The sequence below is a fragment of the Aotus nancymaae genome, unplaced genomic scaffold, assembly GCF_030222135.1.
Source record: "Aotus nancymaae isolate 86718 unplaced genomic scaffold, 86718_ANA_hifiasm-v0.15.2.pri h1tg000072l, whole genome shotgun sequence".
In the NCBI taxonomy this organism is placed as follows: domain Eukaryota; kingdom Metazoa; phylum Chordata; class Mammalia; order Primates; family Aotidae; genus Aotus; species Aotus nancymaae.
In genome coordinates, this window is record NW_026988487.1 from 16500449 (window position 1) to 16571310 (window position 70862).

General features: G+C 49.8%; 1 long non-coding RNA gene, 2 other non-coding genes and 1 pseudogene across 3 annotated transcripts; 2 read left to right on the plus strand and 2 right to left on the minus strand.

Annotated features, from left to right (window-relative positions):
* Positions 1-1489: 1489 nt before the first annotated feature.
* On the minus strand, positions 1490-1566 carry LOC135270997 (small nucleolar RNA U3; annotated as a pseudogene).
* A 4879-nt stretch (positions 1567-6445) lies between these two features.
* Positions 6446-6517, plus strand: TRNAT-CGU (transfer RNA threonine (anticodon CGU)). The gene has a single exon. It is a non-coding gene; the product is annotated as a tRNA-Thr (tRNA).
* Positions 6518-19968: 13451 nt separating this feature from the next.
* On the minus strand, positions 19969-20093 carry LOC135270987 (U6atac minor spliceosomal RNA). The gene has a single exon (XR_010339147.1). It is a non-coding gene; the product is annotated as a U6atac minor spliceosomal RNA (small nuclear RNA).
* A 7786-nt stretch (positions 20094-27879) lies between these two features.
* LOC135270948 (uncharacterized) lies at positions 27880-32505 on the plus strand. The gene is made up of 3 exons (XR_010339097.1): positions 27880-28095; positions 28787-28874; positions 32202-32505. It is a non-coding gene; the product is annotated as an uncharacterized LOC135270948 (long non-coding RNA).
* The last annotated feature ends 38357 nt before the right edge of the window (positions 32506-70862 follow it).

Consider the following 70862-nt stretch of genomic DNA (forward strand, 5'->3'; position numbering starts at 1 on the left):
CCCTAGCATTGAGAACAGTATTTGGCACATAGTAGGTGCTCAATGATTTGCGGAAAGAATGACTGGGTGCTCTTATGACCATGCTGTATGAAGGTGAATAAGGCTTGACTCCTGCCTACTCTGTGTTCCAGAACCAGCTCCTAGGCCTACCCAGCTGAGAAGACCTGGGTCCCACAGTGACCCCACCAAACAGCAACCACAGTGTGGCCCAGCGTTGATAATGATTCATAGCAGGGGGTCAGAGAGGAAATGATTCAAGAATTATTTTTCTCGTTTTGTCTTTTGGAAATGGAGTCTTGCTCTGTTGCCCAGGCTGGAGTGTGGTGGCACAAACTCGGCTCATTTCAACTTCCACCTCCTGGTTTAAAGTGATAATCCTGCCTCAGCTTCCCAAGTAGCTGGGACTACAGGTGCACGCCACCATGCTTGGCTAATTTTTGTATTTTTAGTAGAGACAAGCTGGTCTTGAACTCCTGACCTTATAGGTGTCAGTCACTAAGCCCAGCCCCCATTTTTGTAAAATAGACTTTTTTTTTTTTTTTTTTTTTGAGATGGAGTCTTGCTCTGTTGCCCAGGCTGGAGTACAGTGGCACGATCTCAGCTCATTGTAACTTCTGCCTCTCGGGTTCAAGCGATTCTCCTATCTCAGCCTCCCAAGTAACCGGGATTACAGGCACACACTGCCATGCCCAGCTAATTTTTTGTATTTTAGTAGAGACAGAGTTTCACCATGTTGCCCAGGCTAGTCTCAAACTCCTGAACTCATGCAATTCACCTGCCTTGGCCTTCCAAAGTGCTAGGATTACAGGCATAAGCCACTGTGCCCAGCCTTGTAAAATACATTTTTAAAGAGCAGTTTTAGGTTCACAGCATAATTGAGCAGAAAGCAGTTCCCCACGGCCCCTGGATCTCCCTAATTTCCCTTACCATCAACATCCCCCACTAGAGTGGTACATCTATTACAACTGATGACCCTGCATTGACACATCATCACTCAAAGTCCATAGTTTACACTACAGTTCACTCTTGGTGTTGTACGTTCTATGGGATTTTTTTCTTTATTTTTTCCAACCCAGAACCCCTCTATGGGTTTTGACAAGTATATAATGACATGTACCCACCATTCTATCATGCAGAATAGTTTGGCTGTCCTAAAAACCCTCTGTGCCCTATCTTTTCATCCTTCCCACCCCTCAGCCCCTGGCAACCATTGATGTTTTTGCTGTCTCCATAGTTGTGCCTTTTTTAGAATGTCACATAATAGTATGTAGCCTTTTCAGATTAGCTTGTCTCAGTCCATTTTGCGCGCTAAGACAGAATACCACAGACTAGGTAATTTATAACGCACAGAAATGTATTGGCTCATGGCACTGGAGGCTGGGAAGCCAAAGACTGAGGAGCTGGCATCTGGTGAGGACCTTCTCACTGCATCAACCCATGGAGGCAGGGCAAAGAAAGGGTGGGAAGGCAAACTTCTTTTTTTTTTTTTTTAATTTTGTGCTCTACACATTCAGAGAAACTTCTCTAGTAACAAACTATAGAAATGATCCCTGAAAGTATAGTCTTGGCAAACTTCTTTTATAAGAAAACTACTTGCTCCATAACGAACCCACTCCCTCGAGAATGGCATTAATGCATTTATCAGGGTGGTGGCCCCATGACCCAAACACTTCCCACTAGTTCCCATCTCCAAGACCACCACATTGGGGACCGAGTTTCCAACCCATGAACTTTGGGGGACACATTCAAACCAGAGCAGTGATATGCATTTTCACTTAGTAATATATGTTTAAGGTTCTTTTGTGTGTTTTCATGACTTGGTAATTCATTTCTTTCTTTTCAGACTTAATTTTTCAGAGCAGTTTTAGATTCACAGCAAGACTGAGCACAAAGTACAAGGAGTTCCCACATACTTTCTGCCCCCCCAACTGCACAGCTTCCCTGCACGAGAGTTGTGCCCCTGTTGTAACTGATGAAAAGATACACTTTATTTTTTTTTCTTGTGCTGTGTTGGCCAAACTAGGGTACAGTAGCACAATCATATAGCTCACTGCAACCTTGAACTCCTGGGCTCAAGTGTTCCTCTTGCCTCAGCCTACAAAGTAGCTAGGACTATAGGTGCTATCATGCCTGCCTTGTTTGTTTTACTTTCTTTTTTGTGGAGATGAGGTCTCACAATATTGCCCAGGCTAGTTTCAAACTACCGGCCTCAAGTGATCCTCCCATCTTGGCCTCCCAAGGGAAGCCTGGGATTACAGGCATGAGCAACCATACCCAGCCTTTTGCCCATGTTTGAGTTGTTTTTTGTTGAGTGGTAGGAGTCTAAATTTTATTTTGAATATTAATCCCTTATTAGATATCTGGTTTGCAGTATTTTTTCCCATTCCACAGGCTGCCTTTCATTCAGTTGTTTCCTTTGCTGAGCAGTTTGTAAGTCTGATGTAGTCCCATTAGTCTATTCTTGCTTTTGGTGTCATATCCAAAAAAATCATTGCCACATCTAATGTCATAGACCTTTCCCACTATGTTTTCTTTCAGGATTTTTATAGTTATAGGTCTTATGTTTACGTCCTGAATCTGTTTTTTCAATGTCTTTTTTTTTTTTTTTTTTTTGAGACCAAGTCTCATTCTGTCGCCAGGCTGGAGTGCAGTGGCACGATCTTGGCTCAATGCAACCTCCACCTCCTGGGTTCAAGCAATTCTCCTGCCTCAGCCTCCCAAGTAGCTGGGACTACAGGTGTGTGCCACCACACCCAACTAATTTTTGTATTTTTTTTTAGTAGAGACGGGGTTTCACCATGTTGGCCAGGATGGTCTCAATCTCTTGACCTCGTGATCCGCCCACCTCGGCCTCCCAAAGTGCTGAGATTACAGACATGAGCCACCGCACCCAGCCCGTCTTGAATCCATTTTGAGGTAATTTTTGTATATGGCGCTAGGTTAGGGTTCAACTTCATTCTTTTGCATGTGGATATCCAATTTTTCCAGCATCATTAGTTGAAGAGTCCAGAGAGAACAGTTTTTAAAAGCATAAAGAGGAGGCCAGACACAGTGGCTCACACCTGTAATCCCAATATTTTGGGAAGCCAAAGTGGGCAGATCACTTGAGGTCAGGAGTTTGAGACCAGCCTGGCCAACATGGTAAAATCCTGTCTCTAGTAAAATACAAAAATTAATTGGATGTGGTGGCACATGCCTGTAATACGAGCTACTTGGGAAGCTGAGGCAGGAGAATTGCTTAAACCTGGGAGGCAGAGGTTGCAGTGAGCTGAGATAGTGCCACTGCACTCCAGCCTGGGCAATAGACTAAGACTCAGTCTCGAAAAAAAAGCATAAAGAGGAAAATTCAAAGGGCTGAAGTCATACCACAAGAGAGAAGCACTTTGTGCGTGTTTATGTATGTATAAAACAATGTAATTCATTTATTCTGAGATACATGGCTTTTTCATGTTTTAATGAATTTGAAATTAAATGACAGCTGTTGAGACCGTGGAGTCTTACAATTAATTGATTTTTTTTCTTAGTGGCATATAAAACAGTTTAAAAAAATCAATTTAGTGACTTTAATGAAATACAGTATATATAATAGGAGAATCTGACTCATACTGTATTTCATAGTGTTCTGACACTATTTTATAGTGTCCTATCACTTATGACTGTAGGAAAAGGAATTCATGGGCATTTCCCATGACCTTAAAAGTGTACCTTGGCTGAGCACAGTAGCTCATGCCTGTAATCCCAACAATTTGGAAGGCTGAGGCAGGCAGATCATTTGAGCCTGAGTTCCAGTCTCTACAAAAAATAAGCCAGGCTCCCAGCTACACACACACACACACACACACACACACACACACACACACACACACACACACACACACACAGTGGGCCTGGTGGTGCATGCCTATAGTCCTAGCTGTTTGGGAGGTTCAAGTGGGAGGATCGCTTGAGCCTGGGAATTGAAAGTTATAGTGAGCTATGATGGCACCACTGCACTCCCGCCTGGGTGACAGAGTAAGACCCTGTCTCTATTTTTGGGGGCAGGGGACAAAAGACTTGAATAGATATTTTTCTGAAGAAGATATATAAATGGCCAAAAAGCATTTAAAAAGATTCAACATCACAAATCATCAGGGACATGCAAATCAAAATTACAACGAGATATCACCTCACATCTGTTAGGATGGCCACTATAAAAAACAAAACAGAAAATAACAAGTGTTGGCAAGGATGCAGAGAAATCAACCCTTATGCAACACTGGCAGGAATGTACAGCCATTATGGTAAACAGTACGGAGATTCCTCAAAAAATTAAAAATAGAATTATATGATCCAAGAGTCCCACTTCTGGGCATATATCCATAAGAATGGAAAACTATCTCAAAACTATTTGCACACATGTTCATAGACACATTATTCATAATAGCCAAGAGGTGTAGGCATCTGGCCACCAACCAATGAATGGATAAAGAAAACGTGGTACAATGGAATACCATTCAGTCTTAAAAAGGAAATCCCATCATATACTACGCCACAGCAAAAATTGAAAACATTATGCTGATTCACAAAAAGACAAATACTGTATGTTTTCACTTACATGAGGTACCTGGAGCAGTCAAACTCAGAAACAGAGAATAGAATGGTGGTTGCCAGGGGCCGGGGTGATGAAGAAAAGGGGAATTGCTGTGCATTATCTATTGGGTTTCAGTTTAGCAAGATGAAAAGAACTGTGTAGATTGGTGATACAAAAATATGAGTGTACTTACTACTGAACTTAAAAATGGTTAAAAAGGTAAATTTTATTTTTACCACACACAAAAAAAGTGTTCCTGGATTTTCTCAAATCTCCTCTCTCTCTATATATATAGCTGTTAAATAACTATATATTTAAATAACTAATATATTTAATAACTATATATATATTAAAGTTCCAGCTGGGCGTGGTGGCTCACACCTGTAATCCCAGCACTTTCGGAGACTGAGGCGGGTGATACCTGAGGTCGGGAGTTCGAGAGCAGCCTGGCCAACATGATGAAACCCCATCTCTACTAAAAATACAAAAAATTAGCCAGGCATGGGGGTGGGCACCTGTAATCCCAGTTGCTTGGGAGGCTGAAGCAGAATTGCTTGAACCCGGGAAGGGGAGGTTGCAGTGGGCCGAGATCGCCCCATTGCACTCCAGCCTGGGCGACAATAGCTCTGTCTCAAAAAAAAAAAAAAAAGACAAAGTTCCTACACACAAATACGGTTTAATTTGACAGTGGTGGTGGCAGGGTGGCTGTCCCCAGCGAGCAGGAGCCCTGCCTCAGAGAAGGGCTTCTTTTTCCCCACCCATGCACACTCACCTCTCTCTTGGAACAGACGCTGGTGGCCACAGGCCAAACAAGGGCAGGCGGACCTAATCCCCCTTTTTTTAATAAGAAAATAAAAGATTTACCAAAAAACTATACAGTATCCTAATAAGCACTCATGTTCCCAGCCCCTCACCTCTGCCTATTCCGTAGAATAGAAACTAAACACTGCCAATTAAAGTCCCCTTTGTCCCCCATCCCCAGTCCCAGGCTCCCTCTCCCCTTTGTTTTTCCGGCCAATCTTCACGTTAGTTTCTGCGCTCTGCCTATGCTGACAATCAGTCCTTGGAATCCGGATGGTTCATAGTGACCTACTGTTCCGCGGTAGGACAAACTATGATTCCGCCATTCGGGTCGCCATGATATCCCTGGGGGCCCCTCCTGGCATGCCCACCTCGGCTCCTCCGGGGCAAGGTCATCCAGGCTGCACAGATGCTCAGAGTCCTGTCTGCCAGGGGCTGCAGCAAGGGCATTGAGCTGAACCCGGGGAGGGTCGTGCTTCGTGCAGGGCCAGCGAGGGAAGTCACCTCCCGGCGCCCCGGAGTCTGACCCCAAGCTCCGACTCCCCGCGTCTTCCTCGGAGCGCCGGCCGCGCCGCCCTTCTTCTTGCGCGCTGGTACCCACCGAACCGGCCTGAGCCGCCCACGGATCCTGTCCGGCCTGACGGAAATGACCCGGCCAGGGTCACACACTGCCCGGCCCGCTCCGCGGCCGCCGTCTCCGCTTCCGCTTCCGCCTCAGCCCAGTTTTCTCTCCTACTCGGGCCGGCTCTGTGCGGTCGCTTTCGACCCCGCTGCCTAGCCGCCGCCTGCTCTGGGCGCGGGGTGGGTTCTGGGGCAGCGCTCACGGCGGACGAGGAGGGTTGGAGGAGGGCCGGGCTCCTTCAAGATGCGGGTTCGCGTCCCGCAGACGGCGGGCGCGGGACGTGGCCCTTAGCGGGCGGAAGCGGTGCTCGCTGAGCGGGGCCCGGGCTTGTGGGTGGGACCGGTGGGGGCGGGGCGGGGCCGGGGCCGGAGCCGGGGCGGGGCCGAGGCCGCCGCTCCCAGCCGGCACCACCTCCCCTCCACTGAGAGCTTCTACCTCTCCCTGGGCTGTCAGGCGCGGTGGCCAAGTGGTAAGGCGTCGGTCTCGTAAACCGAAGATCGCGGGTTCGAACCCCGTCCGTGCCTGAGGTTGGGGTGTGGCTGTGGGAAGTTGGTTTTCTCCACTTACGCCGTCCCTTCTACGTGGCATTTTTTCCATTTTCGGATTCTGTTCAGACGCCCTCCAGTTCTTCTCCTGCCCCGGCCTCCGCAGTCGGCCGGGACCAATGCCCCTGGGCTTTGAGACTCCGGGGTCCACCTTGCAGATGAGCTCGGCCCCCGCCACGCAAGCGCCTCGCCGCAGGTCTCCGCGTTTCCTTTCCTCCAGCCGCACTTCGCAGAGCTGGAGTCCTCTTCACTGAGACTCGGGTCCCGCCCGATTTGCTCGTGTTATGGCGGGGCAACTTTCTAGAGAGGGTGCTTGAGTTTCCGGAACGGTGGTTTCTGGATTGTTCCTTGGAAGTTGAGTTATGCAGGCCGTGCGAACCACCTACCTTCCTGTCTACAAAGCAAACCGTATTGTTCAACTGGTAGGCGCTTCTTTCCCAGCCCTGGTGAACGGACCCTTTGAATCTTCCCCGCAGCCAGTTATGACATGCCCCACATCATCTCGAGGATAAACAGTCCGATTTAATGTATTAATAACATGACATTGAGCGCCTCCTACCATTCCTGGACCCTGTTTTTGACACACTCTTCTGTCTGTCCTCTTCAATTTTAACACTCAGTATTGAACTTACTACTCCAGATAGAGTCTCATAAATGGAACTTCACCTCCGTCATTCTATACCCCATATTTCTGTTAATGTAGCCCTCAAAAACCACATTACTTTCCCTGAGGCCTGTTGCACAGTTGACCATGAGGAGCTTTAGGTAGATTGAATGTCAGCAGAGTCTCAGATTATCCCAGACAAGATGTAGGGCCCAGGCAGCAAAGAAATGTTGACCTTTTCTCTAAGATCCCAAGAAATGAAAGAGATGTTCTTGGCTTTTGAAGGTAATGCTGAGCTAGGGTGTCAGTGTCATCATGAAAGTGTTAAGAAATACAAATTGAGGGCTTTTCTGGCAAGTGCCTTAGCCTAGACAGAGTCCAGATATTCAGGGATAAGGGTAGGAAGGTGAAAAGTCCTGCTCTACTGGATATTGCCTTGAATCCTGTCCCTTCAAATTCCTAATGAGAAGGAGCTTCAAGACTGAACATTGGGTTTTCTGAAGGAGCTAGAGCAGAGAATTCCACGCCGGTGGAGGGAAAGGGGACGAGCCAAGCCAAAGTCAATATAGGAGAAGTGCAAGGGGCTGGGTGCGGTGGCTCACCCTTGTAATCCCAGCACTTTGGGAGGCCAAGGCAGATGGATCTCTTGAGGTCAGGTGTTTGAGACCAGCCTAGGCAACACAGCAAAACTCCATCTCTACAAAAAATTCAAAAATTGCCAGGTGCGGTGGCTCACACCTGTAATCCCTGCACTTTGGGAGGCCGAGGCAGGCGGATCATTTGAGGTCAGGAGTTCAAGATCAGCCTGCCCAACATGGTGAAACCCTGTCTCTATTTAAAATACCAAAAAAAATTAGTCATGGTGGCACATGACTGTAGTCCCAGCTACTGGGGAGGCTGAGGTGGGAGAATTGCTTGAGCCCAGAGGGTAGAGGTTATAGTAAGCTGAGATTGTACCACTACACTCCAGCCTGGGAGACAGAGTGAAAAACAGTCTCAAAAAAAAAAAAAAGTGCAACGTACAGAAGAAGTCAATGCAAAGATGTTTGGGAAAACATGGGCATTCAAAGATGAAGGACTGGAAGCAGGTCAAGGTTGGTGAGAGGAACTAGAAGTGAAGACAAGTCAGATAGAAGCACCAGGGTGAGCCTGGGGAACAGAAATCTTGTAATTACCTTGAAGGCCAGCAGGTATCTACATGCACCCCCGTGGAGCCAGAGGTAGGTCATTGGCTTAAAGAATGAGGACAGAAGTGAAGGCAGGGGCAGAACAGGACACATATGTTGAGTTTGTTGCATGACCTCCATTAAATCACTTATACTCCCTGGGCTTCAGCTTCCTTCATTGTAAAATTCTACAGTTGAAAGAGCTGTGTCCTAAATGCCTTAAGTCCTAAAATTCTAGGTTTCTACCTCAGAGCCTGGATCTTGCAGAAGCAAGGGGATCACAGGCCACCCACCATCCTTGTAACCCCTTTTGCAATGGGACCTGACCCTTGCAACCTCATGATGAGATCTGTGTGACCGGGGTTCCTCCATCCAGAGAGTTATAAGCAGTCCTCCCTAATGGGAAGGGCTGAAGCTGCAAAGGCTCTGCCCCTGCTGGTTGCCCCTGGTAGAGTCCTCCCTTTTGCTCCTCCCCAGTGTCCAGGGCAAAACACAGGGCCTCTGGTACTGCATTTTGAGAGCCATGCAGGCAGACACAGTCATTTGTGGGCAGCTAAAACCCCAGAATATTTTTTAAAACATAGACCAGAATTTGGCAGTTCTATATATTATGCCTCATGCTATGAGTTTTAGCTCAATATTCCAGCCTGGAGAAATATGTTTTTAAATCTTTTACTCTACAATAAAACACAGATTTGAAAACCACACAAATCAAGTGAATGCCTTAATGAATTATAAGGGGAACACCATCCAAGTCAGAGAATTTTGCCAGATACAGAAACCTTTTTTATGTGCCCCTCCCAATCACAACCCCCCCAGGGCTGGAAGTATCCTTACTCTCTAATCACTTCCTTGCATTTTAGTTTATCACCTAATTCATCTTTATACACTATGGTTTAACCTTGCTCATTAAAAAAAAAAAAATGGATAGAAGTTTTTTTTCTATCAGTAGGTGTCTCTTCCTTCCCTTTCATTTCCTTGCAGTGTGTCTGTTGAGGACCCTGGGCCACTGGACCTGGAAAGTTTCCCACAGTCTAGATTTTGCTTACTGCAAACTCTCGGTGCAATCCAGTAAGCTCCTCTGTCCTCAGTACTTCCTGCAAATTAGCAGCTAGATCCAGACACTGGATCAGAGTCAGATTGGATGCCTGTGACAAGACTCTGGTATTACCTCCTCTGAGAAGCCTCTGATTCCCCCAGGTAAAGAGTCACTCAGTGTCTTGTCTGGGACCCCTCTGTATGTCTCACACCATAGTGGGAAGCCCCTTAGTTGCTGGATGGTGTCTCAGTCATGTCTGTGTTTCCAGCAGCTGGAACAGAGACAGAGCCCTGGCACAAGGAAGGTCCTGACCTGAAGGGTTAGGGAAGACTTCCCTGAGGAGGTGACATTGTGGCTGGGCTCTGCAGAATGAACAGGAACTCACCAAAGCACGACTAGATCTTGGGGATCTCTGCCCTCATTCAGTCATCTTTGACACTCAGATATTATGATCTAGGTTGCATGCAAGCAGGCAGGGGTTCTTTTCTTTTCCCTGTGGCCCTTCTAACCTGCAGGTAAAATTGAGTTTTGAATTAAGAAACAAATTCTCATTCTCTGTAGATGGTTTTATTAGCAAACCCTAAGGGTCTAACCCCATCCTTGGGGACAAAAGTTACCAATTTGGAATCATAGACTGGTGGGAGTGAAACCAGCCAACCCTCTCATTTCACAGCACAGAAACAGGCAAAGAGAAGGGAAGTGATTAGCTGTAGGTCACCCAGAAAGCTCTACCTTTATGCTCATCTACAGCATGAGCTCAAATCTTCTTGGAAGAGTCATCTTCATTATTAACTTGACATGTACCCAGGAGATGGTCTCTCTCTTTGCCAGCCTGTAGGCCAAGCTGGCACCTTACTTGTCAAACATTCATGCCTGATCAATAGGAACAGCAGATAGTCACCAAAATCACTATACTTGATTACAGTATTGAGGCTTTGGGGGCAAGGGAGGGACACAGATATACGGTATCAAAGGTTGGATTTCCCAGGAGGCAGACCCCTAGATAGAGTTTAATGTGCAGAATGCTTATTCCACCTGGGGAAGTATGGGAAGCAGGTGTAAAATGAGGGAGAGCCTCCCTACCCCACCACTCACTGGATGTGGGCTGTCCAGAGACCTTAGACCAGGCGGCTCTGAAGGCAGAAGGCAGTCTGTTGACAGTACTCAAGCAGCTGGGACACGCCCTTCCTTGAAGGGGTAACATGGCACAGTGACCATCACACACAGAGAGAGGGAAGCTAAAGACAAGAATCGCCGGGCGCGGTGGCTCACGCCTGTAATCCCAGCACCTTGGGAGGCCGAGGCGGATGGATCACGAGGTCAAGAGATCGAGACCATCCTGGTCAACATGGTGAAACCCCGTCTCTACTAAAGACACAAAAAATTAGCTGGGCATGGTGGCGCATGCCTGTAATCCCAGCTACTCAGGAGGCTGAGGCAGGAGAATTGCCTGAACCCAGGAGGCGGAGGTTGTGGTGGGCCGAGATCGCGCCATTGCACTCCAGCCTGGGTAACAAGAGCGAAACTCCGTCTCAAAAAAAAAAAAAAAGACAAGAATCAATTCAGTCACAGCAGATGAGGGCAAAGATAAAGCTCAAAGGCCAAAGGCGTAACTTCTGGGCCAAGGGCTCTAACATGTTCCAGACAGGTGCCTTGGCCACTGAAAGCATTTCAGAAAACCCTGAGTAAGAAGGCTGGGACCTGGGGTCAGCAGGGATCATTGTGTGACCTCACTTCCCAGGAGCCATCCTCAGTATCACATGCAGAGGGCCAGCCCCGGTAGGGAGCCTCAGACACCTGCCTCCTCCCCATCATTCAGGAGAAGTGAATTCAGCTGAAAGCACAGCCATGGCATTGCTGAAATATGACAACACCTGGAGAGAACTGATTCCTTCCTGGGGAATTTACCCCTCTGCTGCTGCTGGAGGGCAAGTGTCCTATCCTCTCTTCCCCTGGTAGATAAAGAGGCTCTTCATTTGTTGGCTGAATGAATGAAGGTCAGCAAAAGAAAACTCAACTTCTCTTCCTCCAGTAATGGAATAGTCAAGCTGGGAGAAATCACAGAGAAAAAAATCAGGTCCCAATTTTGACGATGAGGAAACTGAACTTCAGAGGCAGGAAATAACACTGAAGGTTGCACAGGAGGTGAGGAATTGAAACAGGCCCCAAGCACTGACAGTGGTTTTTCTGCAGTAAAGATTTCACTTCCTGCTTGCCTTTCCCCTGGGTTTCGGGGCTCCCCTTCAGTCCAGACCATTTGAGCTGAGAGAAAAAAAACCCAGGTGCATTGTCATCTGAGCAGAATATGCTGAGAAAATAAGCCTCACAAATTCCATAGTCACCTACAAAGTACTTGAGTTTATCACCAGCCCTTTTCTCCCTCCGGTCTCCAGGATGCCTGTGTCTTCTGTCAGAACTCTCTGGGCCGGGTGCAGTGGCTCATACCTATAATCCTAGCATTGAGGGAGGCCGAGGCAGGCGGATCACCTGAGGTCATGAGTTCAATACCAGCCTGGCCAACATGATGAAACCCTGTCTCTATTAAAAATACAAAAATTAGCTGGGCATGGTGGCGGATGCCTGTAATCCCAGCTACTAGGGAGCCTAAGGCAGAAGAATTTCTTGAACCTGGGCGGTGGAGGTTGCAGTGAGCCGAGATCATACCACTGCACTCCAGCCTAGGCAACACAGTGAGACTCTGTCTCAAAATAAATAAATAAAAATAACTGAGAGCTGTCAATACCATCATCATCATCACAGTACGTTCTCAAAAGCAGTAGTTCTCAAACAGCAGGAGGTAACCCTGTTAAGTGAAACCAATTTAACAGCTTGTAAGCAATATTTTTTCCTGTTGTTCTAGTGACTTCTGTTCTTTGCCGTAAGCAGTATTTTAAAAATGAAACGGTAACACAGAATATATATTTGAGTGCATAAGAATTGATTCATAAAACATTTGTTTTACATATGTACATACATACACATATATGCATACATATACACACACACAGGCACACACATACACAGATATTTCCTGTCATGGGGCATGACTGAGTTTGAAAGCTATTGATCTAAGGCAACATTTCTCTCTAAAGATGACTGAAAGGAGTGTTTTTCTTTCTTTCCTTTTTTTTTTTTTTTTGAGATGGAGTTTCCCTCTTGTTACCCAGGCTGGAGTGCAATGGCCTGATCTCGGCTCACTGTGACCTCCACCTCCAGGGTTCAAGAGATTCTCCTGCTTTATCCTGCCAAGTAGCTGGGATTGCAGGCATGCAGCACCACACCCAGCTAATTTTGTATTTTTAGTAGAGATGGGGTTTCTTCGTGTTGGTCAGGCTGGTCTCAAACTCCCAACCTTGGGTGAGCCACCCACCTCAGCCTCCCAAAGTGCTGGGATTACAGGCGTGAGCCACTGTGCCTGGCCTCTTTTTTTTTTTTTTTTTTTTTTGAGACAGGGTCTACTCTGTTGCCCAAGCTAGGGTACAGTGGCATAATCACAGCTCACTACAACCTCAGTCTTCTGGGCTAATGATCCTCCCACCTCAGCCTCCCAAGTAGCTGGAACTACAGGTGGCGCCATCATGCCTGGCTAGTTTTTCTGTTTTTTAATTTTGTTTTTGTAGAGACAGGGTTTCGTCAGGTTGCCCAGGCTGGTCTTGAACTCCTGAGCTCAAGCGATCTGCCTGCCTTAGCCTCCCAAAGTGCTTGTGGCTTAAAATCCTGAGCCACCGCATCTGGTCTATTTTTCTAAATTTAGTCATTTGCATACCACTGCCACTATTGTTGCCATATCAGAATACCACCTAAACCATTATTTACTAAATTCTTGTCTTTGAGTTGGCTCACTTTAACCATTTTAGCCTCATTGTAACAGCAATATTTATAAAATTTACATTTAATACCACATATTACATTTTTTCCCATCTAAAACCATCTCTCATATGAGCACCACCTTTTGGGAAACGCTGGTGGCAGAGAGTGTCACGTGCAAAAGCCCTTTCCGGAAGTTAAGCTGGGAGCCAGAAAAGCTGTGCAATGTTGGTTAACCCCCTCCCCCACCCCACCCCCGAGGTCCCTCTCTGCCCCTGGAGGCAGGCCCAGTCCTGCTGCTGGGTGTCCCAAGTTCTTGTGGTTGACCTTCCCGCAGTGGCCACCTCAAGAAGAAAAGGGCAGGCCTGTCTGCCTGTGGACTGGATCTTTCTTGGGATGTTCCCGCCAGTGGAGAAGGCCAGGCCCTCGTATCTGCCTTTCTGTAGTGAGCTGCTTCCTGCTGCTGCCCTAAGATCGAAGAATTTCCTTTCTTGTCCAGCTTTGATTCCATTGATGGGATTAGGTGCCCCCCACGGCCGTGTCCTTTGATGTGGTCAGGGGGTAGCATGGAGATTTCAGGCCCAGGGAGCAAATCTTAATCTTCTTCGAGTTTCTCTGGGATCAGCACCAGGGTAAACCCATTACAACCCTGCCCTTTCATCCCCCCAGGACACTGGCTCCTCCTGGCTCCTGAGTCTCAGAGATCCTAAGGGTTTGTCAGATTTGGAGCGAGCAATGAAAGGGGAAGAGAAAGCAGAGCACTAACTCCAGACCCCCTCCAGCCCTGGCTGCAACTCCAGCAACGTCAGGGCATCTTCTTTCTTCCCTTCTAATCCTGGCTCCCACAAAATGGGGATTACCGAGGCCTGGGCCAGCGCTGTCCATGCCCCGGCACTGTGGGCGTCTCTACCAGTGCTCGGCCGCGATCCCTCCCCCAGCTGTGCTCTCCTGGGAGCACCAGCTCCTGGACATGTCCCATCCAGGGACCCCGATGTGGGGACAGGGGGACCAGCAATTTGAGGAGCAGATACACCACTCAACTCTTAACCACAGTGAGGATTTTTTGTTTTAGACAGGGTCTGGCTCTGTCATGCAAGCTGGAGTGCAGTGGTGCGATCATAACTCACTGTATCCGCCACCTCCTGGGTTTCAGCGATCCTCCCACCTCAGGTGTATGCTACCACACCCAGCTAATTAATTTTTTTTTTTTTTTTACTTTTTGTAGAGACAGAGTCTTGCAATCCTCCTGCCTTGGCCCCCCCAAAGTACTGGGATTACAGGTGTGCGCCACCGTGCCCAGCTTCACAGCGAGGTTTGAAGACATGACCTGGGTTTGGTAAGGCCAGGAAAGAGAAGGTAGGAACATAGCTAATGTCTATGTCGGGACACAGACAGATATGTCATGTGATTTTCTTTGAGTGGCTCCAAGTCTCCACCTGAAGAGAGGTCGGGAAACTGAAACTCAGTGGTTATTTGGGCTGGAATCCTGGTCATCTTGAGGCTGGGGATCTTGGTAGAGGCCTATGGATGATACAGGTCCCAGAGGAGACATGCAGTTACTCCCTCACATCCTGGCGTCTACGGAGAGTGGGGCAGCAGGTCTCCACCAATGAGATTCCACTGACCTCCCACCCCTCGCTAATCTTGGGACAGCTGTCCCTCAGCTTCGAAGTTTTTCCGTCCCACTCCTCTTCCATAGTCCTCCTAAACGAACTCAGCTTTTCAAACAGCACAGCCAGGAAGAGAGGTTGTCTGCAGGCCGCTGGAACTAGGAGTTGAAAGCACGAAATTAACATCTCAAGAAAGCATGCTGCCAGGTACGATGTTTGGCGCTTTAATTTATAATCTCTCCGGTGTGCCACCAAAGCCCTGCCAGAAGTGCCCGTTGGCTCCAGGTTCCAGATGGGGAGGTTGAGGCCAGCGGAGGCGCGCTCCACCGGGCGGGGGCGCAGCCCAGGAGCGGAGCGGCCGGCAGGGGGCTCTCCGCGCCAGTCTCCGCGGGAGGAAGCGCTGGTAGCTGCTCGGACCGGTCAAAGGAGGAAAAGGGAAAATTACTGGGCTCGGGGGCGGGAAGGGCTGCGTGACTGGGAGGAAGGCACTCGAGACTGTCGAGTTGGGCCGCCAGCGTTGGGACCCCATCACCCGGGCGGCACGGGCCACCCGGGACCGGGGATCTCGGACCGCCCCTCACCGCCACCTGGGTTTCTCCCGCTGGTGCCGCAGGCTGGAGCGGGCGTCGCGGCCGGGGGCGGTGCCGCCTAGGGGCGGGCGGAGGGCGGGCCGGGGCGGGGCGCCGTCCGCTTGGCTTCGGGAGGCGGTGCGGCGGGCGCTGGTCGCGTCCGCCCGCTGGGAGCCGCGGGGCGCGCAGCCTTTCTGATGTGTCACCAGCACGTGGAGCCAGGTCGGGCCGCGCGAGTGAGCGGACCCCCCAACTTTCGAGGGGTCTCGCTGCCCCGCTCCTCTCCCGGCTTCGCCGGGCTCGCTCTCCTTGGGGAGGGGGTGGCGGTGGCCCCCAGGTCCCGGGCAGGTCGAGCGAGGCCACGGCTCCCGGCCAGGAGCGCGCGGGGCTACCGGAACGTCGGGGCGTGGGCCCCGGCTCGCGGCTACACCCCCAGTGCCCTGGCGGCGGCGCGGGCTTGGCCGTGCGTGAGGGCGCGGCCTGCGGCGAGAGGTCGGCCCCGGCTCCGGCCCACGCCCCGCGCCCCGCGCCCGCCGAGCTGAGCGCAGGTAACCGAGGTGGAGCGGAGATGGGCCTCGCGGGCGCGCCGAGAGAGCCTGGCGAAGTTTCTCGGCGCGGAACTCTTGCGCCCCACTCGCGGGTGGGGCTACGGCGGGGAGGCTTTGGTCCCCTCATCTCCTCCTCCTCCAGCGCTGTCCCTCGGCCTGCGCGAGGCGGCCTGGGGGTGGCCTGGAGGCCGCCGTGCGCGCGGAGCGTCGTGTAACCCTTCGAGGGCTGGGTTCGGAACCCGCGGCCGGAGGTCGGGCGAGGGGTGGACTTCTCTGGGGTTTGCTGCCTGAGGGACACCCGGAGCTTCCGCCGAGCGGAGCGCGGTGCACGGAGCCGGCGGCCGGACCCAGCCCAGGGAAGCCCGTCGGGGACGCGCCGCAGCCCGAACTCCGAGACGGACGGGAGCTGAGGGCTGGGTCTTTGCGGGCGAGATGAGGGTGTCGGATCAACTGGCCTACAAAGTCCCAGTCCTCGGCCCCCGGGACCAGCGTCTTCTCCACGGTCCTCGCCCCAGGCCGGCTTCCTCCCAGGCCCGCGTGCGCTCCGGCCGGGCCGCCGCCTCTCAGGTCCACGCTGGAAAAGGAGTAGCGAGGTGCGCTCGCCACCGGCTGCGTGCGGGAGAATTAGCGACGCGCTCGGAAGTTTGAGGGGGTCACTGCTTGCGGTCCGTACCCTCCGGGCAGACGTGGGCCCCACCCCGGCGACCTGAGTTGAGGGGACAGACGGGACCCGGCTTACCCATGGGCCAAGCCTAGCCACTTACCGTGGCCTGCTCTGCTGCGCTTTCTAGTGCGGCAACCTTGAGCTTGGGGGTGGGGAGGACCTGGCTGACTTGTAGATTTGCCCCTGGGGAGGTGGGAAGCGGAGGTTTGGCCTGGTGGAGCAGGAAGCCCCTGTCCCTCTCCCAAACACCGTTTCTTTAAAGATGGATCTTCGTGTCTGTGTTCCCAATGGCTAGTCTTTTGTTCCCTGACAAATGCAACATACTGTGGACTCACTCCAGCCCTCTTCGAGTTTCATGCTGGAATTCTTAAAGTCTCCACTAAAGTCTCTATTCCTCTAGTATGTTTGCTTCTACTCCCCGAAAAGAAAAACCCACCAACCCCTGAAACCTCGGGTTTGCCCGCTGTTGGATCTTTGGTTGTTTGTCCTTTTGTTTGTGTTGGTTTTGGCTCTTGGCTGTGGGGGCCGTGGAAAAACATTTGGGGACATGCGGTGAGGTGACTTGAACTGTGTGAAGAGCTGATTGACAAAATAGGGAACGTCTGGTCCCTGTCTTATTTGGCTTCGGAAAACAGGAGAAGTTTTTAGGCGCTGGGAGAAGGGAGGGTGAGAGGGAGGAACCATCTCAGCCAGGTTGGCCCATCCCTTGCCAGGTCGTGCAAAAACCCATTCAAGAGGCATTTCCCACAGGCTCCCTGCCTCTGCAGGCCACGTGTAGAGTCGTCCTTGCAGGCGTCCTGCCCATGCTGCTGTCCCTATTTTGGTGGCATGTGGGGGCCAACATAGGGGAGCCAGGTGTGTGGCGGGCAGTCAGTGTGCTTTGGGGTCACTGAGGCAGGTTTGGGCCTGGGAGACTGGGCAGGGGCATAGCCAGTCCTGCAGTTGGCTTGACTTTTGTTCTGGAGACATAGTCAGTGGAATGTGCAGATGTCAGAATTATGGGAGAAAAGCGTTTCTTTGGCCACGGGGTCGATTTCTGAGCATCTTGATAAATTCTCAGTTGGAAGACAAAATTGTCTAGGAGAGGAACTGGTGGGAGCTTCCACTGGAGACCTCGCCCCTGATTAAGAAAAATGCTCTTTGGAGCGCTGAATCAGCTTGGGAAAACAAAGTTCTCCCTTTGAACGAATGCCTCTCCCTGCCCTGGGGATCAGTGTCTAAAAGTAAATGAAGTGGAAATCTCCAGAATATTGCGTGGTCATAAAACATCCCAGAAGTGGGCTGGAGCAGTGAGATGCCGAAAAGCAGGCCCGGCTGGCTGCCCTGCACCCACCCTGGAGGGGATGGGCTGGGAGTGGGGCCTGAGGAGCACGGCAGCGCCCCTGGCAGTTTCCCTCAGGCTGTGCCCCATTCTTTCTGGGTCTGGCCAGGGCTTTAGGGATTTTTAGGAAATGACTTGGTGCTTCGTTTTTTTGGGGGAAGTGAGTGATTAGGTTTTTCCTTGTTGGGTTTTTTTCCTTTGCAAAATGTGATTGAATCAGCTATGCAGTGGGCTGGGCTAAGCCTGGCCTCCCGCAACTGATGTATGCTTCAGTGTAGGCCGTCGTATTGAGGAATTGTGTTGTAGTGGAGAGCTTTCCGATTTTGCTGTCTCTCGAATTCATAGTTTGCTGGAGCAGAGGCCTTCTTCCTGTCTCCTACCCCCACCCCCAGTCCATCCTTCAAAGATGGGTACCTCAAGGTTTCAAGGGGAAGTGGCTTGAACATAGACTGACGTACCCTGGAGCCTTGTTCAGGAAGCAGCTAAATGCAAGGTACAAAGCTGGTAGGAGGGGCAGGGTTGCAGCCAGACACCCAGGGAGACACACGGAAGACTCCTAAAAATCCAGCTGGACTCCAGGTCCTGCCTGCTGGGAAGAAACTGGCATTCCTGCAACTCTTAGGTAAATTGCAGCCTGGTGAATGATTAACCTCACCTTTTTGGCTTTCTTTCTTTTTTTTTTTTTTTTTTAAGAAAAATAAAAATCCCAAGCTATGAAAGATTAAAGATCAGTTTTTGTCCAGCAGGATTGGAATGACAAAGGCAGTACTGGGAGAAGCCAGCCCTCTCATCCGCACCCCTCCCAGTCCTAGCAACCCTGGAAGTCCTGAACCTTAGAAGAAATCTCTCCAGGGTTTTGTTGGTGGCCATCCCTGCCGTGCCTCTGGCTGCTTCCCTGGGTTTCCTTCGGTCCCTCTTTGCCCAAAGCCGAGCTGTCTGAATGGCGAGGATTCTGTCCTCCACTTTGTCTAGCAACAGCTTGGCGCGTGATACTGTGCGAGGAGTTAATTCTGCTGCTGGGCCAGTCCAGAGCCCTCTGCGCAGGCTGGTAAATATTTGGCCAGTCTCAGTTCTTTTTACACAAAAGAGCAGCGCTCCTAATCTGTGATAAGTCCCTGAAAGAGAGTTGTCTCAGAAGCAAGGGATCATTTTGGTTTCCGTGAAGGGTTTTTCTCTCGAAGCAAACCAGCATGAGGGCCATGGAAGTGCACTTTGCGTCCAGATGAGCGCTTGGGTTCCAACTGCAGCTTGCCAGCTGCATGGCTTTGGTCAAGCGATTTCTCCATGCCCCAGGTTCTTCCCAGTGAGATGAGGGTTATGATATCTACCTCATAAGTGTGTGGCGAAGATTACGAAAAATGTATGTGATGGTGTCTGGCATAAACCAGTAGATCTCCAACTGGTAGTCTTCGTCCCCTGGCTCTCTTTTTAAATAAAATTTTTCATATTATTATTTTACCTATTTCTTGTTCTTTTCTTTTCTTTTTTCTTTTTCTTTTTTTTGAGATTGAGTCTCACTCTGTTGCCCAGGCTGGAGTGCAGTGGTGCTATCTCAGCTCACTCCATCTCCGCCTCCCGGGGTCAAGCGATTCTCCTGCCTCAGCCTCCTGAAAGTAGCTGGGATTACAGCCGAATGCAACTACACCCACCTAATTTTTGTATTTTTAGTAGGGGCAGGGTTTTGCCGTGTTGGTCAGGCTGGTCTCGAACTCCTGACCTCAAATGATCTGCCTGCCTCGGCCTCCCAAAGTACTGGGATTACAGGTGTCAGCCACCGTGCCCAATCTATTTATTTTTCTTTTCTTCTTTCTTTCTTTCTTTCTTTCTTTTTTTTTTTGAGAGAGAGTCTCACTTTGTCATCCAGGCTGGAGTGCAATGGTGAAACCTCCGCCTCCTGGGTTCAAGTGATTCTCTTGCCTCAGGGGTATTACCATGCCTGGCTAACTTTTTGATATTTTTAGTAGGGATGGGGTTTCCCCATGTTGCCAGGCTGGTCTTGAACTCTTGGCCTCAAGTGATCCCCCACCTTGACCTCCCAAAGGACTGAGATTACAGGCATGAGATACCATGCCCTACCTTAAATTATTACTTTAAAATTTTTTTAAGAAAAGATGTTAGATGCCACAATGTAGATGGCAGTGCCTAACTGTATGCGTGTTGTCAGGCCCAAGGGTCTCCTCCATCTGTGTCAAAGGGAGTGCTAACCTTCTCTCCTTTCATACAACCTGTCTCTCTTATTTTCAATCTGAGTGTATATACATGTTGGTTGAGACTCAGGCTTGTGGGTCTGGTAGGATGGAAGACTAACGCCATTGCTTGGGAGCATGTGGCCTTGGGCAAGTTACTTCATACACTGGGAACAAGGACTTTGTAATCATGAGATGGGGATACTGTCTGGGAGCCCCATCTTCTGTCTGAGTCTCAGTCCTCTCAGTTTCTGTTGTCTAAAAGCTACATGGCAGGGACTGGGTCAGGCAGAGGCTGGGGTGTCCATTAGTAAGATGGGCATGATCTCTCGCTGCCTGCTCTGATTTTTGCCCCAGCTCTGAGAGCAGATGAAGGGTCTAAGTCCTCATTGTATAGTTGAAGTTGAGACTCAGAGGGGAAGAGACCCTCCCAGAATCTCCCAGCTTGCCTCGGTACCACAGGAGCGGGACCCCAGCCTTCCAGGTACAGCCACTCAGGTTGGGAGCCAGCAAGCTGGGTCTGTAGAACAGGGAGTGACTGGGCCTGGGTTCGCTGGCACCGAGTCCTTAAAAGAACCCTGGGTAGCAGATGTGGCTGCCTTGCACATCTGCTCAGCAGTGCATCACTCCTAAAGACCCACAGACTCATCCGGTCTGACACCGAGCCCGTTTCAGAAAAGGTCCCAGGGAAGGCATTTGAGTTGCCACAGCTGCTTTGGGCTTGCTCCCTCACTCATGCCGTGGTCAAGCTAAACATCCTCTAGTAGAGCCAGTCAAGCAGGGGACAAAATGGAAGTTGGGGGGAGAAAATAATGAGACATTCCAGAAACAGGCTGCAGAGTAATCATTGTGGGGGGAAAATGTCAGAATTTCTTGGGACTTAGACTTTTTTTATGACTCAGTGGTGTTTTTATTTAGAATTTCGAACTGGAGGTAGGGATAGACCATAATCTTTTCAGTGCTCAAGAGACTTCAGCAGGCCTCACTGGCTCTGGGCAGAGGGCAGGGCTTACAGGACCCAGAACAGGTGACTTCTTACCCACTGTGGGTGCTTCCTCCCTCCTCCCTTTGGCACGGTCTGGGGAATTTTGTAATCGCCCTGCAGCCAGACAGACCCCTTGCTTGCATTTGTTGCCCAGGAGAACCAGGCAGGGAGGTGCCATGTGGAAAGCCTGCTGCCTGATTTTCCTCTGAGCTCCTCACTGCAGCCTGAGAGCCCCCTTCACTGTCAAGTGGGTGGCTGGACCGAATACACCAGACAGCCCTTGGCATTCTTCTGAGATCCTAAGGAGGAGGGCACGGGGTGGAGGCTGGGGCTGTGGTTTGGAGGATGGGAGCGGTGGGGGTTGGATTTGGAGATTGCAGCTGGGAAATTTGGATCGCCTACGAAGACTTTGTGGTTCATTCTCATGAATCTCGCTTCCTTTCACTGGATTTCTGCCCTGGGGGCTGTGGGGTTCAAGAGAAAACACTGACTTTACCTTCTTAGTGACTGAGGCTTAAATTCTGGTCTCCCAAGCAAACCTGTAAGAAATAAACCTCTTTTTCCCTCCAAGTCCATTGTAAAATAAACCCTCTTTTTCCCCCATGTCTCCCACCCCCCTGAAAAGAATTAGATAGCATTGCTGCTTACTAGCTAGTGGTACCTGGCTTTCTAGCAGGCTGGTTGAAAACAGAAAATTCTTCTCTGCTTAAGACAGGGAAAGGGTGTGGGCTTTGGGATCAGAAACCTGGCTCTCCTGTAGACTAGCTGGGTCGGGCCAGGAGTGCCTTCCCAAGACTCACTTTCCCTGTCTGTGATAATACGTGCCTACTTTGCAGGGCATTATAAGGACTGAACAACAATGTGTGTGTGAAACACAGGCCTGTGGTCGGGGTGGTACATGGTAGTTCTTCCTGAGTGACACCATATCCCAGGGCCCATGGGACACTGAGGTCAAGGAAGGACTGCCTGAGACTGGTGTGCCTGCTTGCTGGTTTAGTATCTGGAGCAAAAACACAAGAAGAAAACCAAATCCTTGCTGGTGGGGTGTGGGGTGAGTTGTGTGGGTTCTGCTTCTTCAGTGAAACACACCCACCACTTGGGAGGGGTGTGGGGTGGAGGTAGGGGCCAGGAGTCACAGTGTTTTCCAGGGGTTGGGTTCATTCGACCACCACTGGAGCCTGTCTGAGGGGAGAGGTTAGTGGGAGAGTCAGGGTGAGTTTCTGCTGAATTCCTTCTTGTCAAGCTTGCTGTTATCAGTTTAAGAACATGGGAAGAGGGAGGGGGCCATATCTTAAAAAAGAAAGACTGGGCGTCGTGGCTCATGCCTATAATCCCAACACATTAGGAGGCTGAGGTGGGAGGATCGGTTGAGGCCAGGAGTTCAGACCAGCCTGGCCAATATAAAAGATAAATCTTTAATTTATTTAATGTATAAAAGATAAATTAGCTGGATGTGGTGGCTTGCACTAACAGTTTTGGCTACTCAGGAGGCAGAGGCAAGACAGGATTGCTTGAGCCAGGAGTTTGAGGCTGCAGTGAGCTATGATCATACCACTGCACTCCAGCCTGGGCAACAGAGTAAGACCCTGTCTCTGAAAAAATAAAAGGAAAAATTAGCCAGGCATGATGGCATGTGCCTGTAGTCCCAGCTACTCAGGAGGCTAAGGTGGGAGGATCGCTTGAGCCCAGAAGTTCAGGGTTACAATGAGCTATGATTGATTGGACCACTGCACTCCAGCCTGGCCAATAGAGTAAGACTCTGTGTCTCTTAAAAAAAAAAAAAGTGTCTTTGCTCTTGGAATTTCAAGGGCGATTAAACAGATACTTGAGTATAAGCAAAATGTTAGTCTTCAGCTTGCCTGGCCAGACCACCGTATATCTGGGAAAAGTCAACCAGACCTCTTGTTCCAGCTGGTTGGTCTGGTTGGTGTGGAGGGCGAACCCTCCCCTGGCCCGAGGCACACACCCTCTCTCCTCCTCCTGTGTCTGGTGATGGCAAGTGTTTATCTTTACTCAGGTCTGGGTGCACGCTAAACCTTGGCCAAATCTCTGAACGTTCAAACATCTGGCAAAATATCACATTTCGACAATAGGCCTTCTCTGTAGAGATGAGGTTACAGGGGGCAGTACTGGGATGCTGGAAAACCACTTAAGCGTTGACTGTGGGAAGGGGCCGGGTCCAGGATCCTGACTCTGAATGTAAGGGGTGGGGCAGAAGCAGGGGGCAGCTGCTTACCATAGAGAGGCCTGAGGACCAGCTCCCCACTTCCAGAGCCGGAGGGGGGAGGGGGCTGCTGCCAACCTATCTTGGCATTCTCCCTTTCGTCCTTGGGGTAGATTTTGCTGTAATTAGACAAGTTGTGACAAATAGCCCATTGGTCTTTGGGCCGGAGAATTGTGCCGAGTCCTGCCTGGAAACCCAGCCTTGTTCACTTGGGAGCCATAATTAGGCAAGAGAACAGTTCATGAGCCCTTTGATTCAATAAAGACCCTTTTATGATGTTGGTTTTTCCCAGAAAAATAATACCGCTTTGCTCCATGTATTGCATTTAGATGTGTAATCATATTAGAGCTAAGCAGCCCAGGGGACTGAAGTTGCGTAGCTGGGGCTGGAGGGGCAGAAAGGTGCAATCCCTTTCCTCTCCATAAGGGCCACGACCGACACTTCTGTAACAAAGACAGGTTAACAGGAGAAAAGCATGACACATTTATTTAATCAGTGTTTTACATGACATGAGAGCCTTCAGGAATAAGCCCAGAGACCCAGGGAAAACTGTTTTTATGCTCAGATTGGAGGAAGAATGGACAGCCATCTAGGAATGTGATTGGACAAAAAGGGCGTAACCTGATGTAATAGAAGGGGCCACCCAGCAAGGCCTGTCTATCCAGGTTCTTTTTGGCCTCACTGTGTAGCAGGTCTTGGGTGTATGGGGCAGGACCCCTCTGGGATGAGGGTTGACAAGGGAGAAAGTGACCTTTCTAGGTAGTATGTGTAATAAATAATGTGTATTAGAATATTTTGCCCTATAGCCAGACAGACCCCTTGCTTGCATTTGTTGCAATAATCACTGATATCTTAAGATGACTCTCTTTGATCTTTACACTGTAGACTTTTTTAAAAAAAATATGGAGATGGGAGTCTCACTGTGTTGCCCAGACTGGTCTTGAACTCCTGGGCTCAAGCAGTCCTTCTGCTTCCTATGACCCACCTTGGAGAAGAGGAATTCTGATTTCTGTGCCTGGCTGCTGGGGAGAAAGAGAGGCGAGAGACAGGAGGGTGGGAGAAGGTCAGAGAGACTTTGCTTTCTCCTTTAGTTCAAGTACTTAGTGTGCCAAAGCTCCAGGGTTTGGGGTATCGTGTTCTCAGCCCCATGGAGTAAAGCCTGTTACACGGTCTTCAGAGAAAAATGGTGTCTTCTGAAAAAAAGAAAATGACAAGGAACACTTCTAAAGATGTTCTCTCTTGTCATTTAAAGGACATTTTCTCCTTCAGAGTGAGAAGTGACCCAGGGGAAAAGAAACCAGAAAGTGAAACTAACTTGACTGGCCAGTGGCAGCGGCAGCCCCGGTGTCCTCTGCAGTCCTGTGTCGTCCCAGGCTACATGTGCCCAGCATGTTGATAATTTGTCAGACGGGTAGCACATGTCCAGCCGAGGGCGGGAGAAAGTGCCCCCAGAGGATGCCTTCGTCCTCTCCGAAAGGAGTTGTGGTCAGCACTGGGGTCTCCACCAGGGTGGCAGGGCTGCAGGCGCTGGTGTTTGCAGGTGGCAGTTCTCAGCCTCCTCCTCATCGCCTCCCTTCAAGGGGCAGTCAGCCCTGACTACAAAGAGCCCTGGATCTCACGGGCAGCTTTCAGCTCATTGGGAAGGTGTGCCAGGCCCCAGACGTTGACTGACAGTTCTTCCAGGCATGAGGGATGACTGGCCTGGGACGCTCTCACAGGGACACCCCCTCCCACCAGCTGCCCTCTTGCCTTCTTACCCCAAGACTGTGTTGTTAGGCAGGCCAAAAGCATTTCCCAATCACGGAGTCAGATCTATCCCAGAAATCTGCCCCATGCCCAGGAGAGGTCGAAATCACCGATGGAATCAAGAACCTCTTTCCCAATTTGGGGTTTAGAAATCTCTGGCAGTAAGGAAATTTCTGGTAGTCGTTTGTAAGAGTTTCTCTATTAAGAAATAGAGGGTATGACATTTCAGAATGCTAAAACTGTGTTGCATTAAAAAAGGGGAAAATCCGTTTAATTCCCAAACATCTGGTGGGAGTTATCACCAAAATATCTTTTCAGATATCCTCTAATGCAGAAAAACTGTGTATTTTATAGGGCATGGTTTATCTGTTTATAAATAACATGTATTAAAATACTTTTGCAGTGTCACTAATATCTTAAGATGATGATGCTTTTTGACCTTTATACTGTAGATTTTTTTTAAAAAACATATAGAGATGGGAGTCTCACAATGTTGTCCAGGCTGGTCTCGCTCGAACTCCTGGGCTCAAGCAGTCCTTCCACCTCAGCCTCCCAAAGTGCTGGGATTACAGGCGTGAGCCACCATGTGCGACCTACGTTAGGCTTTTTGGAAGATACTCTACTCTTTTCGGAAGAAGTGATATTAAGTTATATATATGTATATGTTGCTTTTCCCCCCAAAGGAATATAATTAGAACATCTGAAACCAGATTATCCAATTAGTACATTTTTCTAATTAGCTGTTAGGAATTAGTGATGAGATAAATTATTTTAGATTTCCAAATGGAACTTTGGCCACAGGGAGGCTCTAAGGAAGTACACAGGGGAGAAAAATAATGGGTCTTTTAAGTTTCAGCTCCACCCACTCACCTGCTCCCCCAAAAACCTAGTGTGCCTGCCCATCAGGCAGCAACAGTGACCAGAAAGCAGTTTCTTTTCCTTGTTCTGAGCAAGTGGAGTTTGAAGAATTATTCATTTATATTGGTTTTTCTCTGTTCCTGGTAATGAAGCAGGCAGACAGGGGTTGGCATTAAATACTATTTTTTCTACATTTTCATCAGTCATATTAGTAGCTGTTCTTTGGCGGAAAAAAAATTCTGGTGATCTGACTTCATTCAGAACACACTGACAACATGCCTTGTGTGTGCTTTCTATGTGCCAGATGGCAATCAGGACTGTCTGGCAGGGGGACCGGGGTAATGTCCCACTAAGACCAAGGGGATGGCTGGGCACGGTGGCTCACGCCTGTAATCCCAGCACTCTGGGAGGCAGAGGCAGGATGATCACCTGAGGTCAGGAGTTTGAAACCAGCCTGACCAACATGGAGAAACTCTGTCTCTACTAAAAAAAAAAAAAAAGAAAATTAGCCAGGCATGGTGGCGCATGCCTGTAATCCCAGCTACTTAGGAGGCTGAGGCAGGAGAATCACTTGAACCCTGCAAGCTGAGGTTGCAGTGAGCCAGGATCTCACCATTGCACTCCAGCCAGGGCAACAAGAGCGAAACTCCATCTCAAAAAAAAAAAAAGACCAAGGGGATGATGTCAGGACCCAGCTTTTGGGTTTCGTAACTGTGGTTGATGCAGGCCCACCATCCTTTGTTCAAAATTCTGAACACAAGAAAACTCTGGATACTGAAAGTTGTTTTTGTCACTAATTGAGTGGGAAAACCTGACCCAAACTGACTTGAGACTGTTGGAGTCCGTATTTATCCTGGGGACTGTGAATATTCATGAGTTTCTCTAGATATTAATATGTTTGATTACGGGTGCTGCCCTGCTGGGGTGTTACATGATATGTGGCATAGGTACCACATTTCCTTTCTAAAACCTGAAAAGTTCTGGAACACATCTGGCCTGAAGGTTTGGAGTAAGAGACTGTAGCCCTGGAGTAGCATTTACTTAAGGCGACAGCAGCTGTGCGCTCAGAGTCCCGCCCAGCCAGGGCCCGTGTTCCCTTCAGCTACAGGAGGAGCCTGTAAGCTGAATGAGGGTCCAGCTGACCAGTGGGTACGATGCCCAAACAGCTGTACCTCAACCAGGGCAGGTGCCTTGGCTGTCCCCATGACCCTCAGAGGCTTTCCTTCACCAGGTGCCAAGCAAAGATCGTTCAGCAGCAGATTCTGTTCTGTTGTTGTTGTGAATACATCAATGAATGAGTATATCTATGTTCTAATAAAACTTTATGAGAGCCGGGTGAGGTGGCTCATACCTGTAATCCCAACAGTTTGGGAAGTCGAGACAGCCAGATCACCAAAGGTCAGGAGTTCAAGGCCAGTCTGGCCAACATGGGGAAACCCCATCTCTACTAAAAATACAAAAATTAGCTGGGTATAGTGGCTCATGCCTGTAATCTCAGCACTTTGGGAGGCAGAGGCGGTTGGATCATGAGGTCAGGAGATCGAGACCATCCTGGCTAACATGGTGAAACCCTGTCTCTACTAAAAATACAAAAATTAGCTGGGCGTGGTGGCGGGCACCTGTAATCTCAGCTACTCAGGAGGCTGAGGCAGGAGAATTGCTTAAACCTGGGAGGTGGAGGTTGCAGTGAGCAGAGATTGTGCCGCTACACTCCAGCCTGGGTGACAGAGTGAGACTCCATCTCAAAAACAAACAAACAAAAAACCTTTATGAAAACAGGTGGTAGGCTAGGATGGCCCTTTGGCTGGAGTTTGCTGATGCCTTGTCAAGATGATAAATGCACCCTTAAACATCCTGTTTTCTCCTCAGACTTTAGCCCTGCTGTCTGCCTGCCTGGTCTGCTCGTCTTGTTCCCCACCCCAGGCCAAGTGGAGTTGCCTTAGAGAGATAAAAGAGGTAGCTCTAAAGTCAGTACCCCCCGCTTGCTTGGCTCCTCCAGATGGTCTGGAAACACGATGGAAAGCAGGCACTGCTGTCACTGGACTGGCCTCGGTAGCAGGACTGTTTTTCTGTGTGGACATCTCCAGTCGGGCCCAGGTCCAGCCTTGCCGAGGGCTACTCACTCAGGCCTCCACCCACTGATGAGTTTTGGGGGCAGAGCCAAGCCCCAGGGTGTGCTGGCTGGTAGCCTTGGGCCAGGCAAGGCTGCTGCTAGGGAGCCCAGTCTCAGGTGGGTTTGTGAGGTGTAAGGGGAGTGAGGGGCTGAGAATGAGCGTTTCAGAGCTGATGTGTTCTTAGCAAAAGAATTTCTGGCAGAGAGAGGTTGGTTATCGTAAACCCAGCAGCTCTGATGGATGAATTTCAGGTCTCCTGGCTTGTTCATCCCAGCCCCGGAATGTCCAGCAAGGGCGGGGCTGGCCAGCGGGGCCAAGACAGCTTCTCACTGCATCAGAAGCTTAAATCCAGCCAGGCCCTCTGACTCCCACTTCTGTAGTGGGCTGGCCTGGGCAAGACTGGCTGGGGTGGGCGGGACCCTGCACAGCCCACTCCTCTAGTCTGCATGCTGGAACGCCCCTGTCCTTCCCCACCTCCAACCCCTCAGTCCTCATCAGGGATGTTTGGCCCCGACTCAAAGAAGGCCTGGGCTTTCTAAGCTTCAAGGCCAGACCCTCTCAGTCAGCCCCTGCCACAGGCCCCCATATCCGAGAGAGGCAGTGGGTCCCCGTACGTGCCCAGCACCTTCTCTCTGTAGGTGGTTTCTCTCCCAAGACATTTTGGGACTTATGCCCTTTGCCTTCTTTCCTAGTGCTGGTGGATGTTTTGAGTTTTTTTTTTTCTAAAGCAGATTCCAAACAACAGCTGCTATCTAGTTGGCTTTGCTTTTTTTTCTCTCATGGTTTTGTGGGTTGCTGGTACTTCAGGGACTCTGTTCAGAGTGGAGCCTCCTCACTCTGCAGCTCCCTGGTAAGGCCTGGTGGCAGCCCGCAGAAGAAGGGGGCACTCACTCGGGTGAGTATGATTGGATATCACCAGAATAAATAGACTCTAAGAGTCTCAAGTCAGTTAGGGTCAGATTTTCCCACTCAGTTAGTGACAAAAACGACTTTGGGTATCCAGAGGTTTTTTGTGAGTTGAGAATTTTGAATCAAGAATGGTGGGTCTGTATCAACCACAGTTAGAAAATGCAAAGCTGGGTGGTGACTTCATCCCTTTGGTCTTGCTGGGACATCACCCTGACCGGCCCTCATTGCCACGTGGCACATGATGCACCTCAGTCGTCAGCATGTGTCCAGCCCAGGCCCACGCAGAGTGAGCACTCAGGGAAGGCGCATGGAACCTGACTAAGTGGCTGGTGTGATTGGTGAGGGGTTAGCTATGCTGTCAAAGCCAAGCCCAGATGGGTCCCTGTCACGTACGCAGCATGTGCGAGGGGATCCGCCAGCCACTGTCAGGGCAGCTCTCCTGACCCCACCTCCTTGTTTTTGGACCAAGCTCTTTTGTTTCTGGGCCAAACACTGCCTGTACCGTCGGGTGTGGGGACTTGGGTTTTGCTTTGCTCGTGGAGAATATGGCTGTGATCTGGGTTAGGGCAGAAAGTTCCAGGTAGGTGACAGGTGCCAGAGCAGTGGTTCTTAAACTGGGGATAATTACAGGAGGAGCCTGTTAACAATGCAGATTCCAGGGCCTGTTGGTAGACCTGGGAAGTAGGGTGCGTTCATAAGTGTATGTGATTGTGATGCAGGTGGTCCCAGGGGTGTGCTCTGGTGGGCTGGACCAGTATGTAAAGCACAGTGTGATGAGCTTTGGGATGGGGAAATGGGGAGAAAGAAGGCACTGTAACCCAGGGAGAGGCTGGGGTCAAAGAAGGTCATCCAGAAGAGGTGAGCTGAGTCTTGAAGAACAAAGCAGGAATGGTAATAATAGCTAATCTTGATTGAACGCTTTGTGCCAGGCACAGTTCTAAGCCTTTTCCATGAATGAAACCATTCAGTCCTCCAGACAACCCCGTGAAATCGGTAGTAACCCTAGACTCACACAGGAGCAGACCAAAGCCCTCGAGGGTTAACTTGCTGGCCCAAGGCTAGTGAGTGGTGAGCTAGGTCTTGTCCGCTGACTGCATGGCACTGCGTGGGGTAAGGTGTGCCAGGCAGCAGGAGTAGCTCAGTGTGGCGGCGAAGGCGGTGGGCACCGGGGCTGCTTAGTGGGTGAAACGTGATGTGGGTGTGTTATTCAGTGGTTCAGATGACGCAGAGCCTGGTGTGGGGGGACTGCTTGGGTTCCGCTTTGTTGGTGGAGACTATGTCTGTGATCTTGGTTGGGGCAGAAAGCTCCGGGTGGATGACAGATTCCAGAATGGCAGTTTGAGAAGGCTAAGGCTGGAGCTGGGCAGTCGGGGTAGCAGGCACATTTTCTTGCAGTCTGAACTGGAAGGAGCATGACACGTGGGGGAGAAGGTGCAGTGTCAGTGCTCAGGGTGCAGCGAGGTGTGGGCTGGCACCCTGACCCAGCCCACTTTCCAGAGGGGAAGAATTCTGTATGGCCCAGCCCCTGCCCTTGGGATCTGAGGGGATGCGCTTTTGGTAGGAGCCTGCCACACACTTTGCTTTCTTTCCCTTCCAAGTGGGGCTTACTATTCCTATTTACAGGTAGGAGAGCTGGGCCTGAGAAGCCAAGTAATTTACACAGACTCAGGTCACACAGCAAGTTAGGAGATAGTGGTGCTAGGGCAGGCTGGCTGTCTTTCGTGGGGATGTGTTTTCACCACAGTGGGGGCCACCTGTGTTCTGAGAGGCTGAGTTTCCTGCACGGACAGTGGGACCGATGATCAGACCCCCAAAGAGCAGGTGCAGTGCTAGGCTGGACAGATTCCAGCTGTGCTGGGGCCTTGGGCAAAGTGGCCTGGCCTAGCGGGACACGCTTCCTGTTGATGGGTGACATTCCACAGGTGGGAGGCTCATGCAGGGGTTTATTCCCTAGGGGATTTCCTGGTCTGGGCCCTGGTGCTAGGGTTGACCCTCTGCTGCCCTGGAGGCTCACCTGGGCCTGGGCACAGAAGGGATTGTCCCATTAAGGAGCATCCTCTACAAGTCTCTGATTCTGGAAGCTTTTTTTAAAAAATCATCCCACAAGAAAAACAAATTGGCCACCAGCCTCTTCCCTTCTTTTTGGCTACTTTCTCACCATCCGTCTCTCCCAGCCTTGGTTTCTTCCAGCCTGTACTTCCCAGCAGAGCCTGTCAACTTGTTGATTTGAACCCGAAAACCACCAAAGGCCTTCACACTTGTCTTTGTTGCCCACTGTAGGCCGTTTTCATAGAAGGGTATTGGGAGGACCTGCCTTCCCACTCAGGCCAGTGTGAAGCTGTTGCCCTTCTGCAGAGCGGGGAGGGGTGGGATATGGCAGAGAGCTGGAGGGCTGGCCCGAGATCCATTCAGCAGCACCCCAGGGCATGCGGTTTCTCACAGGTTGCAGCCTCCTCCAGCCCCTTTGCTTTCTGTGACAGAGCTGAAAGTCTCATTTCCTCTTTGGCTTTCCCTGTGAAATGGGAGAGAGGGTGGTGGGGGCTTAGCTCCTTCCAGGCCCATTTTACAGACAGGGTAACCAAGGCTGTGACTGCTGGAGAGAAGTGGAACCCGGAGCTCCCCTGCCCGTTCCTGTCGGAATCTCTGTGTGTGCTGCTTTTTAAGTTTGGAGAGAGTCGGGGCAGCTCTTCTCCCAGGTTTTCAGTCCTGGGTTGCTCTTCCAGGCACTTCCTGTTGTTTTCTTCTCTTTGCCTGAAGAAGAGAGGGTTGGAGGCTGCTCTGTTGTGTTCATGTGTCACACCAGGCCTGAGACCATCGCTGTCGCTCTGAGATGGTCCACACCCTTCCTGTGAATACAGGGGCTATAGGCTGTAGTTCTTGCCACGTTCCCGAGTTTTAGGGGCTGCCCTCTACATTGGGATTCCACCAGGATGCTGGTCTGTGGCTCCCTGCAGGCAGAAGGCGCTGGGAGAAATTCTGAGTTGGCTTTGGGTGGAACACAGGTCATTCCTGGGCATGCCTTGGGAGGGCAGCAAGGCTGGCTGCAGCTGGGCCCAGCATTGGAGAGAATTGTGCCTCTCCGGAGACCCTGCAGCCGTCCCACCCACTGGGAAGCTTCCCATGGGCTGTGCGGAGGGGGTCGGTGTCGGGTGAGAGGACACCAGCTTCACTTCGGCTCACCTGGGTGTACCAGACGACTGTTTCCTCACCTGGAGGGTGCTCAAGGACAGCAAGAAAAATGAGGGACTTTCAGGGGCAGCTGTGTTTTCTGACTCAGTCATAATGCCCCTAAAAATCCTTATTGTTCTTGCAGTGTGCATCGGGCAGTGGCCAGCAACCCGCTTCTCACCCACCTGGCCCCTCTGGGAAGACTGGGACTTCCTGGGGTGAGACTGGAATGTACCTCCAAAGTAAGAGTGAATGGAGGCTTGCTGATTATTAAAATAATTTTGTTTGTGTGCATTTTTAGCATCTTCTCTTCTGGTTATGGATTGGAGTGGCTGAGTCAGGAGGGCTGGACATCAAGATACTCCTGTGCAGGTCGGAGCCCAGGAGAGTACAGGGGCTCCCCAGTTTGTGTGCAGTGAAGGCCTGGAAGAGCCTAGCCTTCCAGTGCAGTGCCCAAGGAAGGTCATCTTCTGGGTCAGTGATGTTAAAGGCAACATTGTTGGGCTGAACAAGACGCCCCCCAACCTTTGCTGAGAAATTGGGGCAGGAGGGGAGGAGGCATCCATCTGGGCAGGAATCTGCATTGTGCTTTAAAATAGAAGGCAGCCTGGCCAACATGGCAAAACCCCATCTCTACTAAAACACAAAAGTTAGCCGGGTATGGTGGCGCATGCCTGTAATCCCGGCTACTCAGGAAGCTGAGGCAGGAGAATTGCTTGAACCTAGGAGGCAAAGGTTGCGGTGAGCCAAGACTCTGTCTCAAGAAAAAAAAAAGAAACGAACTGCAGTGGATTGAGGGTCTTTCCTCTCTGCTGTGACCCTGGAGCTTGCTTTTCCTTGACTGAACGTTCTCCATCCTTCCTTCAGTTCATGGATCTCCTCCATTCTCAGCAGGTCCCCCTGCCTCCACACTGTCCCGCCCCGCCCCACAGATACAGTCATGCACTGCCTAATGGTGTTTTGATCAACGAGGGACCGCATGTAGGACGGTGGTCTTGTAAGATTATAATACTGTGTTGTTACTGTACCTTTCCTATGTTTAGATACACAGATACTTACCGTTGTGTTCTAATTGCCTATAGCATTCAAGATAGGAACATGCTGTACAGGTGTGTAGCCTAGGAGCAGCGGGCTACCCCATCTAGCCTAGGTGTGCAGCAGGTTTATGTAAGCACACTCTGTGAGGTTCGCACAGTAACAAAGTCACCTAACAATGCCTTTCTCAGGGTGGATCCCCATTGTTAAGTGGCATATGACTGTATTTTGGCTTTTGGAGTTCCTTGGGGGTTGTTGAGAAGCAGAAATACCTTTTTATTTATTTTTGTTTATTTATTTATTTTGAGATGGAGTCTCCCTCTGTCGTCTAGGCTGGAGTGCAGTGGTGGGATCTCGACTCATTGCAACCTCCGCCTCCCAGGTTCAGAGTATTCTCCTGCCTCAGCCTCCTGAGTAGCTGGAATTACAGGTGTGCACCATCACGCCTAGCTAATTTTTGTATTTTTTGTAAAGATGGAGTTTCACCATGTTGGGCAGACTGGTCTTGAACACTTGACCTCAGGTTATCCACCCACCTCAGCCTCCCAAAGTGCTGGGATTACAGGTGTGAGCCACCGTGCTTGGCTGATTCCGAATTTTTCTAAGACCTATTTTTTTATTTTTTATTTTTTTGAGACAGAATCTCACTCTGTCACCCAGCCTGGAGTGCAGTAGCTTCATCATAGCTCACTATAGCCTTGACCTCCAGGACTCAAGCGATCCCCCCACCTCAGCCTCCGTAGTAGCTGGGACTACAGGCAGGCACTGCCATGCCCAGCTAATTTTTTGTGGAGATGAGGTTTCACCACCGTGTTGCCCAGGCTGGTCTCAAACTCCTGGGTTCAAGCAGTTTGCCTGCCTTAGCCTGCCAAAGTGTTGGGATTATAGGTATGAGCCACTGCACCAAGCAGAAATACTTTTGTTGTTGTTGTTGAGATGGAGTCTCACTCTGTGGCCTAGACTGGAGTGCAGAGGCGCCATCTCGACTCCCTGCAGCCTCTGCCTCCCAGGTTCAAGTGATTCTCCTGCCTCAGCCTCCCAAGTAGCTGGGATCACAGGCGCCCGCCACCATGCCCAGCTAATTTTTGTATTTTTAGTAGAGATCAGGTTTTACCATGTTGGCCAGGCTGGTCTTGAACTCCTGACCTCAGGTGATCCACTGCCTCGGCCTCCCAAAGTGCTGGGATTACAGGCATGAGCCACCATGCCCGGCCAGAAATACTCTTTTTAAACAAATCAATTTGTAACATGCCTGCCTTCGCCAACAACATGAAGCCACGAGAATGTCACCAAACCCAAAGGAACAGAATTCTGCTCCCCAGCGGAGGCTGGGCTGGCGTCTTGCGATGATGGACAGGTGGGGAGATGGATGAAGTGACGAGCAGGACTCTGCCTGCCCCAGTGGGTCCACACTATGTCTCACTGCCCTCATGGGTCAGCAGGGGAAATTTACTCTTGGGGTATTTCCAAGGTCCCCAGGTACAGCTCCAAAGCTCTTGTCACTGGAGGAGATGACCACTCGTGCTCAGCATTTGCAGGGCTCCAGCTGCCACGATCTTCCCTGCAGCCCAGCCCTGGCTCTGGTGGGCCCTGGCCCGTGCTGCTGTGGCTGTATCTCAACACCAGCTCTCCCAGAGACAGTTTTCAAGGGGCTGGGTTTGCTCAGGAGCCTTGGCTTTTTTCTGCACAGGGCGAGGGACAGCTCCAAGGCAAAGTTTAAACATGATAGCATTTATCCTTTCTTGATAAGGGATGGGTGGGGCTCCCATGAAATCCTATTCTCACAGCCTCCAATGGACAAAGGGATATGGCAAAGGTTCCTTCATCCCTGATCAGTCTCCCTGGCATTTGCTACCCTCAGCCATCCCCTCCCATGGGGCCCCTTTGCCCTGCCCTTCCGTCCCCCTTGAACCTCCTTGTTCCTGCATGTGTTATTTATTCTTTTTTTTTTTTCCTTCTTGATACAGGGTCTTATTCTGCCACCCAGGCTGAAGTCAGTGGCCTGAACTGGGCTCACTGCAGCCTCCACCTCCTGTGCTCAAGCGATCCTCCCACCTCAGGCTCCCAAGTAGTTGGGACTACAGGCACACACCACCATGCCTGGCTAATTTTTGTATTTTTTGTAGGGATGGGGTTTTGCCATGTTGCCGAGGCTGGTCTCAAACTCCGCGGCCCAAGCAGTTCTCCCACCTCAGCCTTCCAAAGTGTTGGGATTATAGGTTCAAGCCACTGCACCTGGCCAGTTCATCATTCTTTACCACAAAACATTTGCAAAATATAATACATCAACTTTTTAAAAGAGGCAATACATCAAATATAAAACTGATTACTGCTTTTTCCCAATTTTAAGAGAATTGCCCTCTACTACAGGGCATTTGAAAAATACAAAGGGGCCGGGCTCAGTGACTCACACCTGTAATCCCAGGACTTGGGGAGGCCTAGGTAGGCAGATCACTTGAGCTCAGGAGTTTGCGACCAGCTTGGGCAACATGGCGAAACCCTGTCTCTACGAAAAATGCAAGTAGTCCCAGCTTCTCAAGAGGCTGAGGTGAGAGGATTGTTTGAGCCAGCAAGGTAGAGAAGGTGGAAGTTGCAGTGAGCTGAGCCACAGTGACAGAGCCAGACCCTGTCTCCAAAAAAAAAAAAAAGAGAGAGAGAGAGAAAGGATGGAATGGGCTTATATTATAAATGCCCATATCTAGAGATAATGGCTGCTAATGAAATCTATCCTTCCAGCCTTTTTTATTGACGCCTGTACTTCTCCACCCAGCTAGCAGGATTGGGACTTTTAAAAGGGTCAGGCTCATAACCCATTTGAGAATGGCCCTGTGCCCTCGGGCCAGAAAGCTTTTATTTTCTTTTTACCAGGCAGGATGTGCTGTGGGCTGCTGCTGGCCTCTGGCCAGGAAGCTCAGCGATCTTGCTGGAGGGTGTTTGAGCAGCACCAGGTCTCCCTAAACCAGGATTGATGAAATTGTCAGTGAGGATGCTGGACATGAGGGCTTTATCCTGTCTGATTTCTAAGTGGGTGGCAGGCTGCATTGCTTCTTGACCTGGCTGCACATGAGAATCACTTGGGAGCATTAAAAACATGCCAATGCCTGGCCTCACCCAAGACCCACTGGATCTGAATTGCTGAGGAATGAAAGGGCCCAAGGACTGGTATCTTTGTTTTTGTTTGTTGTTGTTTTTTGTTTGTTTTTTTCAACACAGGGTTGGTCTCTGTCACCCAGGTTGGAATGCAGTGGCTCCATCTGAGCTCACCGCAACCCCAGTGTCGGGTGCAAATGATCCTCCCACCTCAGCCTCCCAAGTACTTGGGACCACAGGTGCGTGCCACCACACCTGGCTGGTTTTTTGTGTTTTCTTTGGGGACAGACTCTTGCTCTGTGTTGCAGGCTAGAGTGCAGTGGTGCGATCTCGGCTCATGGCAGTCTCTGTCTGCTTCCTGGATTCAAGCAATTTTTGCGTCTCAGCCTCCTGAGTAGCTCGGATTACAGGTGCCCACCACCTCGTGTGGCTAACTTTCGTATTTTTAGTAGAGATGGGGCTTCACCATGTTGGCCACACTGGTCTCAAACTCCTGGGCTCAAGTGATCCGCCTGCCTCAGCCTCCCAAAATGCTGGGATTACAGGCATGAGCCACCGCGCCTGGCGCCTGGCCGTTTAAAAAAATTTTTTTGTACAGATAGGGTCTCACGATGTTGCCCAGACATAGTGAACTCCTGGGCTCAAGCGATTCTCCTGCCTCAGCTTCCCAAAATGCTGGGATTATAGGTGTGAGCCACCACAACTGGCCAGTTGTCTTTTTTTTTTTTTTTTTTTTTTTAATGTTCCTCAAGTGAGTCTCTTAAGCAATCAGAGAACTGTTGGGCTAAATGCCCACAAGCTAGAGATGGAGGTTTCCTCCAGCTTTGCCTTCAGAGCCCCATCAAGGGACATGACCATTTGCAGTTGGCTGACTTTCATTTCCATTGTCCTGGTGCTTAGTCATCTTTTGATCCTCATTTTGAAAGCAGAAAACTGAGGCTAAGGGGATCGGGGGACTTATCTGAGGACACAGAGTATGGCAGAGCTGAGCTGTAAAATCCACAGCTTCCGACCCCTCAGATGAGTGCTGTTTCAGTAGTGCTAGGCATTAGTGTTCATGATGAATATATAGGTCATAAGAAGCATATTCTTGTGCTTACTAGTAATTGGGCGCTTGGACATCATAGTATGTTGAGGCATGGGTAGGGGCTGCCCAGCAGGGTGAGTAATTGTCCCTTAGTTTCCTGATGCTCTGTGCCCCTTGCCAGCGCCTGGACCCACAGCTTCCCCCAGCCTGCCCTGCTGCCACCAATCCCAACTGCGGGCACGGTGGAATTTGGCCCCATTTTACAGATGAGGAACAGGCTCAGAACACTCAAGAGGCTTGACCCGACCTGGCGCGGTGGCTAACGCCTGTAATCCAAGCACTTTGGAGGCCAAGGCGGGTGGATCACCTGAGGTCAGAAGTTCAAGACCAGCCTGACCAACATGGTGAAACCCCGTCTTTAAAAAAATAAATAAATAAATAAAATAAAGAGGCTTGACCCATGGCACCCAGCTGGTAGGTGGCAGTGGTAAAACCTCTGCCTCCTAGTTCTCTGCTCCTTGCCTGGACAGAGGTGTCTAGGAAGGAACACAGCCCTGCGTGGGATTTGCTTGTTTGAGCCCTCAGGGACAGAGCCCTACGGGGGTGCCCAGGTCTCTAGCAGACTGCCCCTGTCCCTCTCCTTCCTGCCGAGCTCAGCTCCAGAGACCTGGCCTGTGGACCGGCTGGGCAGGCGGCCAGTGCAGGGAGCTAACGATGGGTGCATTGTCGGCTCCAGGAAGCGGTCAGCTGTTCCCTGGCAGGTCTGCAGAGCCAGAGGGCCAGCCTTCCTCACTCATGGAGAGTAGAGATAGGATCTGGGAGCCCAGAACACCACTTTCCCGGAGCCCAGTGGCTCTGGGCCAGCCCTCGGGCTTCCTTTGGAAGGGAGGGCCCCGTGTACTCAGCCGCTCCTGCCTTGCTTGGCATCGGCCCTCTCCCTCCTCAGTCTGGCTCTCGCCATCTCCCCACCCAGCCCTTTGCAGCGGAGTGTACACTCTTGGCAGTGCTGTCCATTAGACCCGCTTCCCAGAAAGCAGCATGGCTGTACAGGCAGATTCAGCCAGCACCTTAGTGGGTGATGGGGCAGTGGGCATCAGCTGAGGCTTTTCTTGCCCAGGTTCCCTGGGGATCTGGGTTGGGAGATAGCCCTAAGCTGCCTTGGCTTCCTGGGTCAGAAGTACCCTCAGCTCATTCAGGAGCCTAGCCGCTAGACAAGCCGCTTGGAGCTGCTGGTGTTGGGCTGGGACAAGCCTTTGCCTGGGAGTCTGATCAAGGCGGTCACTGAGCTGAGAACCTGGGGTAAAACTCCCCACTTTCTGAGCCTGTTGCCTCATTTGTTTGATGGGCACCATAGTTTCCTGTAGGAGTGTGTGTACTTTCTAGGCTTCTTCCGAATAGAGATAAGAAGCCGTGGCTGCCTTTCCCTTCCCGGCCAGGAGTACACTTCAGCAGAGAACTCAGCGGTGCCTGGCATCGAGAAGATGCCCAGTGAATGGTGGCTGCACCACATGGTTCAGGAAGTGAGGTTCGGGTCACAGCCTGAGGATGGTGCCTTCCATGCTCCACCCTGTGAGGATGGCCTTTCCTGACAGTCTCCTCCCTGGCTGAAGTGTTGGGACGGTGGCTATGGATTGGAAAGCTGAGGTCCTCACCTCTGCTCTGGATTCCCATCAGGTCTGTACTGCTGAGGCGCAGTCCCCACAGAGGCATCTTCCCCTCTGGGAGGGTTGTCCTATAAGCCCAGACACGTCAGCTCCAAGGCATTCCCGCTGGGCCTGGGCCAGAGTGGCTGCTGCGGAACTGCTCCCTCCCCTGCCAGCTTCCTTGGGGTGTAGACAGCCCAGCACAGGCAGGAAGGGCTTTCTGTTTGGCTCGACTGGTGGGGAAGCAATTAGTGCTTGCTTTCTGTTTTGATTCTTGTATCAAACTAACCAGGCAGAGTTTGTGATGTCACAGAAAAGCAGCCTTGGGCCCATGTGGGCTTGGGGTCTATTCCCGACAGCCTGGCCATTGTGGAATTGTCTGGAGGTAGGGATGGGTGCTGACACTACCCCCTGGGTATGAGGTGGCCATCTGTTGGCTTTCCATGCCCCCTTCTGATAATCTCTCTTAATAGCTCTTTTTTCTGATGTTACCTTCAGGAGGTCACCTCTCCCTGACCCTGTATCTCTGGGGATCTGTGTGGCCAACCCCAACCCCTGGCTTCAGACACAGGCACGTGATCCAGGCCTGGAGGCCAGTCCTGAGGCTCTGGCATGGGACATGTGCAGCAGTTATGGGGAAAGAAGCATATTTTTTCTGAGGGAGTTGCTGTGTTGATAGGATGTAGGCTGGGAATTGCTGGTAGCCATCGTGTCCTCAACTCGAGGACAAAAGAAAACTAAGAGATGGAGAGTATGCTGTCCAGACATCAGTGAGTCCTTGGAGCCAGCTGTGCCTGAAACCAACTGCAGCCTGGACTAACCTGATTTTGTGAGCCAATGCTTTTCTTTTATTTTCTTCTTTTTTAAAGACAGGATCTTGCTCTGTCATTCAACCTGGAGTGCAGTGGTGCAATCTCAGCTCACTGCAGCCTCAAACTCCTGGGCTCAAGCAGTCCTCCTGTCTTAGCCTCCTGAGTGACTGGGACCACAGGCACATGCCACCACACCCGGCTAATTAAATTTTTTTTCTCCTAGAGATGGGGTCTTGCTGTATTGCTCAGGCTGGTCTCAAACTCCTGGCCTCAAGTGGTCCTCCCGCCTCAGCCTCCCAAAGCACTGGGATTACACGTGCAAGCAAGCCAGTGCGCCTGGCCTCTTTTTTTCTGAGTTGGGTTTCTGTCACAGAAAGGGTCTTAATACAGGCAGTGTTTTTCTTTGGTCTTGTTTTTTTAAAATGAACTTTATTGAGGTATATTTTACATGTAACAAAACCCACCCAGTAGGTGTATAATTGGTAAGCTTTGTCAAATGCGTGCACCCTTCTAACTACTGCCACAATCATGACATGGAACATTTCTTATTTGCCCCTAAAATTTCTTCATCCCCTTTATGCCCAATTCCCCTGACCTCAGACAACCTCAGATCTGCCTTTGTTGTGCAGATTCATTTTGCCTTTTGTAGAATTTCATGTAAAGATCATCACATAGTATGTACTCTTTTGTGTCTGGTTTCTTTTACTCGGCATGTTTTTGAGACCCATCCACATGTTGCATGCATCTCAATAGTTCATTCCTTTTTATTGCTGGAAGGCATTCTATTATTCTATTGTACGGATGTGTCACAGTTTGTTTAGCCATTTATCAGATGACAGATATTTGAACTGTTTCCAGATATTGCCTGTTATGACTAAGGCTGTTTTGAACATTCACGTAGGTTTCTTTCACATTCTTTGTATGGGTGTATGTTTCAATTTTTCTATCTAGACATCAGCCTCATTTTACTATTGAGGAAACAGGTTCAGAGAGATAGAATGACCTGTCCAGGGTCACCCGGCTGATGATCCTAGGGCTGGCGCAGGGAACACAGCTGGGCCAGTGAGGTAGTTGGAGGAATGGCACCTTTCTCCTTTTGGGTATTTGGGTGTCCCTTGATAAAGGGACTGCTTGGAAGGAGCTCATGGAATCCTGGTACCCAAGAACATTATTGCTGGGAGAGACTCTCAAGATGTCCCCCAGCATATGTTCTCCCTTTCTTCTAATAGTAGCACCCTCTTTCCTTGGAGAACTGCTCCCCTATCGCTCCATCTGGTCCTGGAGCATCTTAGCCTTCCTGGTAACCTGGGGCTTACTTGACCTTGGTGAGCCAGTCACGCCCTGGATTGGTTCAGGGGCCGGACATGAGATCCAATCAGCGTCCTTCCCTGGAATGTTTGGAATTTTCTCCCTGAAACAACTCTAAGGAAGATATTTTGGCCTTAGGCTTAAGTTAAAATTAATGCACCTTACCTAACATTAAAGAAAAACCTGGAAATGTGGGTGTGCGGCCCTGGGACCCTGAGAGGTAGGTGCCTACCATGTGCCAATGATCATGTGCCGCTATAACCCCTTTCACCTACCTAGACCAGTGTTATTTTCCCCTGTGGATTCCAAGGCTTGAATGATAATATCTACTAATCCCCCTACAGGAAGCCAGACTCCACTTCCCCAAATGTATTCTTCAGGACTTGTCCAGATCTCCTTGTCTTAGCTGACTGCTCCATCACTGCACAAGTCTGTGGAAAGACCTGGAGTTGAAACCATTCCAGCCATAAGCAAAGGGGACGATGATGGTGATGATGAGCATGGCACCAACAAATCTGGGCTCCTCCCAGGTGTATGGAGGATGTCAAGTTGGCAACCTCAGTTTAGTCCAGCTGTCTGTTTCACAGATGGTTTGGTTAAGGAAACTGAGGCGTGGAGAAGTTAAGGCCCGGCTGGAATGTGGGTGTGTCACATGCATCTTGCAGCTCCCTCAGCCACCAGACTCTAGGCTGCTTGCTGAGCCTTGGCCACAGCCACAGCTGAGGCTGAAGGACTCCATGGGGTCCCTGTAGTTCCTTCCACAGTGAAAGCTGACCAGCTGCTTTTCCAGTCTGACTCCCCTGAGACCACATCCCAGGGCATGGGATGTGGCTCCCAGATGGCTGCCACAGGAGCTGGAGAATGCAACTCAGAAGTGGGTGGGGGTGGGGGAGTTCTATCGAATGACCTTTGAGCAATAGGAAATGAGAGGGTAAATTCCTTCTTTCTGTCACCCTGAGGCCAGGGTTTGCTTGCTGTGAAGTGGCAGCAGTGTGGTTATCTATCATCTTGCCCTGCTTCTCATCCTTCCCTACTTCACTCCTCTGTTCCCTCACTCCTGCTGTGTGGGGATTCAACCTCCAAGTTAAAGCATCAGCAATTAATCCCTTGCCCAAGGCTATTTTCTAGTGAACCCAGGCAGTCTGGCTCCAGGATCTGAACTACTATACTCAGCAAACATTGAACTAGAGGATAGATGTGTGGGGATGTGAATAAATGAATAACTATCTGTGATATTTTTATTTTTTATTTTATTTTTATTATTGGATTTTTTCTTTTTTTTTTTTTCTTTTGAGATGGAGCCTTGCTCTGTTGCACAGGCTAGAGTGCAGTGGCGCCATCTCAGCTCACTGCAACCTCCGCCTCCCAAGTTCACGTGATTCTCCTTACTCAGTCTCCCGAGACGCTGGGATTATAGGCATGTGCCACCACACCCTGCTAATTTTGTATTTTTAGTAGAGATGGGGTTTCCCCATGTTGACCAGGCTGGTCTCGAACTCCTGACCTCAAGTGATCTGCCCAACTTGCCCTCCCAAAGTGCTGGGATTACAGGCATGAGCCTCTGCGCCTAGCCTTATTATTGTTTTTAAAAATAGAAATAGAGACAAGGTCTCTGTGTGTTGCCCAGGCTGGTCTGCAAGTTCTGGGCTCAAGTGAACCTCCTGCCTTGGCCTCCCAAAGTGCTGGGATTACAGGCATGAGCCATCCCACAAGGTTTATCTGTGATTTATGTATCATTACTGTGGGGATGGGAGAGTTGATAGGGGGCCAGAATGATGTCAAATTCGTCAGAGGTTATTCCCGTTGTTCTCATGTAATCAGTCAAATCCTCTCTGATCTGTATTTCAGAGGCTGTGGCCTCCCCACTATCCTCTCTGCCTGGTACAAAATAATCCATTCTCTGTGATCCTCCACTGATGTATGAGATGCTGGCAAGGTCCTCTGCCTCCCTGAGTGGGTCTCCCAATCTGTAAGATAGGATTAAGAATGTTCTCACTGCAGAGGACCTCTGCAGGGCTTAACTTAGTTTGTGCCTGGTGTTTGAGGGTAGCAGGCATTGTTGAGGCTGCCTGTGCCTCTTCACATCTGTCAATAACAGCCCCACTTTTGGGGCCCAGTTTTAGTCCCTACTGAGTAAATGGTACTGTCTTCTCCACCCCATTCCCAGGCCTGCCACCAAATCCAGGTTCAGACACCACATCGCGTTCTCTGACTCCAAAAATTGGCTCAGATCTGGGCATGGGACCCAAGTCCAGCCAGTCAGTGTAACGGTGACCCAAAGGCTTGCTGTAACTATCAGGAAAGAGGTACTTGCTCTCTGCTGAGATCATGAGCTTGCAGCTGCCAGAAGCCATTTTTACTATTCGGCTATTTGAGAATGAAGTCAGTAGAATGAAGTCAGAAGGAAGTGAAGCCAAGCGCCAAGCGCCAGCACAGGACACAGAGTCCTGATGATGTCTTCGTAGCTTCTGGATCCAGCCAGGCCAGAAGCTAGTTCATCTCTGGTACTATTAGGAATTAAGACATTAACCAACATTTTCCTTTTTATTTTCTTTCTTTCTTTTCTTTTTTTTTTTTAAAGACAGGGTTTCACCATGTTGGTCAGGCTGGTCTTAAACTCCCGACCTCAGATGATCTGCCCGCCTTGGCCTCCAAGGCGTGATTACAAGCGTGATTACAAGTGTGAGCCACCACGCCCGGCTTCCTTTTTATTTTCTTAAGTCAGTTTGAGCTGTTTCTGTTACTTAAAACTGAAATGGTCCTGACTAATACAGCAGGTTCCCTATGAATGATCACTGCGGTTATTGCAACTAATATTAGAAACACATCGCCGGGAAGATGCAGCCGTGGGGATGCATAGGCCAGAGCCCTTCAGGGGCCACCACGGCTCTTCACAATTCATGCTCAGGATATCAGGTCCCAGAGGGTGGGTTTTGTCTTTGCTGCTGATGTATCCCAGGTGCCTGGCAGATGGCAGGTGATTGGTAAACATCTGTTGAATGAACACATGCAGTGGGCCCATTGTCCATTGTCTGGTCCGATGCACCCTGCCTCCCAGTCCCCACACCAGGGTACACACTTACTCTCTGCCAGGAGGAGGAGCTGTGGGGAGTCTATCTTGGCAAACTGATCTCTTGTTTTCTCAGTTTCACAATTTTCCTAGAAAGTGTCCTTTCTAGGACCTCATTCATCCCTTTATTCATATATTTGATTTAAAAAATCTTGATGAACGAGTGTCCATTTTGCTAGGTACTAGAGAAAGATGCAAACAGGAATACTATTTTGCCTGCCTTCAGGGAGCACCTGCTCTAATGGGGATTACATTGACAATTTTGGTGCAATCAGGTTATTTTAGGCATTTGGATAATTTTCTAGTATCCTACAGACCAGATAATGAAACAACTCTAAGGATGTGGCCATAAGCTAAATTGATATTAATGCATCTTATCTAGCATTGAAGAGAAAGCTGGCAATGTGGATGGGTGGCCCTGGGACCCTGAGAGGCAGGTGTCTACCTCCTGCCAAACTCTCTACTCAGCTTCCTAAGCCGATCTATAACAACCGCTGACTTGGAAGGACAGTCGCATCCTACTGATGGAGAAATAGGCTCAGAGAGATGAAGTAAGTTCCCATTCAGAAATGGAATCTGAATGCATCATTGTGCTGTAGCAGGGAGCCTCTGGTCCTCGGAATTCAGAAGATGCCTCAGGTCCCCAGTGGGCAGTGGCTTATTGTCCTCCCACAGGTAGGACCTCCTGTGGATGTCGTAGCTCTTTCCACATTCGCCTTTGGATAAGTGACTCATTTCCTTTCTACCTCTCCCGTCCCAACTCCCTGTAAGAGCTCCCGATTGCAATCATCTCCACAGCTGTCATACTTGTACCTTGTACCAGGGACACGCCCGTGGTAGAGTCTCAGTGTCATGAGCTTCTGTTGGTTTTGTCCCCAGTGTCTGTGCTCCATTTTTTCTAATAGTAGCACACCCTTTCCCCAGAGAACTCCTCCCCTATCACTCTATCTGGTCCCAGAGCATTCTTTTTTTTTTTTTTTAAATAAAGACGGGGTTTCACCATGTTGGTCAGGCTGGTCTTGAACTCCTGACCTCAGGTGATCCGCCCGCCTTGGCCTCCAAAGTGCTTGGATTACAGGCGTGAGCCACCGCTCCTGGCCAGTCCCAGGGCATTTTAGTCATCCTGGTAACCTGGTGGTCACACGATCTTGGTGAGCCAATCATGCCCAGGGGCTGCACATGACATCCAATCAGAGTTCTTTTCTGGAATATTTGGAATTCTCCCCCTTGGATCGTGAGCTATTAAGAATCTGACTCCAGCCAGGCGCAGTTGCTCATGCCTGTAATCCCAGTACTTTGGGAGGCCAAGGCAGATCACCTGAGGTCAAGAGTTTGAGACCATCCTGGCCAATATGGTGAAACCCTGTTTCTACTAAAAACATAAGAAATAGCTGGCCATGATGGTGGGCGCCTGTAATCCCAGCTACTCGGGAGGCTGAGGCAGGAGAATTGCTTGAACCCAGGAGGTGGAGGTTGCAGTGAGCTGAGATCGAACCGTTGCACTCCAGCCTGGGTGACAAGAGCGAAGCTCCATATAAAAAAATAAAAAGAATCGGATCCCAGAGCTACCAGTGACTGCATGTTGGTGCCTGAGAGAATGAGGCCCTGAAGCAGTCAGCTGAGATGATTAGCCCCTCTGTTTTTCTGTGTCTGGCAAAATATGAGGCAATGAACTCTACCCCTTTTTTACCTTATTATCAAAATATACAGAAACATGGTAACAAATCAAATACAGGTTGAATATCTCTTATCCAAAATGCTTAGCGGTAGAAGTGTTTCAGATACTGGATTTTTAAAAATCTTGGAATATTTGTATTATACTCACTGACTGAACATTGCAAACCCAGAATCCGAAATTTAAAATGCTCCAGTGAGTGTTTCCTTTGAGCATCATGTTGGTGCTCACGATGTTTTAGGTTTTGGAGCATTTTGGATTTCAGATGCTGCACCTATAGCACAAAAGAGCTTATAAAGAAAATCCCCAGCCCCCTGCCCTGTTCTCCCCTCTTTACCCCAGCTGCACTCCAGCTACAAGCTATTTCACACATTTCCTTTTATTTTTTTTTCTGATAGTTACCCCAGTTACTAGATTATATTCTTACACACCTATTTCTTGCTTTATAACTTTAAACCAATATCCATTGACTTTTCTGTAAGGTACATGAGGATTTAGCTTATTTACACTCCTAACCACCTTCTCAACTTTGAAATGTATGGTACATATAGGTCATCTACTGATGACCTATATCTAAATGTCTATTTCTGGCCAGGCGCAGTGACTCACACCTGTAATCTCAGCACTTTGGAAGGCTGAGACAGGCAGATCACTTAAAGTCAGGAGTTCAAGACCAGCCTGGCCAACATGGGGAAACTTCATCTCTACTAAAAATACAAAACTTAGCCGGGCATGGTATAGTCCCAGCTACTCGAGAGACTGAGGCAGGAGAATCCCTTGAACTTGGGAGGTGGAGCTTTTTGTGAGCTAAGAGCATGCAACTTCACTCCAGCTTGGGATGGAAGAGACTCCAGGAATGGGATGGAGAAGATAGCACCATTTACTTAGTAGGTACGGAGACTTGGCCCCAAAAGACAGAATGAGACTCTGTCTTAAAAAAAAAAAAGTTTCTTTTATTCAACTTTAGGCAGTATTTTTTTATCTTCCCCACCCATCATTCTCAGCAAACTGACATGAACAGAAAACCAAACACTGCATGTTCTCACTCATAGGTGGGTGTTGAACAAAGAACACATGGACACAGCGAGGGGAACATCACACACTGGCATCTGTCCGGGAGCTAGGGGAGGAATAGCGGGGGGATGGGGAGATTGGGGAGGGATAACATTGGGAGAAATACCTAATATAGGTGACGGAGGGATGGAGGCAGCAAACCACCATGGCATGTGTGTACCTATGTAATGATCCTGTAAGATCTGCACATGTACCCCAGAACTTAAAAGTACAGTAATTAAAAAGAAGAAGAAGAAATATGATGCCCTTACCATTTTCTCTGCTTATTCACACCCTATCTTTGTCAGCTATAATTTTTACATTGTTCATGGTATTGACATTCACATTCTCTTCTGCTCTACAGTGTCGTATTTGTTTGTTTGTTTATATATTTATTTATTATTTACATATTTTTTGAGACAGGGTCTTGCTCTGTTACCCAGGCTGGAGTGTAATGGTATGATCTTGACTCACTGCAAGCCTTCTGGGCTCAAGCGATCCTCTCATCTCAGCCTCCTGAGTAGCTGAGATGACAGGTGGGCTGATTTTTGCATTTTTTGTAGAGATGGCATCTCCCTACGTTGCCCAGGCTGGTCTCTAACTCCTGGGCTCAACTAACCCACCCACCTCGTCCTCCCAAAGTGCTGGGATTATAGGTGTGAGCCACTGGGCCCAGCCTAGTTATTTTATTTATTATTTTATTTATTTATTGAGACAGGGTCTTGCTCTGTCTCCCAGGCTGGAGTGCAGTGATACAATCATAGCTCAATGCTGCCTTGACGTCCCAGGCTCAAGCAATCCTCCCACCTTAGCACCTTGAATAACTGAGACTACAGGTGTTCACCACCATGCCTGCTAGTTTTTAAATTTTCTGTAGAGACTGGAGTTTTACTGTGTTGCCAGGCTGGCAAAATTATTTGGCCTCAAGCTGTCCTCTTGCCTCAGCCTCCCAAAGCACTGGGATTACAGGGATGAGCCACCATGCCCAGCCTTCCACAAAATTGATTACAGCTTTGTCAACAGGTTGACTCAAAAGATTACCAAGAAGCAACATTTACAAGACTTCGATTGTGAAACGCTGCTGACTGTAAACTCTCTTTTAGCTAAAGCTAGTTTGATTTGGGTTTGTGCTGGTTATGGCTGATGTGTCCTGACTTACACACTCAAGTTTTGTTGAATCGGATGCGGGGTGTCCACATGCCTTCAAACGCAAGCTGGGCCGGCACTCACCCCAGGCCACCTCTGCGGACCTGCAACTTGTGCAGTCACCACAGAGCCCTGCACTAGAAGGCTTCTGTGCTTTGTATAGCACCATGCTTTCACCACCTTGAAATTCTTTTTTTTTTAAAATGTATATATATATATTTATTATACTTTAGGTTCTGGGGTACCTGTGCAGATCATGCAGGATTGTTGCACAAGTACATACATGACAATGTGGTTTGCTGCCTCCATCCCCCCATCACCTATATCTGGCATTTCTCCCCATGTTATCCCTCCCCAACCTGTCTACCCCTCGCTGTCCCTCCCCTAGTCCCCCCAAACAGACGCCAGTGTGTGATGCTCCCCTCCCTGTGTCCATGTGTTCTCATTGTTCAACACCCGCCTATGAGTGAGAACATGCGGTGAAATTCTTAATCTTGAAAAAAGGTTCCCACAAAATATGTAGCTGGTTCTGAGCTCACCATTTTGCTGGGAGAGGACTGTGCTTTCTGAGAAACAGTCTCTCTCCTCAGCCACTGGCTATGCTCCCGGAAGGGTCCCTAGGCAGGTCTGGAAGCAGCCATAGAAAGTAAGAGGGAGAGGCTGTGACCCTGACGGTTGGCTTGGTGAATGGACCTCACACTGGGAGGTCCGACGGGGCTTCTCCAACTCTGTCTTACAAAGAGGAAACCAACCTTGGTGAACCTTGGGCTATGTGGAGGAGATGGGATTATCTCTGCATTTACAGAGAAGCATCGGGGCTGAAAGATCTATCCAAAGCCCACTGCTTATAAATGGCAGCTCCTAGATTCAAGTCCGGGCCTCTGACTCCTGCTCTACCACGAGGCCTTCAGATCAGTGCTGCGCACGAAGCAGCAGACCTGGGGTTGAGTTCTAGCCCTGCTCTCAATTTGCTGTGTGTCCTTTACTGAGGGACTTGCCCTCTCTGGCCCACTTACCTAGCAGTCCTTTGAGGGAGCGGACCAACTCCAACAGCCCCTTTCAAACAGAATCAGTATGTAACCAAATCATAGAGGAGGGGAAGTCTCTTTTATAGATGGATTCCAGCTAGTAAATGCTGAAGGGTTGAAATATATCATTCTGAAGTCCTTAATTGCTTGAAGCTTCAATGGCTGCTAACATCGAGAAGAAATAACATTATGTGCCTCCTAATAGGAGAATTCAATGCCTCCTAAGGACATAATCTTGCAAATATACATATATATATAACTTGAATCTGATCAAGCCTCTACTTCCAACTACGTAACCTTTTAGGAAAAACAGAGGATAGAGGAATGTGTTGAACGACACCACAGGGCAGCAATCCACAAAATCCAGATGGAGGAAAATGCCACAAGACAACTCATTTCCTCCAGCAAATAAACCGCAAGCAAAAATAAAACAAAAAACCTTGCCGGGCGCGGTGGCTCACGCCTGTAATCCCAGCACTTTGGGAGGCCAAGGCGGGTGGATTACCTCAGGTCAGGCATTTGAGACCAGCCTGGCCACCATGGTGAAACCCCGTCTCTACTAAAAATTAAAAAAAGCCAGGTGTGGTGGTAGGCACTTGTAATCCCAGCTACTCAGGAGGCTGAGGCAGGAGAATCGCTTGAACCTGGGAGGCGGAGGTTGCAGTGAGCTGAGATCATGCCATTGTACTCCAGTGTGGGCAACAAGAGCTAAGCTCTGTCTCAAAAAAACAAAAAAAAAATCTCTAGATCAAAAAAGACTCAGAAGATATACTGACCAATTGTAACATGTAGACTTTATTCGGATCAAAATCTAAACAAATAAACTGTCAAAAAGCAACTGTGTGACAATTAGAAATTGGAAAACTGACCTGCTCTTTGATAATAATAGCAACTATTGTTAATTTTTTTGTTGTGATTATGGTACTTTGTTTTTTGGAAGGAAAAGTTCGTTTGGAGATACACACTGAAATATTTATAGAAATAATGTAATGCCTGCGATTTGCTTCAAAATTGGCTGAGTATAGTGGCTCATGCCTGGAATCCCAGCACTTTGGGAGGCTGAGGTGGTTGGATCATTTGAGGTCAGGAGTTTGAGACCAGCCTGGACAACATGAGAAAACCCTGTATCTACTAAAAATACAAAATTAGCTGGGTGTGCGGTGGTGTGCGTCTGTAGTCCCAGCTACTCAGGAAGCTGAGGCAGGAGAATCACTTGAACCCTGGAGGCGGAGGTTGCAGTGAACCATGATCACACCACTGCACTTCAGCCTGGGTGACAGAGTGAGACTTTGTCTCAAAACACGCACACACACACACGAGGGATATGGATGGGAAAGTGGGTAGGTCTGGATGAGGCAGGATGGACCATAGATTGATGATCGTCACAGCTGAGTGGTGTGGGTATCAGGATTTGTTTTACCATTGTCTCTTTTTTTGTGTGTACAATTTGCTGTTTGTAGCCCATTGTAAGGGTATGGGGTGGGCGTTCTGGGGAAGGCTAGCCATGCCATCTCAGAGCAGGGCTGAGGGCATGACTTTGGGCATGCCAGGCCTTGCCTCTCTCTCCCCACCTGCCTTGGCCAGGGTGAAGCCTGGTGGGCTACGCTAATGAGCACTAAGGCTCATATCAAGAAGGTGGCTTTCTTTGTGTTTGGATAAGCTCATGGAGCTGGACACTAATTGTAGAACTCTGGCCTTCACTCTGGTGAGTGTGTGTGAGCCACAAGCCAGGCTATCCCCTGCCCAGGCAGGCTGGCTCGACATTCCAGGCACATCCTCGCCTACGCCAGGCCATCTGGCCTCCAGCACGGGTGGGGAAGGTGCGGCAGCTGGTGAGAGCCACAGGGCTTTCCCAGACACATTTCCCATGACATCCTTCGCACTGGTAGCATGGCCAGCGCCAGGCCAAGATCTAATGACCTGGAGGATCAGAGGCCACTGTCAGGCCCACAGCCCAGCAGTGCTCCACGAAGGGAGTGAGTACCAGCCACCTTGGTGCTGTGTGACCTTGGCAGGACGTCTCCCCTCGCTGGCCATGGGTTCCCCATTCAACAGGAGGCAGCTCAGTATTTCTCATTGGGATGCTACTGACCCTTTGTGAGGGACAGTTCTTCCTAGTGAGCATTCCCGGTCCCCAGTGCATTAAGTGCCAGCAGCCGTCCCTGTCACTGTGGCAGCCAACAAATACCCTACACATTTCCAACCACCCTGGGCTTGCAGAGCACTGTGGGTCTTGAAGGGCCTTGCCAAGCCCACCGTTCTGTATTTCTGTGCTTCTTGAGCATTTAGGACAAATTGGGGAAGGGAGGAGTAGAAACAATTACTGTTGCTCACAGCCTTGCAAGGGGATAAAATTGGGATGGGTCTTGAAGCATAACTAGGAGTTTGCAAGGTAAGCAAGGGATGGGGACTGGGTGAGGGGAGCGAAACACATTCTAGCAGGAAGGATCAGCTTGCGGCAGGCAGGGAGGTGGGAAAGAACGTGGGATGTTTGGAAAAGTACAGAAATTCCCTGTGGCCCCCAGGTGTGGTCTGGGCTGAGAAGCCAGGCAGTGCAGGTGCGGCTTCAACTTGTAGATAACAGGGAACCAGTGAAGCTTTTGTTGTTGTTTTTGTTTGTTTGCTCTGTCACCAGGCTGGAGTACAGTAGCGTGATCTCAGCTCACTGCAACCTCTGCCTCCTAGGTTCAAATGATTCTCCTGGCTCAGCCTCCCGAGTAGCTGGGGTTACAGACGCCTGCCACCACACCCCGCTAATTTGTGTAATTTTAGTAGAGACAGGGTTTCACCATGTTGGCCAGGCTGGTCTCAAACTCCTGATATCAGGTGATCCGCCCACCACGCCTGGCCCAGCAAGGCTTTTTAAATGGGGCAGAAACTTATTTCCCCTCCTCCTGAGCAGGAGCAGGTTTTTCCATCCCAGTCCCTCTGGACTGAGAAATTGCTAACGGCTGAGTGTGAATCAGGAGAATGTCTCACTCCTCATAGCTCAGGACTGCAGAGAATGCAACCACACAGCTGGGATTTTGGGAGACATTTAGACGTGACAGAGAGTGGGCTGCTCATGGTTTTTGTTTTTTGGGTTTTTTTTGAGACAGAGTCTCGCACTGTCACCCAGGCTGGAGTGCAGTGGCGCAATCTTGGTTCACTGCAACCTCCACCTCCCACGTTCAAGCCATTCTCCTGCTTCAGCCTCTCAAGTAGCTGGGATTACAGGCGCCCACCACCACACCTGGCTAATTTTTTGTATTTTTTTTTTTTTTTTTTTTTTTTTAGTAGAGACAGGGTTTCACTATGTTGGCCAGGCTGTCCTCGAATACCTGACCTCGTGATCCACCTGCCTCGGCCTCCCAAAGTGCTGGGATTACAGGTGTGAGCCACTGCACCCAGCCTTTTTTTCTTTTCTTTTTTCTTTTCCTTCCTTCTTTCTTTCTTCTTTCTTTTTTTTGTGAGACAGGGTCTCCCTCTGGCACCTGGGCTGCTGGAGTGCAGTGGCAAAATCATAGGTTGCTATAGCCTCAGCCTTCCAGGTTCAAGTGGTCCTCCCACATATCAGGGACAACAGGCACACACCACCACACCGGCTAATGTTTTGTAGAGATGGGGTCTCACTATGTTGTCCAAGCTGGTCTCAAACTTCTGGGCTCAAGCAATCCATCATCCTCAGCCTCCCAAAGTGCTGGGATTGCAGGCATGAGCCACCGTGCACACTTCCTAAACTAGAGGAGAGCACCATGGGGGGTGAGTGTGCCTATGGAGTGTGAGTGTGTATGAGCAGGAGTGTGCTCATGAGCGTGTGTGCCCCACACATGCAGGCTGCTCATTCATTCATTTAATACGTAAGTGCCAATTGCACAGCGAGAGATGAACACACCCTGACCTGGTCCTCGTACTCATGGAGAATGGAATCCAGTGGATCCAGTGAAAGAGAAAGAAACAAGAAAGCAAAACAACACACATCCCAAAGCTAGAGTGCGAGGCAGCTAGGGCGGGAGTGGGGAATGAGGGCCGATGGAGAAGAGCCTGCTAGATAGGTGGGTGTCTGAGGGCCCTCTCAGAGCAGCGCACGGATGGTGGGCATCTACTGCGGCCGGACCACCTCCTCACCGGCCTTCAGTTTCTTTTGGGGAGGATTGCCCTTTCTCTGCTGGACAAATCTATCAGGCTCCCTCTGCCCTGCCCTGCCACAGGGTGAACATGTGACCCAAGCCAGCCAGTAAGATCGTCCACCTCTCCCATTCATGTGCGGAAGGACAAGGACAGTCTCTCGGCTGCCTCCTGCCACACATTCCTGCCGCCCAGATCTAGACGCTTGCCCTTCCCGCCACGTGGCCCTCAGGAGCTGTCTGGGTTCCTGCCCTTGCTTAGGCCTGTTTTTCCAGCCTTCCCACCGATTTTCTGAGCTTTTGTGGGCGTGCCTATCTCTGTGTGGGTTTGATTTTGGCTTTTAAACGAGCAAAGGCAGAATGAAGGTGCCGTGAGCACAGACGAGACTCAGGATACGTTCTCCTTCCATTGCACTCTTGGAAGGGAGTGTAGAGGCCGCCGCGTTTCCTGGAGCCGGCCACCTTAATACGGTGTCTGCGCGCACGCGGCCCCTCAGAGCGCACGGTCCCCCAGAGCTCACACTCCTTCACCAGCCAGCCCGAGTGCGGGGCCCTGGCCAGCCTCGCCGCGGGAGGAAATGCCAGCCGCGTTTCTTTAAGCCTCAGTCAGCCTCCCCAGGGACTCTCCACCGCCCTAATGCTTCCTCCTAGGCCTTTTCGGTGGTGCAGGCCTGGTCCGCCCGGAGCAGCGGGGCCTCCAGCAGGAGCCTGTGACTCAGGGCTCAGTCAGGCGGAGGCAGGATGTCAGCGCCATTCACTGGGCCACAAGGAATCTCACTCTTCTATTTATAGGCAGAGCAACTGCTGGCCCAGCCTGGCCAGAGGAAGTGGCTGCTGCTGCCAGCGAGTCAGGAGCCAGGATGAGGGAGGCATTGCTCTGCCTCCTCTACCTGCCTGGGGCAGGGGGGATTTCCAGGTTAAGACCAGCTCTTCCACTGCAGAACGGTCAAGTCTGGGACAAGCCGGGACAAGGAGCTCATGTGGCTTCATGACCCATCAATTGGGCAACAGGTTGGTGCATATGGGGTGGCTTGGTGTGTCATGAGCCTAGAAGGGAGGGCAGGATGGGGACCCCCTCCATGACCCTGCGAGGGTTGGGGAAGAGGTTAGGTAAAGGCAGTGCCCAGAGGCCTGGCATCCTGAAGTTTGTCTCCAGACAACTCACCCCACCCTTCCTTTATTGGGGTCCCAACTTACTTCATCTGTCAGAGACCCTCGCTCCCCCCTGCCGTCTTGCCCCACTCCAGGATAGCTGTGTGTGCTTAGGAAGTGAACACTGAGTACCCACTAAGAGGTGAGCCCTGTCACGTCCATTCCTGCACCCAGCCTCACGACAGCTTCATAACATAAGCCCACTTAACAGACATCAATACTGAGGTCAAGAGTGGTTAAGGCACTTGCCTGGCTTTGGGTGTGTGCACAAATGTGCCCTCTGTGTGTAAGTGTTGTAAAATGTCAGCTACCTTCCTGTCACAGAGGAGCTGTGAGGGGTAACTGAGATGGCCTTGGCCTTGGCTTTTATTTATTTATTTGAGATGGAGTCTCGCTCTGTTGCCAGGCTGGAGTGCAGTGGCACCATCTTGGCTCACTGCAACCTCTGCTTCCCAGGTTCAAGCGATTCTCCTGCCTCAGCTTTCCAAGTAGCTGGGATTGCAGGTGTGCGCCACCACACCTGGCTAAGTTTTGTATTTTTAATAGAGATGGGGTTTCACCATCTTGGCCAGGATGATCTCATTCTCTTGAACTCGTGATCTGCCTGCCTTGGCCTCCCAAAGTGCTGGGATTACAGGCATGAGACACTGCACCCCACGGCCTCGGCCATTATGAATCTGATGCCATCTCTAGGAGTGCCCGTTTACATGGTCAACCTCTGTCCTCAGCTGAGGGTACATGAAGCGTGAAAGAGTCTTGTGTTTGTCTCCTGCACTGGACAAGGTGTCCCTTGAAGTCAGGAAGGGAGTCTTGCTCCTCCTATGGCCCCAAGACCCCAGCTTGGATGGAGCTTGGCATCGAGCCAGTGCTCAGTAGACCACCTACCTCGTGGGCCCGCAGAGGCTCCTCATCCTCACACTTGGCCTCTGCAGGCAGCTGCCCTTCCAGGTGCTTTGCTGCACTGGGTCTGCACAAGGGCCAGGTACTCAGAGAACGAGGACATGAGGGACACTGCTTCCCGAGAGGCTGCCTGACAGGGAGCCTCAGGCCTTCAGTCCTAGTGTCAGGTCGGAACCAATTTCCTGAACTGGTGGCTTTTCCTACTGAGTCCACTGGGGCCAGTTCAGAGGAAACCAGCCTAGGGCCACAGTGGATACTGCAGACCTGCCCTCCGCACCAGGACAGGGGAGAAGCCCTCATGCTTTCCTTTGCATTCCACAGGGCAGCCTCCCCAACCCTGCGTTCCCTCCCGCAGTCCAGATCTGCCCACTCTCCAGGGCTGCTGTGACTGCCCGCTGGTCCACCATGCATGCTGCTACCAAGGGGCAGGTTACCCCTCCTGCCCAACCTGGCCCTGTTCACCCATCCTCACTGACCCTGAGGAAGCTGGGAGTACTTGGTAGGCCTTTACTGAAGGACTGGCCATTGTTTCAAAGACAGGCGAATGGGAGGGAAGAAGGGAGTCGGGGAGGGAATCGGGGTTGATTTGAGATGGGATATCACTGTCTGGAGCTCCAGAGGGCGCTTTCTGGACCCTCCTGCAGTCCTTGCTCATCCCTGTCACCTCCTCCTCCAGGAAGCCTTCCCTACCTCCCCAACCAAAGTTCTGACCCTTCCTTCCAACCCCACTGGATCTCTTTCTAAGGCAATCAGCAAACCTCAGGGCCCTTCCTGAGTCTTGCAAACTTTGCAGGTCTGACAGTCTCTACATGTCAGCGGCTTTCCTCTTGTGGGCAGGACCCACTGAGAGCGCATAGGAAGGAACATGGTAGGGGAGGGGTTGGCTCTGAAGGGCTCTCCTGAGGAGGGGAGGATGAGTAGGAGTACAGTCAGTGTGAGCAGAAAAGGGGTCCCCAGGGGTGATCTTGGGGAGGGGAGGTAAAGCTCCGAGAATGTGCAGGGTGCTCTGGCGGGTGGAGGGGGTGAAGCGTGGAGCCTCGGGGTGTGGAGGAAGTATTCCAAGGCAGGAGATGGGGGCAGAGCTCCAGGGCCTCAGGGCAGGCCAAGCTTCCTTCTGAGCACAAAATTAGAGTCAGTCAAGGGTTTTGGGCAGGGTGCTGCTTTGCAGGCTGGGGTAAAGGTGAAGAGGAGATAGGGTGGTGGCAGGAGGGCCAGCTGGGGCCGGGGCAGTCTTCCTGCTGAGAGATGATGGCGGCTGAACTTGGGGAGGTGGGGGCGGTGGAGTAAATGGGAGGGCAGGAGAGAACGCTGATGTGGCCCCAAGGCCCCGCAGTACTGGGGAGGATTGGGGTGACTGGAGTGAGGAGAGGGAGAGCCCCCGATGAGGCCAGAGTCCAGGCCCAGAGAGACCCCGTCAGCTGTGCCACACATGACATCATTTTGTGTACTTAACACAAGGTAAACAGGGCTGGAAAAAGCCAAGTACTCATTATCTGACTTAGTGGCTGCTGCTGGCTCCTTAACAACTGGTTTCCTGGGATTCTGCCGTTCTCAGGCAGAATGGAGCCAGAACCGACAGGCTTGCCTCTGTGCACAGAGAAGCCTTGCCTGGTCTCTGTGCTGGGGGCTCGCTGACCTCTTCCTTCTGGGAGGCTTCGAGTCATTCCCTGCCAGTTCATGGGGCTGGGCCTACTGAGAGCCAGACGCCAGACTGGACGTTGGAGCATGACGGAGAGCAAAGGCCAGATGTGGTCAGGAGGATTTGGTTTCAGGGAGCAGGTAGGTTTGAGACCCCAGGAGCAGAGTAGGGCAGTGGGAGCCCAGCAGCGAGGTAGGTTGTGGTAAGCACCCAAGCATGAGTTGGCTGAGTGCTGGAATCCCGGAGGACACCTTCGAGGTTATCCACTTTTTTTTTTTCTGAGACAGAGTGTCACTCTGTCACCCAGGCTGGAGTGCAGTGGCATGATTTCAGCTCACTGCAACCTCTGCCTCCCAGGTTCAGGTGATTCTCCTACCTCAGCCTCCCAAGTATCTGAGATTACAAACATGCATCACCACACTCAGCTAATTTTTGTATTTTTAGTCGGGGTATTTTGTATTTTAGAGACAGCATTTCACCGTGTTGGCCAGGCTGGTCTCGAACTCTTGATCTCAGGGGATCCACCTGCCCCGACCTCCCCAAGTGCTGGGGTTACAGGCATGAGCCCACCATGCCCGGCCCACTTTGCCATTTGATTCTATGGATGGGTAAACTGAGGCCCAGGGGAGTCCATGACTCACTTAGAGTCATACTGGGGGAGAACCAGGGGCAGGACTAAAACCCAGGTGTTCTGATATCAGCGAGAAATTGGCTGGCTCAAGAATAGAAAGAAAAGCAAATTTAAACATTTAGTCCGCCTCCCCACTTCCACTCACCACCCAAGCATGCACACATGTGGGTTCTGCAAAGGTCAATGATCTTGTGAGAAATTCCTTCTTAGTGGGTGAGTTCCAAGTGCTTTCCTTCACCCCCAGAACCCACCCCCAGAACCCACCCCCAGAACCCACCCCCAATTGAGGCCAGAGGACTATGTTCCTTTGCGCAGAAACAGCCAAAGGACGGTCAGGTGCAGTGACTCACACCTGTAATCCCAGCACTTTGGGAGGCAGACGCGGGTGAGTCACTTGAGTTCAAGACTTCAAAACCAGCCTTGCCATCATGGTGAAACCCCGTCACTACTAAAAATACAAAAATTTCTGGGCATGTGGGCACACGCTTTAATCCTAGCTACTTGGGAGGCTGAGGCGGGAGGATTGCTTGAGCCCAGGAGACAGAAGTTGCAATGAGTTAAGACTGCGCTGCTGCACTCCAGCTTGGGTGACAGAGCAAGACTTCATCTCAAAAAAAAAAAAAAAAAAATAGCTGAAGGGTGACCAACAGCCAACAGCTGCCAGGCAGCCTCAGAGGACTGATTGTTTGCCACTGCTCTGTGTGGCAGCACTGGGTGCCTCTGGCCCCAGTCCACCCTCCCTCCCTCTGCCCCAGGCTTCCCTGGTTGGAGGCCCCAGCAAGGCAAGAACCTTCCAAAGAGCCCAGAGGCACAGCAGATCCTGCACTAATGACACTCAGGGGCTCTGGGGCCTTCACTGGCAAAGCAGACCCTGAAAAATCATCTGGTAGATTTTTTTTCTCTGCCTTAAAGAACAGTGACCACAGACAACAATATTCCTCCTTTTTTTTTTTTTTTTTTGAGACAGAGTCTCCATCTGTCGCCAGGCTGGAGTGCAGTGGAGCAATGGCTCACTGCAATCTCCACCTCCCGTGTTCAAGCAATTCTCCTGCCTCAGCCTCCCAAGTAGCTGAGATTACAGGCGTGCACCACCACACCCAGCTAATTGTTTGTATTTTTAATAGAGACGGGGTTTCACCATGTTGGCCAGGATAGTCTTGATCTCCTGACGTCGTGATCTGCCCACCTCGGCCTCCCAGAGTGCTGGGGTTACAGACATGAGCCACCGCGCCCGGCCAATATTCCTCTTTTTCTAATGTCAGGTGAGTGTAACAGATAGACAGCACAGAGGAAAGCTGGAAAACTAGGCCTATGGCCTTGGACAGATCCCTAACTCCCGTTGGGCCTCAGTTTCCCCACTGGTATTGACCCCTAAGCATTCTTAACCTTCACTAAGCTGTGAGTTTGAATGACCAGTTAATATCAATGACCAAAGCTTGCTCACCCTAGGCCCCTACTTCTGCTCCCAGGGCCTTTATAAGAGGGAGGCAGGACGGTCAGAGTCAGAGGCAGTGACGTGGTGGCAGAAACAGAGGGAGAGAAGGCAAGGGTCAGCGAGATGCAAGGAAAGGGCCAGGAGCCAAGGCAGCAGGTGGCTTCTAGAAACTGGAAAAGTCAAGGAAACAGATTCTCCCCTAGAGTGTCCACAAGGAACGCAGCACGGCCAGCACCTTGGCGTGAGGACTTCTCCAGAACCATAAGAGAGTAAGCGTGTGTTACCTTATGAAGTTTCTGGTTGTTTGTGACATCAGCGATTGGATACTAGATGACTCGAGAATAGAAAGTGGCTGGCTCAAGGGTAGGACAGACGCCACTCCTGCTCATCCCAGACCGCCTGCCTGGCCTCCTCTGCCCCTTCTGCTGGGTCACTGCCACTTCCTTGGTGACTCTGAGACACAGCTACTCTGTTGGCCTCACTCTCCACGTGGGCTTCTGCAAGGGCCACCAAAGTCTGTGGGTTGCTGCCTGATCGCCCTAGCAACAAGTGTTTGCAATCTTTAAGGGGCAGTGGTAGCAGTAGCTTGGGCTTTTTCTGGGTCCTGAGTGTCACACATAAATGTGAGTGCATATGCGCTCACACATACATGCTTGCGTGTGCACACACACACACTCTCTGTCCCCTGAGTGCATACCCACTGCCAGGCTAGAGCCAGCTGTGCCATGATTTTGGATTTTGTTCTTTGCTGTAAAGAACAGCAACCACAGACAACAGACGACCCTCACCAACAGCACCCAGGCCGGTTTCTGAGGGGGGCTCCCTATGCTGGATGTCCCTTACCTTGTCGCTTCTTCCTGGGGACCCCATTCTCCACCCACCCCCCTCAAGGTGGCCGGACATTCTCCGTAGGAATGTCCCCGGCTGTGGATATGGTTCAAGGTTTGCGATTTCTTACCGAGAGTCCTCAGCCCATAGATCCACATGCAGTAGGTCCTCACTTAATGTCCTCTCGATGGGCTCTTGGAAACTGTGACTTTAAGCAAAATGACATACAGCAGGTTCTCAGCAATGTCGTTTCGTTCCAAGTTTCCTTAATAATTGCATTTCATTATACATCATTTCGCTCAAAGTCACAGTTTCCAAGAACCTATTGAGGACGTTAACTGAGGACTTACTGTCATGCTAGGGATGGGGTGTGGCAGGTGCCAAACTCCTCCTGCCATGAGCCAGCCAGGGACCAGTGTCCCAGGCAGGACCTACCACGCCCATGTGGCTTGTGACCTGGGTGTGGGAGGGAGGTGGGTAATGGTTGTGGATGAGCCCCCATGCCTCCCTGATCATTTTCTGGCCTGGACTCCTGCCATTGATGTCCCCAGTCCCTTCTCATCCTCCAGGTTCGTTTCTCCTGGGCCTCCCCTTCACTAGTGGCGTAAGCAAGCCCCCTTCCTGTGGCCAGTGCAGCAGTTTCTTTCCAGAGAAACCACTGACAACAGTTTTGTAGGATCTTGGGAACATTTTCCTTTGAAAGACTTTGTAAGCTTTCCTTCAATTATGCAAGTGACACATGTTCCCTAAAGGAAAAAAAAACAGGCAAAAAAAAAAAAAAGGAACAGAAGTGATCTCTCATCCTACCTATATCTATATAGAAATAATAATCCGAGAAGCTACTGCTGAAGTGTTGCTATATGTCTGATCTATTTCTAATAACCGGATAGGAGATCATTGATCACCACTGGAATATTGTTTATTTGTTTGTAACACAGCCAGCCACGATCATGTCACATATGCTTCTCCAGCACAGGCTTTTCTTACGCAGCAAATGTGTGATGAACTGCTTTCTGTGTCAGCAGACCTAACTAAGTCTACATCATTTTTCATGGTTCTCTGGTGTTTGCTGGTGTGAATATGCTATATTTTATTAAGTCAATTGTTGGACAACTATGTTTCCAGTTTTTCAAAGCCATAAACAATGTTGCCTTGTGAAGACTTCTTTGCCCACTTACCCAGCTATTTCGGGAGGAGAAATTCCTAGAGGTGAAATTGCTTGGCCAGAGGTTGTGCACATTTTTAAGGCTTTTGGTGCATATTACTGACCCCCTCTTAAATCCAGACCTATTTTTTTCATGCTTTGGATTTGTCATCTACTTTAGCATTAGCTCAAGGACAGATAAATTTTAAGTGGTAAATCTATTTACAATTCCCCAGGCTGCTTCTGTCCATTAATATGCATGCATGAAAAAATGACTCGAGTTTCCATTTTTAAAATGCCAAGCATATTCTCACCCCAATGTTCCTGTGCACCTGGCTCTTCTTGGTAGTTATGAGAGTTTTGGATTAAGTGCTGTTTTTTTTTTCCTTCTAGAGTGAGAAGTCCCTAGATGAAGCTAAAGACAGTTTGCTCATCTGTCAAATGGAGCCTCAGTTTGCTCATCTGTCAAATGGAGATATTATCAGTACTTTGCAGGATTTTCATGCAGGTGAAAAGAACCCAACTCCAGATCTGACTCATGGTGAAATCTCAGAATTTTATCTCTGTCCTTTCCTTTCCAGGGCCAGGTGGTGTGTGCAGTGGGGTCTCTTGGCCCAGGTGTTGTCACTGGACACTTAGTTCCTCCTGTCCTCTGTTCCCAGCTTTTCCTACCTGTAATGCCAGGTAACCAGGGCTAATTGCCTCCTCCAAGAACAACCCCCAGATTCGTTCCACCTTAAAAAGTCCTTGAGCTCTCACTAGGACAACCAAACAAGAGAACAGAACATTAGAGAAAATTGCTTGTCTAAAATAGACAAATAATTTTCATTCCATCCTTCTCTCTGTGCTCCATTTTATCTGTCTCCTTGCTGTCCCTTTTTCTACATAAGCCGGGCACGAAGGCGATATTATTCTTATAAATTCTCGAGATGGATTACATAATAATCTAGACTGAAAAAAGAAAAGGCAACTGCTTGGTAAATGGACACGAGCCTTTGCAGCTATTTAAAAAGATAAAACCCAGATCATCCTTGCCTTCCAGTACTCAGTAGTAGCTGATTGCCCTTATTCTTGGGTTTTGCAGAGAGAGTCCCAGCTGGGCCTGTTCAGAACTGTGTTGCCCAACTTCCCTGATGATCAGAATCACCTGGGATGTTTATGACATTTGCAGCATCATGGGCTCCAGTCTAGACCTTCTGACTCAGATTTTTCAGGGGAGAGGTCTGCACATTTACAAGTGAACGTTGTATTTAGGTCTATACATTTACAAATGTGCATTGCGTTTAATGAGTGGCCCTGGATGATTCTTAACTTCAGGAAAATATGGTTGACATTGTTCATAGAGGGAGAAAACCTCAGTAGTTTTCAACCGTAGCTGCACATTAGGGTCTCCTGGGGAGCTTTAAAAGCTCCGATGCCCAGTTACATCAGAATCCCAATCATCTCGAACCACATTCAGGGGTCAGTCGAAAGACCTCTGACATGGACCAAGAGTCCAGGGTTCTGAAAGAGAAAGCCCTGACTTTGTCACTAATTCACTGGGTAGCATCTCCAGGCCCCAGTTTTCACACATACAAAATGAGGGACATGGACTAGTGCAGTGGGAAAATGCTTACTGTCCTGTGTGGCAGTCTGGTTGGTGGGTAGCTACTGCCTGGGTAACAATACTGAGAACGCTGAAGCTAGGACTGGGCTAAACAGGAGAGTGTCGTGATGGATTAATGATGTCTGCCATGCGTGCACAGGAGAGGTGTTGGCTCATACATGAACATGCAAGAGCCAGGCCTCCCTGGTCATCTGTAAGGTCCTGTTAAGCCTCTGTGACATAATAATCATGAACATAGCACCAGATTCATTGTGATGCATAGTTGAAATAATCTATGCAAATAACACCTTGCAACCTGTGAAGTGCTGTACAGGTGTTGGCTTTTATAATAAGAGTTACTATTTTAGTTCTTGAATGCTACTTCTTCAACACCTTTTAAGGCAGGGTCATGAGTAGCAAGTGGCCTGTCTGGGCCAGGGTGGGGATACGGTGTTGAGGTCAGAATGCACCATTGGAGACCAGGCATGGTGGCTCACACCTGTAATCCCAGCACTTTGGGAGGCCGAGGTGGGCGGATCACTTGAGGTCAGGAGTTCGAGACCAGCCTGGCCAACATGGCAAAACACTGTTTCTACTCAAAATAATAATAATAATAATAATAATAATAATAATAACAACAAGTTAGTCAGGCATGGTGATGTGAGCCTGTAATCCCAGTTACTTGGCAGGCTGAGGCAAGAGAATCGCTTGAACCCGGGGACCAGAGATTGCACTGAGCCGAGATCCTGCCACTGCATTCCGGCCTGTGCAACAGAGTGAGCAAGACTCTATCTAAAAAAAAAAAAAATGCATCATTGGATGGGTAATCACATGGGATTACAGGAATTATAGTTGGAAATATTAGAGATTTTAAAGCTAGAACTCTTTCTTTCAACCTAACTGAGGAGGGAAATGATAGAGGGAAGACAACATATGGAGTTCTAGTTCCAGTTCTAGTACATCTCCGCCCCAAGCAGCCTACAGCCCCGAGTCTTTCTACTCTCAGGCAGGATTATACTTAAGGACACCATCCATCCATCCGTCCATCCGTCCATCCGTCTACCCACCCATCCACCCACCCACCCCTCTACTCATCCACCCAGGCGTTCATCCATTTATCCATTTACTGAGCATTTTATATGTACCTGGCCTACCTAGGTGCTGAAAGATAGTCAGGGCTGCTATGTTTCACAACTCCAGGGGCAGCATTTACATGTGGTCTTTGCATAGGTCCACTGACACAGAGTGAATAAAACAGACAAGGTCTTTGCTGGCACGGATCTTTCACACTAAAGCAGGGACAGAAAATAAACAAGCAAACGAAGTGAATCAGCAAGATCATTTCACATAGTGATAAGTTCTAAGAAGAAACTGAAACAGGGTGATAGGATATGATACACAGTAACAGCTGGGGGATAGGCTGGGACCCTAGTTTGAATGGGACGCCCAGGAAAGGTGATATTGGAGTAAAAATCTAAATAACCAGGAGCTTTCTAAGTGAAGTTCTGGGGATAGAGCATATCAGGCAGGGGGAACTCCAAGTGCAAAGGCCCTGCATTGGGAACAGTGCTGGGAACCAAAAGAAGGCCAGTGCGGCTGTGTCACTAGAAAGGGGGTCCCATCCAAACCCCAAGAAAGGGTTATTGGACCTCAGACAAGAAAGAATTCGGGGCAAGTCCATAGAATAGAATGAAAGCAAGTTTATTACAGAAGTAGAGAAATAGGCAGGGCGCGGTGGCTCTGTGATCCCAGCACTCTGGGAGGCGGAGGCAGGCAGATCACGAGGTTGGGAGATCAAGACCATCCAAGCTAACACTGCAAAATCCTGTCTTTACTAAAAATACAAAAAATTAGCTGGGCGCAGTGGCACGTGCCTGTAGTCCCAGCTACTCAGGAGGCTGAGGCAGGAGAATCGCTTGAACCCAGGAGGCGAAGGTTGTGGTGAGCCGAGATCACGCCACTGACACAGCGAGACTCCGTCTCAGGAAAAAAAAAAAAGTAGATAAACAAAACAATGGCAACTCTATAGGCAGAGCAGCAGCATAGGTTGCTCAACTGAGTATACTAATAGTTCGTTCTTTCTTTCCTTCTTTCTTTCTTTCTTGACGGAGTTTTGCTCTTGTTGCCCAGGCTGGACTGCAATGGCATGATCTTGGCTCGCTGCAACCTCCACCTCCCGGGTTTAAGGGATTCTCCTGCCTCAGCCTCCCGAGTAGCTGGGATTACAGGCATGCACCACCACACCTGGCTAATCTTTGTATTTTTAGTAGAGAAGAGGTTTCTCCATGTTGGCCAAGCTGGTCTTAAACTCTTGATCTCAACTGATCTGCCTACCTCGACCTCCCGAAGTGCTGGGATTACAGGTATGAGACCTCATGCCCGGCCTGTTATTTCTTGATTATACCCAGAACTGAGGGTTCCTCCACTTTTAGACCATACAGGGTAACTTCCTAACATTGCCATGACATTTGTAAACTGTCATGGTGCTGGTGGGAGTGTCCTTTTGCATGCTAATACATTATAATTAGCATATAATGAGCCATGAGGTTGACCAGAGGGCACTTTCATAGCCATCTTGGTTTGGGTGGGTTTTGGCCAGCTTCATCCTGTTTTATCAGCAGGGTCTTTGTGACCTGTATCTTGTGCCGACCTCCTGTCTCATCCTGTGAGTAAGAATGCCTAACCTCCTGGAAATGCAACCTAATAGGTTTCAGCCTTATTTTACCCAGCCCTGATTAAAGATGGAGTCGCTCTGGTTGGAACCCCTCTGACAGCTGGGGCTCAGTGTATGAAGAGAATGGTATGAGATGGAGGAACTTTTGGCTTAAGCAACTGAGTGAATGGTGATGCCCTTTGCTGAGAAGGGAAGACTGAAGGAGGAACAGATGAGTACAGAAGTGACTCAAGAGATCTATGCTGGCCATGTTGCCTTGAGGTGCATGTTAGATATTCATGTGGAGATATTGAACAGGCAATTCAGGTTAGTAGTTTGGAACTCAGAGGTCAGGTTGGAGGTGTGGATTTGGGAGCTGTGGCAGACATGGGGTTTCTTGCCCAATATCCATCCCCCTTTTCATGATAACTGCCCTAATTTATGTTCCTGTGTCCATATCTCCTTTATACCTGGAGGGAAATGACGCCACCCCTACACTAGGGGTGGAGCATAGAACTCAAGCCCAGACCAATCAGTAATCCCATCTTCTGGCCTTGTAAGTGTCTCTGGAGTGGGCACTTGACCCCATTTGGAGCAATACAACTACAGAAGACGAGTGTGAGGGTTTTCTGGTTCTTTCAAGAGCACTCTGGAAGAGGCCTCTCTCTCCCTGAACATGAAGAATCACATCGCCCTGGAAGCTGTTCACAGCTCTCTTGCAACCACGAGGGTGGTCAGGATTACAGTAAAATTGATTCAGTAGAAGGTAGAACCAGGGAATATGGAAAAAAAAAAGGGAAAAGTTCTGACGTTGAGTCACCGATGCCCACCCTGCCTCAGAGTTTTGTGAGATGCAAAATTCACTTGAAACTAGGTTGGGGTGAAATCTCTGGTCTTCGAAGCTGAACACGGTAAGATTTCTCATCGAGTTAAAGGAGGAAACAGAGACCGGAGTAAGGAAATTAAAAGCCAATTTATTCAGCTCCTGGGCGAGGTTCTATGGTCCTGGAAAGGGGCCAAAGAAGTCGCGCTTCTCTTCTTGGGGTGTGGGGTTTTATAGGGAGTGGAGGTAGCTGATCGGCTGCGGGGAAACAAAGAGGAGGTAGTTTCATTGGTTATGAAGGGACTGGGCACGAACAAGGTGGACAAAGCGGAGGTAGTTTCATTGGTTATGAAGGGACTGGGCACTGGCAAGGGGCTGGTCGAGGACGTGCAGGGCAAACTGCCACAGGGCAGGCAGGTCTTTGGTGGGCTTTTTCAAAATTTTGGCGGGTGCAGGGCTGAGATTGGAATGTGGAAATGGGTACGGGGAGCCTGCGTGGAGAGGGCAAATGCTGAGTAATGCGCTCAGAATGGTGACGTAGTTTTCAGGCGCGGAGAGAGAAGGGAGTGTCCATTCGGCTCCCAGCGAGGCAACTGGCCTTACAAACACAACCCAACTGCTATGAGCCATGGGTTAGACACTGTTGCCTAGGGAGTGTGGACAGACCTGCATGTGTGGACTGGGAGGAAGGCTACTGAAAATTTTCCAAAGAAAGAGCTCTGGGATCCCTGGATGCAGCCATCCTGGAAGTTTTCCTGTGTGGAGTCTGGGTCTCTTCTAGTGAAGAGGAAGTGAATGCACTGGAAAAACCTCAGGTCTTTGTGCCAGACAAGCTAGATTTGCACAGCCTCTGCCATTTGCTCGTCGGGGACTTTTGGCAACTTGCTGAACCTCTCTGAGCCTCAGTTCCTTCCCCTATTCAAAGGAGGTCACAGTAGCCACATCACAGGGTTGTGTGAAGGTTATGCAGTGTAAAGGCTATGGGGTGGAGGGCTGGCTTTCTGCCCCTCCCTTCTGCCCTCTGCTTGGTGGTGATAAGCTGCTCTCTCTCAAAGCATATTGAGGGACGCTGAGTCATTTTATAAAACTAAAAATGTTAAGTGCTCCCTCAAATCACTGTCTCCAGAGAAGCAGTTGATAGCCAAGCACATTTGTCCCTCCTTTTCATGCATGGGTCACATTTTAGCGTGAAAATAGATTCTCTAATTAGGGGAGAAAGGAGCATCAGCTCCCATCTGCTGACTGCTAAGTGATGACTGACATGGGACAGGGAGGAAGGGATGCTTCTAACACAGGGACAGGATGACCGGTGGGATGGCACCCCACCCTGAGGTCCCTGAGGGGCAGCCCTGAAGGTGGGAGACACACAGAGCTTTTGCTGGACTGGAAGGTAATATCCGGAGATGAGGCAGTCCCAGGGGGCCAGGATGCTGATTATGGAGGAGTGAAGCCTGCATCACTCCTCTCCCAGAAGGGCAGATAGTGAGGTCCTGCCAGGCCTCTGGCATGAGTCTTCTTGTTATCTATGAAGGACGCACTTCTTGGCTGGGTCCAAGTGTCAGCTCTGCCTCTCACTAACTCTATGACCTGAGCAATGGATTTAATATCCTTGTACTTTTTCTACCCGTAAAATAAAATCGGGAGAGTCGTGGATGCTCCAGATATACTCATATCCTGATGGGGGAAGGCAAATGGCATAACTTCTATTGAGGAAAATGTAGTCATTTCTAGTAAAATATGTATTTGCACTTTGACCCAGGAATCCTGTTACCAGAAAGGGGTCTTAATCTAGACCCCAAGAGTGTTCTTGGCTCTCGCATAAGAAAGAATTCAGGGCAATTCCACAGAGTAAAAAGAAAGATTACTAAGCAAGTAAAGGAATAAATGAATGGTGATTCCATAGACAGAGCCGTCCCAAGGGCTGCTGGCTGCCCATTTTAATGGTTATTTCTGGATGACATGCTAAACGAGGGGTGGATTATTCATGCCTCGCGTTTTTAGAGCATATAGGGTAACTTCCTGTTGTTGGCATGGCGTTTGTGAACTGTCATGGTGCCGGTGGGAGTGTAGCAGTGAGGACGGCCTAAGGTCACTCTCGTCGCCATCTTGGTTTTGGTGGGTTTTGGCGGGCTTCTTTACTACAACCTGTTTTATTAGCAAGGTCTTTATGATCTGTATCTTGTGCCGACCTCCTATCTCATTCTATGACTAAGAATACCTTGCAATGTGCGGCTCATAGCTGGGAAGGCCTGGCAGGTGGCGGGAGCAAGTCGGAAAGACACCAACCAGGGAATGGGCGACGAGGCTTGCCTTAATTCGGAGGAAGTCTAGGACTTGAGAGAGCCAAACAATTTGAAAGACGAAGCACCGTTAAATGCAGAAACTTGTGGTTCAGATAGCTCAGCTGATTAATTTCATGTTGCCACAGTTTGTCATGAAACGAGAATAGGTAATTTCAGCCAGGGATGGTGGAATACAGTGGCGCCATTCAGCTGCTCAGGAGGCTGAGGCAGGAGGATCCTTTGGGCCCAGGAGTTTGAGTCCAGCCTGGGTAATAGCAAAACTTCATCTTTAAAAAAGAAGAACAAAATAGAACATGGACAAGATGGCTGGAGTCCTATGAGTTCTAGTAATCGTCTCATGACAATAGAGCAACCTTAAGCCACGTGATATGCTAAGGATGAAGGAAGATAGAGTCTAGGTGCCTGATGACAACGTGGAGCTGTCACACAAGCCCTGGATTGCCTACCTCTGGACTTCTCATTATGGGAGAAAATGAAACAATTTGTTTAAGCCGCACACACACAAAAATGCCTTAACTTACTAGGTAATGCAGCCCAGCAGATCTTAGCCTTATTTTACCTAGCCCCTATTCAAGATGAACTTGCTCTAGTTCAAAATGTGTCTGACACTCCTACCCTCTAAGAATCTATCCCAAAATCACAATGGCAAAAATATACAACATATATACATCAGTCTATTTGATACAGCATGATCTATACTAGGAAAAGGCTGGGCTGGGTGTGGTGGCTCAAGCCTATAATCCCAGCACTTTGGGAGGCCAAGGCAGGTGGATCACCTGAGGTCAAGAGTTCAAGACCAGGCTGGCCAACATGGTGAAACCCCTTCCCTACTAAAAATACAAAAATTAGCCAGGCACGGTGGTGGGCACCTGTATTCCCAGCTATTAGGGAGGCTGTGGCAGGATAACCACTTGAACCCAGGAGGCACAGGTTGCAGTGAGCCGAGATCACGCCACTGCACTCCAGCCTGGGCAGCAGAGTAGGACCCTGTCTCAAAAAAAAAAAAAGAAAAAGGCTGGAAACAACCCAAATATCCATCAGTCAGGCTGGTTGAATAAGCTATGATCCATCTATACAATGGAATACTACGCAGCTGCTAAAAGGAACAAGGATTATTTCTATGTGTTGCTTTGGGGTGATCACCAGGATACAGTGTTACATGAAAAAAGTAAGATGGAAAAAATATGTTCAGTATACAGCCATTTATCCAAGGAAGGAGGGAGGGAGCATGTACACACACACACACACACATGCTCATGCATATGCACACACACACACGTTCACACACCCCACAGAACTTTTTAATTGGGAGGATATTTTTAACTGGTTACCTATAAGGAAGGGGAGGTAGACAATAAGGTGGAAGGGAAGAGTCTAGATTTCTCTGAAAGTGGTTCACAATGCCCTTCCCTCTGTTTTTGTAAATATTTGGAATCTCTCATAATGCAACTTTTTATTTTTAAATGATTTTCCTTCCTTATTACACTGGCCAGTGGACCCATGGCACGGACCAGAGCCACCACCAACCTAAAGCCTTACCCTGGACTTTTCTGTGAGAAGCAGCAAGCCTTTCCTTGTTTCAATGACTGGATGACGTCTAATTGTTCTGCTGCTTAGCCCACCCTAACTAATATGCAATCCCGCCGTTTATCTTCCAGGTCTTGGCCTTTCCTTCCTGGCTCAAAATTTGTGGGTTCACTTCACAGGTGAGCAACCTCCAGCAGTTGACCTCAAGTCCTTCTTTTACAATCCGTTCTCAAGGAGACAGAAGCCAAGGGTCAGGCCTCTTCCTTGGCTCCACCCCCAGGCTCACAAAGGAGTTGGAGGTACCCTGGCAGCTCTATATTATTGCTGTCTACTTGCCCTATAAGCAAGGAGACACTTACTTTGGCCCAGTGGTTTTCATTATTCTCCGTCTCCTCCTCTCCTTCCTCCCTCCCCTCCTTACCCTCTTGCCTTCCCACCCTGCTGTTATATGTGACTTCTAATAAGTCTCCTTAAAAGGAAGGCAGGATTTCCTTCTTTTCCGCTACCCCCATCCCACTGCCTGAGATGTGTACAAATGGCTGGAGCTCTAGTAGCCATTTTGGACCCTGAGGACAAGAGTTGCATCTAGAAGTGACAGAGCAGAGAGCTGGGGGAAGCCTGAATCCCTGATAATTCTGTGGCAACATCACACCACACCAGCTTCAGGCCACGTACTTCTGAACTTCATAAAAGATGTGATAGTGTGGCCGGGTGCAGTGGCTTGTGCCTGTAATCTCAGCACTTTGGGAGGCCAAGGAGGGCAGATCAGCTGAGGTCAGGAGTTCGAGACCAGCCTGACCAATATGATGAAACCCCGTTTAACCCCATCTCTACTAAAAATATAGGTCAGGCGCAGTGGCTCACGCCTGTAATCCCAGCACTTTGGGAGGCCAAGGCTGGCAGATCACCAGGTCAAGAGATCGAGACCATCCTGGCCAATGTGGTGAAACCCCGACTCTACTAAATCTACAAAAATTAGCTGGGTGTGGTGGCACACTCCTGTGGTCCCAGCTACTTGGGAGGCTGAGGCAGGAGAATCGCTTGAACCCAGGAAGCGGAGGTTGCAGTGAGCCGAGATTGCGCCACTGCACTCCAGCCTAGCGACAGAGCAAGACTCTGTCTTAAAAAAAAAAAAAAAATTAGCCAGGCATGGTGGTATATGCCTGTAATCCCAGCTTCTTGAAGGCTGAGGC